This window comes from Chiloscyllium plagiosum, unplaced genomic scaffold, assembly GCF_037043375.1.
Source record: "Chiloscyllium plagiosum isolate Xiang-an unplaced genomic scaffold, Cpla_swu_hap1 HiC_scaffold_28, whole genome shotgun sequence".
NCBI lineage: Eukaryota > Metazoa > Chordata > Chondrichthyes > Orectolobiformes > Hemiscylliidae > Chiloscyllium > Chiloscyllium plagiosum.
The window spans coordinates 20,882,412-20,954,500 of NW_028270166.1; the positions used below are offsets into that span (position 1 = coordinate 20,882,412).

Genomic DNA, 72,089 nt, shown 5'->3' on the forward strand with positions numbered 1-72,089 from the left:
CTGAGTCCATACTGAGGCTGGGAGACCGAGTCCACTCTGAGGCTGTGAGTCTGAAGCCACACTGAGGCCGGGAGTCTGAGTCCGTGCTGAGGCTATGAGTCGGAATCCACACTGAGGCTGAGGCTCTGAGTCCATACTGAGACTGGGAGTCCGAGTCCACACTGAGGCCGGGTAACTGAATCCAAGCTGAGGCCGGTAGTCTGAGCCTATAATGAGATCGGGAGTCTGAGTCCACGCTGAGGCTGTGAGTCTGAGTCCACGCTGAGGCTGGGAGTCTGAATCCACACTGAGGCTGGGAGTCTGAGTCCACACTGAGGCTGGAAGTCTGAGTCCACACTGAGGCTGGGAGTCTGAGTCCATGCTGAAGCTTTGAGTCTGGGTCCACACTGAGGCCGCAAGTCTGGGTCCATGATGAGGCTATGATTCTGGGTCCATGATGAGGCCGGGAGTCCAAGTCCACACTGAGGCTGAGTCTGAATCCACAATGAGGCCGGGAGTCTGGGTCCAAGATGAGTTCTGGAGTCTGAGTCAATACTGAGGCCAGGAATTCGAGATCACACTGAGACTGGAATTCCTTTCTGTCCACACTGAGGCTGAGGCTCTGAGTCCACACTGAGGCTTGGAGTCTGAGACAACACTGAGGCTGAGGCTCTGAGTCCACACTGAGGCTTGGAGTCTGAGACAACACTGAGGCCGGGAGTCTGAGTCTATGCTATGAGTCGGAATCCACACTGAGACCGATGCTCCTGGTCCACACTGATGCTGGGAGTCTGAGTCCACACTGAGGCCGTGAATCCAAGTCCACACTGAGGCCATGAATCCAGGTCCACACTGAGGCCGGGAGTCAGAGTTCACACTGAAGCTGGGAGTCAGAGTTCATACTGAAGCTGGGAGTCTGAGTCTACACTGAGGCTAGGAGTCGGAGACAACACTGAGGCCGGGAGTCTGAGTCCACACTGAGGCCGTGAATCCAAGTCCACACTGAGGCCGGGAGTCAGAGTTCACACTGAAGCTGGGAGTCCGAGTCCACAATGAGGCCGGGAGTCAGAGTCCACACTGAGGCTGGGAGTCCGAGTCCACACTGAGGCCGGGAGTCAGAGTTCACACTGAAGCTGGGAGTCCAAGTCCACAATGAGGCCGGGAGTCAGAGTCCACACTGAAGCCGTGAATCCAAGTCCACACTGAGGCTGGGAGTCTGAGTCCACATTGAGGCTGTGAATCCAAGTCCACACTGAGGCCGGGAGTGTGAGTCCGTGCTGAGGCTGTGAGTCTGAGGCCTCACTGAGGCCAGGGGTTCAAGATCACACTGAGGCCGGGATTCCTTTCAATCCACACTGAGGCCGAGGCTCCTGGTCCACACTGAGGCTGGGAGTCTCAGTCCACACTGAGGCCGTGAATCCAAGTGCACACTGAGACCAGGAGTCTGAGGCCACGCTGAGGCTGTGAGTCTGAATCCACACTGAGGCTGGGAGTCTGAGTCCACACTGAGGCTGTGAGTCTGAAGCCACACTGAGGCTGGGGGTCTGAGTCCATGCTGAGGCTGTGAGCCTGGGTCCACACTGAGGCTAGATGTCTCAGTCCACTCTGAGGCCGCAAGTCTGAGTCCACACTGAGGCCGGGAGTCTGAGTCCATGCTGAGGGTATGAATCTGGGACCACGCTGAGGTCGGGAGTCTGAGTCCACACTGAGATCAGGACTCTGAGTCCATGCTGAGGCTGGTAGTCTGAGTCCATGCTGAGGCCGGGCGTCTGAGTCCACACTGAGACTGGGGGGTCCAAGTCCACACAGAGGCCGTGAATCCAAGTCCACACTGAGGCCGAGGCTCTGAGTCCACACTGAGACTGGGAGACCGAGTCCACTCTGAGGCCGGGAGTCTGAGTCCGTGCTGAGGCTGTGAGTCTGGGTCCACACTGAGGCCGGATGTCTCAGTCCACACTGAGGCCGCAAGTCTGAGTCCACACTGAGGCCGGGAGTCTGAGTCCATGCTGAGGCTATGAATCTGGGTCCACGCTGAGGCCGGGAGTCTGAGTCCACACTGAGATCAGGACTCTGAGTCCATGCTGAGGCCGGGCGTCTGAGTCCACACTGAGACTGGGGGATCCAAGTCCACACAGAGGCCGTGAATCCAAGTCCACACTGAGTCTGGGAGTCTGAGTCCACACTGAGACTGGGAGACCGAGTCCACTCTGAGGCCGGGAGTCTGAGTCCGTGCTGAGGCTGTGAGCCTGGGTCCACACTGAGGCCGGATGTCTCAGTACACACTGAGGCCGCAAGTCTGAGTCCACACTGAGGCCGGGAGTCTGAGTCCATGCTGAGGCTATGAATCTGGGACCACGCTGAGGCCGGGAGTCTGAGTCCACACTGAGATCAGGACTCTGAGTCCATGCTGAGGCTGGTAGTCTGAGTCCATGCTGAGGCCGGGCGTCTGAGTCCACACTGAGACTGGGGGGGTCCAAGTCCACACAGAGGCCGTGAATCCAAGTCCACACTGAGTCTGGGAGTCTGAGTCTACACTGAGTCTCGGAGACTGAGTCCACTCTGAGGCTGGGAGTCTGAATCCACACTGAGGCCGGGAGTCTGAGTCCGTGCTGAGGCTATGAGTCGGAATCCACACTGAGGCCGAGGCTCTGAGTCCACTCTGAGGCCGGGAGTCTGAGTCCGTGCTGAGGCTGTGAGCCTGGGTCCACACTGAGGCTGGATGTCTCAGTCCACACTGAGGCCGCAAGTCTGAGTCCACACTGAGGCCGGGAGTCTGAGTCCATGCTGAGGGTATGAATCTGGGACCACGCTGAGGCCGGGAGTCTGAGTCCACACTGAGATCAGGACTCTGAGTCCATGCTGAGGCTGGTAGTCTGAGTCCATGCTGAGGCCGGGCGTCTGAGTCCACACTGAGACTGGGGGGTCCAAGTCCACACAGAGGCCGTGAATCCAAGTCCACACTGAGGCCGAGGCTCTGAGTCCACACTGAGACTGGGAGACCGAGTCCACTCTGAGGCCGGGAGTCTGAGTCCGTGCTGAGGCTGTGAGTCTGGGTCCACACTGAGGCCGGATGTCTCAGTCCACACTGAGGCCGCAAGTCTGAGTCCACACTGAGGCCGGGAGTCTGAGTCCATGCTGAGGCTATGAATCTGGGTCCACGCTGAGGCCGGGAGTCTGAGTCCACACTGAGATCAGGACTCTGAGTCCATGCTGAGGCCGGGCGTCTGAGTCCACACTGAGACTGGGGGATCCAAGTCCACACAGAGGCCGTGAATCCAAGTCCACACTGAGTCTGGGAGTCTGAGTCTACACTGAGACTGGGAGACCGAGTCCACTCTGAGGCTGGGAGTCTGAATCCACACTGAGGCCGGGAGTCTGAGTCCGTGCTGAGGCTATGAGTCGGAATCCACACTGAGGCCGAGGCTCTGAGTCCACACTGAGTCTGGGAGTCTGAGTCCATGCTGAGGCTGGGGTCTGGGTCCACACTGAGGCCGAGAGTCTGAGTCCGTGCTGAGGCTATGAGTCGGAATCCACACTGAGGCCGAGGCTCTGAGTCCATACTGAGGCTGGGAGACCGAGTCCACTCTGAGGCTGTGAGTCTGAAGCCACACTGAGGCCGGGAGTCTGAGTCCGTGCTGAGGCTATGAGTCGGAATCCACACTGAGGCCGAGGCTCTGAGTCCATACTGAGACTGGGAGTCCGAGTCCACACTGAGGCCGGGTAACTGAATCCAAGCTGAGGCCGGTAGTCTGAGCCTATAATGAGATCGGGAGTCTGAGTCCACGCTGAGGCTGTGAGTCTGAGTCCACGCTGAGGCTGGGAGTCTGAATCCACACTGAGGCTGGGAGTCTGAGTCCACACTGAGGCTGGGAGTCTGAGTCCACACTGAGGCTGGGAGTCTGAATCCACACTGAGGCTGGGAGTCTGAGTCCGTGCTGAAGCTTTGAGTCTGGGTCCACACTGAGGCCGCAAGTCTGGGTCCATGATGAGGCTATGATTCTGGGTCCATGATGAGGCCGGGAGTCCAAGTCCACACTGAGGCTGAGTCTGAATCCACAATGAGGCCGGGAGTCTGGGTCCAAGCTGAGTTCTGGAGTCTGAGTCAATACTGAGGCCAGGAATTCGAGATCACACTGAGACTGGAATTCCTTTCTGTCCACACTGAGGCTGAGGCTCTGAGTCCACACTGAGGCTTGGAGTCTGAGACAACACTGAGGCTGAGGCTCTGAGTCCACACTGAGGCTTGGAGTCTGAGACAACACTGAGGCCGGGAGTCTGAGTCTATGCTATGAGTCGGAATCCACACTGAGACCGATGCTCCTGGTCCACACTGATGCTGGGAGTCTGAGTCCACACTGAGGCCGTGAATCCAAGTCCACACTGAGGCCATGAATCCAGGTCCACACTGAGGCCGGGAGTCAGAGTTCACACTGAAGCTGGGAGTCCGAGTTCACACTGAAGCTGGGAGTCTGAGTCCACCCTGAGGCTGGGAGTCGGAGACAACACTGAGGCCGGGAGTCAGAGTTTACACTGAAGCTGGGAGTCAGAGTTCATACTGAAGCTGGGAGTCTGAGTCTACACTGAGGCTAGGAGTCGGAGACAACACTGAGGCCGGGAGTCTGAGTCCACACTGAGGCCGTGAATCCAAGTCCACACTGAGGCCGGGAGTCAGAGTTCACACTGAAGCTGGGAGTCCGAGTCCACAATGAGGCCGGGAGTCAGAGTCCACACTGAGGCTGGGAGTCCGAGTCCACACTGAGGCCGGGAGTCAGAGTTCACACTGAAGCTGGGAGTCCAAGTCCACAATGAGGCCGGGAGTCAGAGTCCACACTGAAGCCGTGAATCCAAGTCCACACTGAGGCTGGGAGTCTGAGTCCACATTGAGGCTGTGAATCCAAGTCCACACTGAGGCCGGGAGTGTGAGTCCGTGCGGAGGCTGTGAGTCTGAGGCCTCACTGAGGCCAGGGGTTCAAGATCACACTGAGGCCGGGATTCCTTTCAATCCACACTGAGGCCGAGGCTCCTGGTCCACACTGAGGCTGGGAGTCTCAGTCCACACTGAGGCCGTGAATCCAAGTGCACACTGAGATCAGGAGTCTGAGGCCACGCTGAGGCTGTGAGTCTGAATCCACACTGAGGCTGGGAGTCTGAGTCCACACTGAGGCTGTGAGTCTGAAGCCACACTGAGGCTGGGGGTCTGAGTCCACACTGAGGGTGGGAGCCTGAGTCCATGCTGAGGCTGGGAGTCTGGATCCACACTGAGGCTGGGAGTCTCAGTCCACACTGAGGCCGCAAGTCTGAGTCCACACTGAGGCCGGGAGTCTGAGTCCATGCTGAGGGTATGAATCTGGGACCACGCTGAGGCCGGGAGTCTGAGTCCACACTGAGATCAGGACTCTGAGTCCATGCTGAGGCTGGTAGTCTGAGTCCATGCTGAGGCCGGGCGTCTGAGTCCACACTGAGACTGGGGGGTCCAAGTCCACACAGAGGCCGTGAATCCAAGTCCACACTGAGGCCGAGGCTCTGAGTCCACACTGAGACTGGGAGACCGAGTCCACTCTGAGGCCGGGAGTCTGAGTCCGTGCTGAGGCTGTGAGTCTGGGTCCACACTGAGGCCGGATGTCTCAGTCCACACTGAGGCCGCAAGTCTGAGTCCACACTGAGGCCGGGAGTCTGAGTCCATGCTGAGGCTATGAATCTGGGTCCACGCTGAGGCCGGGAGTCTGAGTCCACACTGAGATCAGGACTCTGAGTCCATGCTGAGGCCGGGCGTCTGAGTCCACACTGAGACTGGGGGATCCAAGTCCACACAGAGGCCGTGAATCCAAGTCCACACTGAGTCTGGGAGTCTGAGTCTACACTGAGACTGGGAGACCGAGTCCACTCTGAGGCTGGGAGTCTGAATCCACACTGAGGCCGGGAGTCTGAGTCCGTGCTGAGGCTATGAGTCGGAATCCACACTGAGGCCGAGGCTCTGAGTCCACACTGAGTCTGGGAGTCTGAGTCCATGCTGAGGCTGGGGTCTGGGTCCACACTGAGGCCGAGAGTCTGAGTCCGTGCTGAGGCTATGAGTCGGAATCCACACTGAGGCCGAGGCTCTGAGTCCATACTGAGGCTGGGAGACCGAGTCCACTCTGAGGCTGTGAGTCTGAAGCCACACTGAGGCCGGGAGTCTGAGTCCGTGCTGAGGCTATGAGTCGGAATCCACACTGAGGCTGAGGCTCTGAGTCCATACTGAGACTGGGAGTCCGAGTCCACACTGAGGCCGGGTAACTGAATCCAAGCTGAGGCCGGTAGTCTGAGCCTATAATGAGATCGGGAGTCTGAGTCCACGCTGAGGCTGTGAGTCTGAGTCCACGCTGAGGCTGGGAGTCTGAATCCACACTGAGGCTGGGAGTCTGAGTCCACACTGAGGCTGGGAGTCTGAGTCCACGCTGAGGCTGGGAGTCTGAATCCACACTGAGGCTGGGAGTCTGAGTCCGTGCTGAAGCTTTGAGTCTGGGTCCACACTGAGGCCGCAAGTCTGGGTCCATGATGAGGCTATGATTCTGGGTCCATGATGAGGCCGGGAGTCCAAGTCCACACTGAGGCTGAGTCTGAATCCACAATGAGGCCGGGAGTCTGGGTCCAAGCTGAGTTCTGGAGTCTGAGTCAATACTGAGGCCAGGAATTCGAGATCACACTGAGACTGGAATTCCTTTCTGTCCACACTGAGGCTGAGGCTCTGAGTCCACACTGAGGCTTGGAGTCTGAGACAACACTGAGGCTGAGGCTCTGAGTCCACACTGAGGCTTGGAGTCTGAGACAACACTGAGGCCGGGAGTCTGAGTCTATGCTATGAGTCGGAATCCACACTGAGACCGATGCTCCTGGTCCACACTGATGCTGGGAGTCTGAGTCCACACTGAGGCCGTGAATCCAAGTCCACACTGAGGCCATGAATCCAGGTCCACACTGAGGCCGGGAGTCAGAGTTCACACTGAAGCTGGGAGTCCGAGTTCACACTGAAGCTGGGAGTCTGAGTCCACCCTGAGGCTGGGAGTCGGAGACAACACTGAGGCCGGGAGTCAGAGTTTACACTGAAGCTGGGAGTCAGAGTTCATACTGAAGCTGGGAGTCTGAGTCTACACTGAGGCTAGGAGTCGGAGACAACACTGAGGCCGGGAGTCTGAGTCCACACTGAGGCCGTGAATCCAAGTCCACACTGAGGCCGGGAGTCAGAGTTCACACTGAAGCTGGGAGTCCGAGTCCACAATGAGGCCGGGAGTCAGAGTCCACACTGAGGCTGGGAGTCCGAGTCCACACTGAGGCCGGGAGTCAGAGTTCACACTGAAGCTGGGAGTCCGAGTCCACAATGAGGCCGGGAGTCAGAGTCCACACTGAAGAGTGAATCCAAGTCCACACTGAGGCTGGGAGTCTGAGTCCACATTGAGGCTGTGAATCCAAGTCCACACTGAGGCCGGGAGTGTGAGTCCGTGCTGAGGCTGTGAGTCTGAGGCCTCACTGAGGCCGGGAGTCTGAGTCCGTGCTGAGGCTATGAGTCGGAATCCACACTGAGGCTGAGGCTCTGAGTCCATACTGAGACTGGGAGTCCGAGTCCACACTGAGGCCGGGTAACTGAATCCAAGCTGAGGCCGGTAGTCTGAGCCTATAATGAGATCGGGAGTCTGAGTCCACGCTGAGGCTGGGAGTCTGAGTCCGTGCTGAAGCTTTGAGTCTGGGTCCACACTGAGGCCGCAAGTCTGGGTCCATGATGAGGCTATGATTCTGGGTCCATGATGAGGCCGGGAGTCCAAGTCCACACTGAGGCTGAGTCTGAATCCACAATGAGGCCGGGAGTCTGGGTCCAAGCTGAGTTCTGGAGTCTGAGTCAATACTGAGGCCAGGAATTCGAGATCACACTGAGACTGGAATTCCTTTCTGTCCACACTGAGGCTGAGGCTCTGAGTCCACACTGAGGCTTGGAGTCTGAGACAACACTGAGGCTGAGGCTCTGAGTCCACACTGAGGCTTGGAGTCTGAGACAACACTGAGGCCGGGAGTCTGAGTCTATGCTATGAGTCGGAATCCACACTGAGACCGATGCTCCTGGTCCACACTGATGCTGGGAGTCTGAGTCCACACTGAGGCCGTGAATCCAAGTCCACACTGAGGCCATGAATCCAGGTCCACACTGAGGCCGGGAGTCAGAGTTCACACTGAAGCTGGGAGTCCGAGTTCACACTGAAGCTGGGAGTCTGAGTCCACCCTGAGGCTGGGAGTCGGAGACAACACTGAGGCCGGGAGTCAGAGTTTACACTGAAGCTGGGAGTCAGAGTTCATACTGAAGCTGGGAGTCTGAGTCTACACTGAGGCTAGGAGTCGGAGACAACACTGAGGCCGGGAGTCTGAGTCCACACTGAGGCCGTGAATCCAAGTCCACACTGAGGCCGGGAGTCAGAGTTCACACTGAAGCTGGGAGTCCGAGTCCACAATGAGGCCGGGAGTCAGAGTCCACACTGAGGCTGGGAGTCCGAGTCCACACTGAGGCCGGGAGTCAGAGTTCACACTGAAGCTGGGAGTCCAAGTCCACAATGAGGCCGGGAGTCAGAGTCCACACTGAAGCCGTGAATCCAAGTCCACACTGAGGCTGGGAGTCTGAGTCCACATTGAGGCTGTGAATCCAAGTCCACACTGAGGCCGGGAGTGTGAGTCCGTGCGGAGGCTGTGAGTCTGAGGCCTCACTGAGGCCAGGGGTTCAAGATCACACTGAGGCCGGGATTCCTTTCAATCCACACTGAGGCCGAGGCTCCTGGTCCACACTGAGGCTGGGAGTCTCAGTCCACACTGAGGCCGTGAATCCAAGTGCACACTGAGATCAGGAGTCTGAGGCCACGCTGAGGCTGTGAGTCTGAATCCACACTGAGGCTGGGAGTCTGAGTCCACACTGAGGCTGTGAGTCTGAAGCCACACTGAGGCTGGGGGTCTGAGTCCACACTGAGGGTGGGAGCCTGAGTCCATGCTGAGGCTGGGAGTCTGGATCCACACTGAGGCTGGGAGTCTCAGTCCACACTGAGGCCGCAAGTCTGAGTCCACACTGAGGCCGGGAGTCTGAGTCCATGCTGAGGGTATGAATCTGGGACCACGCTGAGGCCGGGAGTCTGAGTCCACACTGAGATCAGGACTCTGAGTCCATGCTGAGGCTGGTAGTCTGAGTCCATGCTGAGGCCGGGCGTCTGAGTCCACACTGAGACTGGGGGGTCCAAGTCCACACAGAGGCCGTGAATCCAAGTCCACACTGAGGCCGAGGCTCTGAGTCCACACTGAGACTGGGAGACCGAGTCCACTCTGAGGCCGGGAGTCTGAGTCCGTGCTGAGGCTGTGAGTCTGGGTCCACACTGAGGCCGGATGTCTCAGTCCACACTGAGGCCGCAAGTCTGAGTCCACACTGAGGCCGGGAGTCTGAGTCCATGCTGAGGCTATGAATCTGGGTCCACGCTGAGGCCGGGAGTCTGAGTCCACACTGAGATCAGGACTCTGAGTCCATGCTGAGGCCGGGCGTCTGAGTCCACACTGAGACTGGGGGATCCAAGTCCACACAGAGGCCGTGAATCCAAGTCCACACTGAGTCTGGGAGTCTGAGTCTACACTGAGACTGGGAGACCGAGTCCACTCTGAGGCTGGGAGTCTGAATCCACACTGAGGCCGGGAGTCTGAGTCCGTGCTGAGGCTATGAGTCGGAATCCACACTGAGGCCGAGGCTCTGAGTCCACACTGAGTCTGGGAGTCTGAGTCCATGCTGAGGCTGGGGTCTGGGTCCACACTGAGGCCGAGAGTCTGAGTCCGTGCTGAGGCTATGAGTCGGAATCCACACTGAGGCCGAGGCTCTGAGTCCATACTGAGGCTGGGAGACCGAGTCCACTCTGAGGCTGTGAGTCTGAAGCCACACTGAGGCCGGGAGTCTGAGTCCGTGCTGAGGCTATGAGTCGGAATCCACACTGAGGCTGAGGCTCTGAGTCCATACTGAGACTGGGAGTCCGAGTCCACACTGAGGCCGGGTAACTGAATCCAAGCTGAGGCCGGTAGTCTGAGCCTATAATGAGATCGGGAGTCTGAGTCCACGCTGAGGCTGTGAGTCTGAGTCCACGCTGAGGCTGGGAGTCTGAATCCACACTGAGGCTGGGAGTCTGAGTCCACACTGAGGCTGGGAGTCTGAGTCCACGCTGAGGCTGGGAGTCTGAATCCACACTGAGGCTGGGAGTCTGAGTCCGTGCTGAAGCTTTGAGTCTGGGTCCACACTGAGGCCGCAAGTCTGGGTCCATGATGAGGCTATGATTCTGGGTCCATGATGAGGCCGGGAGTCCAAGTCCACACTGAGGCTGAGTCTGAATCCACAATGAGGCCGGGAGTCTGGGTCCAAGCTGAGTTCTGGAGTCTGAGTCAATACTGAGGCCAGGAATTCGAGATCACACTGAGACTGGAATTCCTTTCTGTCCACACTGAGGCTGAGGCTCTGAGTCCACACTGAGGCTTGGAGTCTGAGACAACACTGAGGCTGAGGCTCTGAGTCCACACTGAGGCTTGGAGTCTGAGACAACACTGAGGCCGGGAGTCTGAGTCTATGCTATGAGTCGGAATCCACACTGAGACCGATGCTCCTGGTCCACACTGATGCTGGGAGTCTGAGTCCACACTGAGGCCGTGAATCCAAGTCCACACTGAGGCCATGAATCCAGGTCCACACTGAGGCCGGGAGTCAGAGTTCACACTGAAGCTGGGAGTCCGAGTTCACACTGAAGCTGGGAGTCTGAGTCCACCCTGAGGCTGGGAGTCGGAGACAACACTGAGGCCGGGAGTCAGAGTTTACACTGAAGCTGGGAGTCAGAGTTCATACTGAAGCTGGGAGTCTGAGTCTACACTGAGGCTAGGAGTCGGAGACAACACTGAGGCCGGGAGTCTGAGTCCACACTGAGGCCGTGAATCCAAGTCCACACTGAGGCCGGGAGTCAGAGTTCACACTGAAGCTGGGAGTCCGAGTCCACAATGAGGCCGGGAGTCAGAGTCCACACTGAGGCTGGGAGTCCGAGTCCACACTGAGGCCGGGAGTCAGAGTTCACACTGAAGCTGGGAGTCCGAGTCCACAATGAGGCCGGGAGTCAGAGTCCACACTGAAGAGTGAATCCAAGTCCACACTGAGGCTGGGAGTCTGAGTCCACATTGAGGCTGTGAATCCAAGTCCACACTGAGGCCGGGAGTGTGAGTCCGTGCTGAGGCTGTGAGTCTGAGGCCTCACTGAGGCCAGGGGTTCAAGATCACACTGAGGCCGGGATTCCTTTCAATCCACACTGAGGCCGAGGCTCCTGGTCCACACTGAGGCTGGGAGTCTCAGTCCACACTGAGGCCGTGAATCCAAGTGCACACTGAGATCAGGAGTCTGAGGCCACGCTGAGGCTGTGAGTCTGAATCCACACTGAGGCTGGGAGTCTGAGTCCACACTGAGGCTGTGAGTCTGAAGCCACACTGAGGCTGGGGGTCTGAGTCCACACTGAGGCCGGGAGTCTGAGTCCGTGCTGAGGCTGTGAGCCTGGGTCCACACTGAGGCTGGATGTCTCAGTCCACACTGAGGCCGCAAGTCTGAGTCCACACTGAGGCCGGGAGTCTGAGTCCATGCTGAGGGTATGAATCTGGGACCACGCTGAGGCCGGGAGTCTGAGTCCACACTGAGATCAGGACTCTGAGTCCATGCTGAGGCTGGTAGTCTGAGTCCATGCTGAGGCCGGGCGTCTGAGTCCACACTGAGACTGGGGGGTCCAAGTCCACACAGAGGCCGTGAATCCAAGTCCACACTGAGGCCGAGGCTCTGAGTCCACACTGAGACTGGGAGACCGAGTCCACTCTGAGGCCGGGAGTCTGAGTCCGTGCTGAGGCTGTGAGTCTGGGTCCACACTGAGGCCGGATGTCTCAGTCCACACTGAGGCCGCAAGTCTGAGTCCACACTGAGGCCGGGAGTCTGAGTCCATGCTGAGGCTATGAATCTGGGTCCACGCTGAGGCCGGGAGTCTGAGTCCACACTGAGATCAGGACTCTGAGTCCATGCTGAGGCTGGTAGTCTGAGTCCATGCTGAGGCCGGGCGTCTGAGTCCACACTGAGACTGGGGGGTCCAAGTCCACACAGAGGCCGTGAATCCAAGTCCACACTGAGGCCGAGGCTCTGAGTCCACACTGAGACTGGGAGACCGAGTCCACTCTGAGGCCGGGAGTCTGAGTCCGTGCTGAGGCTGTGAGTCTGGGTCCACACTGAGGCCGGATGTCTCAGTCCACACTGAGGCCGCAAGTCTGAGTCCACACTGAGGCCGGGAGTCTGAGTCCATGCTGAGGCTATGAATCTGGGTCCACGCTGAGGCCGGGAGTCTGAGTCCACACTGAGATCAGGACTCTGAGTCCATGCTGAGGCCGGGCGTCTGAGTCCACACTGAGACTGGGGGATCCAAGTCCACACAGAGGCCGTGAATCCAAGTCCACACTGAGTCTGGGAGTCTGAGTCTACACTGTGACTGGGAGACCGAGTCCACTCTGAGGCTGGGAGTCTGAATCCACACTGAGGCCGAGAGTCTGAGTCTGTGCTGAGGCTATGAGTCGGAATCCACACTGAGGCCGAGGCTCTGAGGTCCACACTGAGTCTGGGAGTCTGAGTCCATGCTGAGGCTGGGGTCTGGGTCCACACTGAGGCCGAGAGTCTGAGTCCGTGCTGAGGCTATGAGTCGGAATCCACACTGAGGCCGAGGCTCTGAGTCCATACTGAGGCTGGGAGACCGAGTCCACTCTGAGGCTGTGAGTCTGAAGCCACACTGAGGCCGGGAGTCTGAGTCCGTGCTGAGGCTATGAGTCGGAATCCACACTGAGGCTGAGGCTCTGAGTCCATACTGAGACTGGGAGTCCGAGTCCACACTGAGGCCGGGTAACTGAATCCAAGCTGAGGCCGGTAGTCTGAGCCTATAATGAGATCGGGAGTCTGAGTCCACGCTGAGGCTGTGAGTCTGAGTCCACGCTGAGGCTGGGAGTCTGAATCCACACTGAGGCTGGGAGTCTGAGTCCACACTGAGGCTGGGAGTCTGAGTCCACACTGAGGCTGGGAGTCTGAGTCCATGCTGAAGCTTTGAGTCTGGGTCCACACTGAGGCCGCAAGTCTGGGTCCATGATGAGGCTATGATTCTGGGTCCATGATGAGGCCGGGAGTCCAAGTCCACACTGAGGCTGAGTCTGAATCCACAATGAGGCCGGGAGTCTGGGTCCAAGATGAGTTCTGGAGTCTGAGTCAATACTGAGGCCAGGAATTCGAGATCACACTGAGACTGGAATTCCTTTCTGTCCACACTGAGGCTGAGGCTCTGAGTCCACACTGAGGCTTGGAGTCTGAGACAACACTGAGGCTGAGGCTCTGAGTCCACACTGAGGCTTGGAGTCTGAGACAACACTGAGGCCGGGAGTCTGAGTCTATGCTATGAGTCGGAATCCACACTGAGACCGATGCTCCTGGTCCACACTGATGCTGGGAGTCTGAGTCCACACTGAGGCCGTGAATCCAAGTCCACACTGAGGCCATGAATCCAGGTCCACACTGAGGCCGGGAGTCAGAGTTCACACTGAAGCTGGGAGTCAGAGTTCATACTGAAGCTGGGAGTCTGAGTCTACACTGAGGCTAGGAGTCGGAGACAACACTGAGGCCGGGAGTCTGAGTCCACACTGAGGCCGTGAATCCAAGTCCACACTGAGGCCGGGAGTCAGAGTTCACACTGAAGCTGGGAGTCCGAGTCCACAATGAGGCCGGGAGTCAGAGTCCACACTGAGGCTGGGAGTCCGAGTCCACACTGAGGCCGGGAGTCAGAGTTCACACTGAAGCTGGGAGTCCAAGTCCACAATGAGGCCGGGAGTCAGAGTCCACACTGAAGCCGTGAATCCAAGTCCACACTGAGGCTGGGAGTCTGAGTCCACATTGAGGCTGTGAATCCAAGTCCACACTGAGGCCGGGAGTGTGAGTCCGTGCTGAGGCTGTGAGTCTGAGGCCTCACTGAGGCCAGGGGTTCAAGATCACACTGAGGCCGGGATTCCTTTCAATCCACACTGAGGCCGAGGCTCCTGGTCCACACTGAGGCTGGGAGTCTCAGTCCACACTGAGGCCGTGAATCCAAGTGCACACTGAGACCAGGAGTCTGAGGCCACGCTGAGGCTGTGAGTCTGAATCCACACTGAGGCTGGGAGTCTGAGTCCACACTGAGGCTGTGAGTCTGAAGCCACACTGAGGCTGGGGGTCTGAGTCCATGCTGAGGCTGTGAGCCTGGGTCCACACTGAGGCTGGATGTCTCAGTCCACTCTGAGGCCGCAAGTCTGAGTCCACACTGAGGCCGGGAGTCTGAGTCCATGCTGAGGGTATGAATCTGGGACCACGCTGAGGTCGGGAGTCTGAGTCCACACTGAGATCAGGTCTCTGAGTCCATGCTGAGGCTGGTAGTCTGAGTCCATGCTGAGGCCGGGCGTCTGAGTCCACACTGAGACTGGGGGGTCCAAGTCCACACAGAGGCCGTGAATCCAAGTCCACACTGAGGCCGAGGCTCTGAGTCCACACTGAGACTGGGAGACCGAGTCCACTCTGAGGCCGGGAGTCTGAGTCCGTGCTGAGGCTGTGAGTCTGGGTCCACACTGAGGCCGGATGTCTCAGTCCACACTGAGGCCGCAAGTCTGAGTCCACACTGAGGCCGGGAGTCTGAGTCCATGCTGAGGCTATGAATCTGGGTCCACGCTGAGGCCGGGAGTCTGAGTCCACACTGAGATCAGGACTCTGAGTCCATGCTGAGGCCGGGCGTCTGAGTCCACACTGAGACTGGGGGATCCAAGTCCACACAGAGGCCGTGAATCCAAGTCCACACTGAGTCTGGGAGTCTGAGTCCACACTGAGACTGGGAGACCGAGTCCACTCTGAGGCCGGGAGTCTGAGTCCGTGCTGAGGCTGTGAGCCTGGGTCCACACTGAGGCCGGATGTCTCAGTACACACTGAGGCCGCAAGTCTGAGTCCACACTGAGGCCGGGAGTCTGAGTCCATGCTGAGGCTATGAATCTGGGACCACGCTGAGGCCGGGAGTCTGAGTCCACACTGAGATCAGGACTCTGAGTCCATGCTGAGGCTGGTAGTCTGAGTCCATGCTGAGGCCGGGCGTCTGAGTCCACACTGAGACTGGGGGGGTCCAAGTCCACACAGAGGCCGTGAATCCAAGTCCACACTGAGTCTGGGAGTCTGAGTCTACACTGAGTCTCGGAGACTGAGTCCACTCTGAGGCTGGGAGTCTGAATCCACACTGAGGCCGGGAGTCTGAGTCCGTGCTGAGGCTATGAGTCGGAATCCACACTGAGGCCGAGGCTCTGAGTCCACTCTGAGGCCGGGAGTCTGAGTCCGTGCTGAGGCTGTGAGCCTGGGTCCACACTGAGGCTGGATGTCTCAGTCCACACTGAGGCCGCAAGTCTGAGTCCACACTGAGGCCGGGAGTCTGAGTCCATGCTGAGGGTATGAATCTGGGACCACGCTGAGGCCGGGAGTCTGAGTCCACACTGAGATCAGGACTCTGAGTCCATGCTGAGGCTGGTAGTCTGAGTCCATGCTGAGGCCGGGCGTCTGAGTCCACACTGAGACTGGGGGGTCCAAGTCCACACAGAGGCCGTGAATCCAAGTCCACACTGAGGCCGAGGCTCTGAGTCCACACTGAGACTGGGAGACCGAGTCCACTCTGAGGCCGGGAGTCTGAGTCCGTGCTGAGGCTGTGAGTCTGGGTCCACACTGAGGCCGGATGTCTCAGTCCACACTGAGGCCGCAAGTCTGAGTCCACACTGAGGCCGGGAGTCTGAGTCCATGCTGAGGCTATGAATCTGGGTCCACGCTGAGGCCGGGAGTCTGAGTCCACACTGAGATCAGGACTCTGAGTCCATGCTGAGGCCGGGCGTCTGAGTCCACACTGAGACTGGGGGATCCAAGTCCACACAGAGGCCGTGAATCCAAGTCCACACTGAGTCTGGGAGTCTGAGTCTACACTGAGACTGGGAGACCGAGTCCACTCTGAGGCTGGGAGTCTGAATCCACACTGAGGCCGGGAGTCTGAGTCCGTGCTGAGGCTATGAGTCGGAATCCACACTGAGGCCGAGGCTCTGAGTCCACACTGAGTCTGGGAGTCTGAGTCCATGCTGAGGCTGGGGTCTGGGTCCACACTGAGGCCGAGAGTCTGAGTCCGTGCTGAGGCTATGAGTCGGAATCCACACTGAGGCCGAGGCTCTGAGTCCATACTGAGGCTGGGAGACCGAGTCCACTCTGAGGCTGTGAGTCTGAAGCCACACTGAGGCCGGGAGTCTGAGTCCGTGCTGAGGCTATGAGTCGGAATCCACACTGAGGCCGAGGCTCTGAGTCCGTACTGAGACTGGGAGTCCGAGTCCACACTGAGGCCGGGTAACTGAATCCAAGCTGAGGCCGGTAGTCTGAGCCTATAATGAGATCGGGAGTCTGAGTCCACGCTGAGGCTGTGAGTCTGAGTCCACGCTGAGGCTGGGAGTCTGAATCCACACTGAGGCTGGGAGTCTGAGTCCACACTGAGGCTGGGAGTCTGAGTCCACACTGAGGCTGGGAGTCTGAATCCACACTGAGGCTGGGAGTCTGAGTCCGTGCTGAAGCTTTGAGTCTGGGTCCACACTGAGGCCGCAAGTCTGGGTCCATGATGAGGCTATGATTCTGGGTCCATGATGAGGCCGGGAGTCCAAGTCCACACTGAGGCTGAGTCTGAATCCACAATGAGGCCGGGAGTCTGGGTCCAAGCTGAGTTCTGGAGTCTGAGTCAATACTGAGGCCAGGAATTCGAGATCACACTGAGACTGGAATTCCTTTCTGTCCACACTGAGGCTGAGGCTCTGAGTCCACACTGAGGCTTGGAGTCTGAGACAACACTGAGGCTGAGGCTCTGAGTCCACACTGAGGCTTGGAGTCTGAGACAACACTGAGGCCGGGAGTCTGAGTCTATGCTATGAGTCGGAATCCACACTGAGACCGATGCTCCTGGTCCACACTGATGCTGGGAGTCTGAGTCCACACTGAGGCCGTGAATCCAAGTCCACACTGAGGCCATGAATCCAGGTCCACACTGAGGCCGGGAGTCAGAGTTCACACTGAAGCTGGGAGTCCGAGTTCACACTGAAGCTGGGAGTCTGAGTCCACCCTGAGGCTGGGAGTCGGAGACAACACTGAGGCCGGGAGTCAGAGTTTACACTGAAGCTGGGAGTCAGAGTTCATACTGAAGCTGGGAGTCTGAGTCTACACTGAGGCTAGGAGTCGGAGACAACACTGAGGCCGGGAGTCTGAGTCCACACTGAGGCCGTGAATCCAAGTCCACACTGAGGCCGGGAGTCAGAGTTCACACTGAAGCTGGGAGTCCGAGTCCACAATGAGGCCGGGAGTCAGAGTCCACACTGAGGCTGGGAGTCCGAGTCCACACTGAGGCCGGGAGTCAGAGTTCACACTGAAGCTGGGAGTCCAAGTCCACAATGAGGCCGGGAGTCAGAGTCCACACTGAAGCCGTGAATCCAAGTCCACACTGAGGCTGGGAGTCTGAGTCCACATTGAGGCTGTGAATCCAAGTCCACACTGAGGCCGGGAGTGTGAGTCCGTGCGGAGGCTGTGAGTCTGAGGCCTCACTGAGGCCAGGGGTTCAAGATCACACTGAGGCCGGGATTCCTTTCAATCCACACTGAGGCCGAGGCTCCTGGTCCACACTGAGGCTGGGAGTCTCAGTCCACACTGAGGCCGTGAATCCAAGTGCACACTGAGATCAGGAGTCTGAGGCCACGCTGAGGCTGTGAGTCTGAATCCACACTGAGGCTGGGAGTCTGAGTCCACACTGAGGCTGTGAGTCTGAAGCCACACTGAGGCTGGGGGTCTGAGTCCACACTGAGGGTGGGAGCCTGAGTCCATGCTGAGGCTGGGAGTCTGGATCCACACTGAGGCTGGGAGTCTCAGTCCACACTGAGGCCGCAAGTCTGAGTCCACACTGAGGCCGGGAGTCTGAGTCCATGCTGAGGGTATGAATCTGGGACCACGCTGAGGCCGGGAGTCTGAGTCCACACTGAGATCAGGACTCTGAGTCCATGCTGAGGCTGGTAGTCTGAGTCCATGCTGAGGCCGGGCGTCTGAGTCCACACTGAGACTGGGGGGTCCAAGTCCACACAGAGGCCGTGAATCCAAGTCCACACTGAGGCCGAGGCTCTGAGTCCACACTGAGACTGGGAGACCGAGTCCACTCTGAGGCCGGGAGTCTGAGTCCGTGCTGAGGCTGTGAGTCTGGGTCCACACTGAGGCCGGATGTCTCAGTCCACACTGAGGCCGCAAGTCTGAGTCCACACTGAGGCCGGGAGTCTGAGTCCATGCTGAGGCTATGAATCTGGGTCCACGCTGAGGCCGGGAGTCTGAGTCCACACTGAGATCAGGACTCTGAGTCCATGCTGAGGCCGGGCGTCTGAGTCCACACTGAGACTGGGGGATCCAAGTCCACACAGAGGCCGTGAATCCAAGTCCACACTGAGTCTGGGAGTCTGAGTCTACACTGAGACTGGGAGACCGAGTCCACTCTGAGGCTGGGAGTCTGAGACAACACTGAGGCTGAGGCTCTGAGTCCACACTGAGGCTTGGAGTCTGAGACAACACTGAGGCCGGGAGTCTGAGTCTATGCTATGAGTCGGAATCCACACTGAGACCGATGCTCCTGGTCCACACTGATGCTGGGAGTCTGAGTCCACACTGAGGCCGTGAATCCAAGTCCACACTGAGGCCATGAATCCAGGTCCACACTGAGGCCGGGAGTCAGAGTTCACACTGAAGCTGGGAGTCCGAGTTCACACTGAAGCTGGGAGTCTGAGTCCACCCTGAGGCTGGGAGTCGGAGACAACACTGAGGCCGGGAGTCAGAGTTTACACTGAAGCTGGGAGTCAGAGTTCATACTGAAGCTGGGAGTCTGAGTCTACACTGAGGCTAGGAGTCGGAGACAACACTGAGGCCGGGAGTCTGAGTCCACACTGAGGCCGTGAATCCAAGTCCACACTGAGGCCGGGAGTCAGAGTTCACACTGAAGCTGGGAGTCCGAGTCCACAATGAGGCCGGGAGTCAGAGTCCACACTGAGGCTGGGAGTCCGAGTCCACACTGAGGCCGGGAGTCAGAGTTCACACTGAAGCTGGGAGTCCAAGTCCACAATGAGGCCGTGAATCCAAGTCCACACTGAGGCTGGGAGTCTGAGTCCACATTGAGGCTGTGAATCCAAGTCCACACTGAGGCCGGGAGTGTGAGTCCGTGCGGAGGCTGTGAGTCTGAGGCCTCACTGAGGCCAGGGGTTCAAGATCACACTGAGGCCGGGATTCCTTTCAATCCACACTGAGGCCGAGGCTCCTAGTCCACACTGAGGCTGGGAGTCTCAGTCCACACTGAGGCCGTGAATCCAAGTGCACACTGAGATCAGGAGTCTGAGGCCACGCTGAGGCTGTGAGTCTGAATCCACACTGAGGCTGGGAGTCTGAGTCCACACTGAGGCTGTGAGTCTGAAGCCACACTGAGGCTAGGGGTCTGAGTCTACACTGAGGGTGGGAGCCTGAGTCCATGCTGAGGCTGGGAGTCTGGATCCACACTGAGGCTGGGAGTCTGAGTCCACACTGAGGCCTGGCGTCCGAGTCCACACTGAGGCCGTGAATCCAAGTCCACACTGAGGCATGGTGTCTGAGTCCACACTGAGGCCGGGACTTCAAGTCCACATTGAGGCTGGGAGTCTGAGTGCATGCTGACGCCGGGAGTCTGAGTCCACACTGAGGCCGGCAGTCTGAGTCCATGCTGAGGCTGGGAGTCTGAGTCCACACTGAGGCTGGTAGTCTGAGTCCATGCTGAGGCTGGTGGTCCAAGTCCGCACTGAGACTGGGGGTCCAAGTCCACACTGAGGCCGGCAATTCAAGTCCACGCTGAGGCTGGGAGTCTGATTCCACGCTGAGGCTGGGAGTCCGAATCCACACTGAGGCTAAGAGTCTGAGTCCATGCTGAGGCCGGGAGTCTGCGTCAACACTGAGGCCGGGAGATGGATGAGCTTGAGTCTCTTTTGGAAATTGGCAGATACGATATTGTGGGGATAACTGAGACGTGGTTTCAAGTGGACAGGGCCTGGGAAATGAATATTCAAGCCTACACGTGCTATCGTAAGGACAGACTGAAGGGCAGAGGAGGGGGTGGCCTTGTTGATAAGGGAGGATATTCAGTCCCTTGGCACGGGGGCACCTAGAGTCAGGGGAGTGTGGATAGAGCTGCGAAATACTAAGGGTAAAAAGACCCTCTTGGGAGTCATCCAAAGGCCCCTAAACAGTAGTCTGGATGTCGGATGTAAGTTGAATCAGGAGCTGAAATTGGCCTGTCGTAAAGACGTTACTCCAGTTGTTATGGGGGATTTTAACATGCAGGTAGACTGGGAGAATCAGGATGGTATTGGACCTCAAGAAAGAGACTTTGTGGAGTGCCTCAGAGATGGATTCTCAGAGCAGCTGGTGCTGGAGCCAACCAGGGAGAAGGCAATTCTGGATCTGGTATTGTGTAACGAACCAGAATTGGTCAGAGACCTCGAAGTGAAGGAGCCATTGAGAAGTAGTGACTATAATACATTAAGCTTCAATCTGCAATATGAGAGGGAGAGGGTACAGTCGGAAGTGACAGTGCTTCTGTTGAATAAAGGGAACTATGGAGCTATGAGGGAGGAGCTGGCCAAAGTTCAATGGTGCAATACCTTAACAGGGATGACAGTAGAGGAACAATGGCGGATATTTCTGTGTATAATGCAGAAGAGGAATTGAGTATAGAAGCAAAGAGGTGCTTCTGCAGATGTACAGGGCCCTGGTGAGACCACACCTGGAGTACTATGTGCGGTTCTGGTCTCCAAATTTGAGGAAAGATATTCTGGCTATTGAGGGAGTGCAGGCGTAGGTTCACGAGGTCAATTCCTGGAATGGCAGGATTACCTTACACTGAAAGACTGAAGCGACAGGGCTTGTATACCCTTGAGTTTAGAATACTGAGAGGGGATCTGATTGAAACATATAAGATTATGAAAGGATTGGACACTCTGGCAGCAGGAAACATGTTTCCGCTGATGGGTGAGTGCCGAACCAGAGGACACAGCTTAAAAATACGGGGTAGACCATTTAGGACAGAGAAGAGGAGAAACCTCTTCACCCAGAGAGTGGTGGTTTTGTGGAATGCTCTGCCCCAGAGGGCAGTGGAGGCCCAATCTCTGGATTCATTTAAGAAAGAGTTGGATAGAGCTCTCAAAGATAGTGGAATCAAGGGTTATGGAGATAAGGCAGGAAGAGGATACTGATTAGGAATGATCAGCCATGATCATATTGAATGGCGGTGCAGGCTCGAAGGGCTGAATGGCCTACTCCTGCACCTATTGATATTATCTGTCTATTGTCTATTGAGTCTGATTCCATGCTGACGCTGTGAGTCTGGGTCCACACTGAGGCCGATGTCTCAGTCCACACTAAGGCCGCGAGTCTGGGTACACACTGAGGCCGGGAGTCTGGGTCCATGCTGAGGCTGTGAGTCTGGGTCCACACTGAGGCCGAGGCTCTGAGTCCACACTGAGGCTGGGAGTCTGAGTCCACACTGAGTCCGGTACTTCAAGTCCACACTGAGGCTGGGAGTCTGAGTCCACACTGAGGCTGGGAGTCTGAGTCCATGCTGAGGCTGGGAGCCTGGGCCCACACTGACGCCGAGAGTCTGTGTCCATGCTGAGGCTGTGAGTCTGGGTCCACACTGAGGCTGGATGTCTCAGTCCACACTGAGGCCGCAAGTCTGGGTCCACGCTGAGGACGGGCGTCTGAGTCCACAATGAGATCAGGAGTCTGAGGCCACGCTGAGGCTGTGAGTCTGAATCCACACTGAGGCTGGGAGTCTGTGTGTACACTGAGCCTGGGAGTCCGAGTCCACGCTGAGGCTGGGAGTCTGGGTCCACGCTGAGGCCGGGAGTCTGAGTCCACACTGAGGCCATGAATCCAGGTCCACACTGAGGTCGTGAATCCGAGTCCACACTGAGGCCGGGAGTCAGAGTCCACACTGAGGCTGGGAGTCGGAGTCCACACAGAGGCCGTGAATCCAAGTCCACACTGAGGCTGGGAGTCTGAGTCCATGCTGAGGCTGTGAGTCTGGGTCCACACTGAGGTCAGATGTCTGAGACCACACTGAGGCTGTGAATGCAAGTCCACACTGAGGCCGGGAGTCAGAGTTCACACTGAAGCTGGGAGTCTGAGTCCATGCTGAGGCTGTGAGTCTAGGTCCATGCTGAGGCTGGGAGTATGAGTCTACACCTAGAGTGGGAATGTGAGTCCACAGTGAGGCCGTGAATCCAAGTCCACACTGAGGCTGGGAGTCTGAGTCTGTGCTGAGGCTGGGAGTCTGAGTCCACACTGAGGCCAGGGGTTCAAAATCACACTGAGGCTGGGAGTCTGAGTTCATGCTGAGGCTGTGAGTCTAGGTCCACGCTGAGGCTGGGTATATGAGTCTACACTGAGGCCGTGAATTCAAGTCCACACTGAGGTCGGGCGTCTGAGTCCACACTGAGGCTGGGAGACCGAGTCCACTCTGAGGCTGGGAGTCGGAATCCACACTGAGGCCGAGGCTCTGAGTCCACACTGAGTCTGGGAGTCTGAGTCCATGCTGAGGCTGGGAGTCTGGGTCCACACTGAGGCCGAGAGTCTGAGTCCGTGCTGAGGCTGTGAGTCGAGGTCCACACAGAGGTTGGGAGTATGAGTCTACACTGAGAGTGGGAATCCGAGTCCACAATGAGGCCGGAAGTCTGTATCCAAGCTGAGGCCGGGTGTCTGAGTCCACGCTGATGCCGGGAGTCCGAGTCTATAGTGAGATCGAAAGTCTGAGTCCATGCTGAGGCTGTGAGTCTGAATCCACACTGAGGCTGGGAGTCTGAGTCTGTGCTGAAGCTTTGAGTCTGGGTCCACACTGAGGCCGCGAGTCTGAGTTCATGCTGAGGCTATGAGTCTGAGTCCACACTGAGGCTGTGAGTCTGAATCCATACTGAGGCTGTGAGTCTGGGTCCACACTGAGACTGGGAGTCCGAGGCCACACTGAGACTGGGAGTCCTAGTCCATGCTGAGGCTGGGACACTGAGTCCACATTGAGGCCAGGAATTCAAGTCCACATGGAGGCTGGGGTCTGGGTCCACACTGAGGCCGAGAGTCTGAGTCCGTGCTGAGGCTATGAGTCGGAATCCACACTGAGGCCGAGGCTCTGAGTCCATACTGAGGCTGGGAGTCTGAGTCCGTGCTGTAGCTTTTAGTCTGGGGCCACACTGAGGCCGGATGTCTGAGTCCACAATGAGAACGGGTGTATGAGTCCACACTGAGTCCGGGAGTCTGAGTCCACGCTGAGGCTATGAGTCTGGGTCCACTCTGAGGCCGGGAGTCCGAGTCCACATTGAGATCAGTAGTCTGAATCCAGACTAAGGCTGTGAGTCTGAATTCACTGAGGCCGTTGCTCCTGGTCCACACATGCTGGGAGTCTGAGTCCATACTGAGGCTGGGAGTCTGAATCCACACTGAGGCCGTGAATCCAAGTCCATACTGAGGCCGGGAGTCTGAGTCCATGCTGAGGCCAGGAGTCTGAGTCCATGCTGAGGCTGTGAGTCTGAGTCCATGCTGAGGCTGTGAGTCTGAGTCCACACTGAGGCCAAGGGTTCAAGATCTCACTGAGGCCGGGATTCCTTTCAATCCACACTGAGGCCGGGAGTCTGAGTCCACACTGAGGTCGTGAATCCAAATCCACACCGAGGCCGGGAGTCAGAGTTCACACTGAAGCTGGGAGTCTGAGACCATGCTGAGGCTGTGAGTCTAGGTCCACGCTGAGGCTGGGAGTCTGATTCCACGCTGAGGCTGTGAGTCTAAGTCCACACTAAGGCTAAAAGTCTGAGTCCATGCTGAGGCTGGGAGTCTGCGTCAACACTGAGGCCGGGAGTCTGAGTCCACACTGAGGCCAGGAGTCTGAGTCCATACTGAGGCTGGGAGTCTGAGTCCATGCTGAGGACAGGAGTCTGAGTCCACACTGAGGCCAGGAGTCTGAGTCCACAATGAGGCCAGGAGTCTGAGTCCACACTGAGGCTGGGAGACTAAGTCCACACTGAGGCCAGGAGTCTGAGTCCACACTGAGGCCGGGTATTCAAGTCCACACTGAGGCTGGCAGTCTGAGTCCACACTGAGGCCGGGTATTCAAGTCCACACTGAGGCCGGGAGTCTGAGTCCACACTGAGGCCGGGTATTCAAGTCCACACTGAGGCTGGGAGTCTGAGTCCATATTAAGACTGGGAGTCCAAGTCCACACTGAGGCCGCCAGTCTGAATCCAAGCTGAGGCTGGGAGTCTGAGTCCACGCTGATGCCGGGAGTCCGTGTCTATACTGAGATCGGGAGTCTAAGTCCACACTGAGGCCGGGAATTCAAGTCCATACTGAGGCTGGGAGTCTGATTCCATTCTGAGGCTGTGAATCCAAGTCCACACTGAGGCCGGGAGTCTGAGTCTGTGCTGAGGCTGTGAGTCTAAGTCCACACTGAGGCCAGGGGTACAAGATTACACTGTGGCCGGGATTCCTTTCAATCCACACTGAGGCCGAGGCTCTGAGTCCACACTGAGGCTGGGAGTCTGAGTCCACACTGAGGCCGTCAATTCAAGTCCACACTGAGGCTGGGAGTCTGAGTCCACACTGAGGCTGGGAATCTGAGTCCACACTGAGGCTGGGAATCTGAGTCCATGCTGAGGCTGTGAGTCTCGGTCCACGCTGAGGCTGGGAGTATGATTCTACACTGAGATTGGGAGTCCGAGTCCACAGTGAGGCCGTGAATCCAAGTCCATACTGAGGCGGGGAGACTGAGTCCACACTGAGGCCAGGTATTCAAGTACACACTGAGGCTGGGAGTCCGACTCCATGCTGATGCCGGGAGTCAGAGTGTATACTGAGATCGGGAGTCCAAGTCCACACTGAGGCCGGGAATTCAAGTCCACACTGAGGCTGTGAGTCTGAGTCCACGCTGAGGCTATGAGTCTGGGTCCAGTCTGAGGCCAGGAGTCCGAGTCCACACTGAGATCAGGAGTCTGAGTCCACCCTAAGGCTGTGAGTCCGAATTCACTGAGGCCACTGCTCCTGGTCCACACTGATGCTGGGAGTCTGAGTCCACACTGAGGCCGGGAGTCTGAGTCCACACTGAGGTCGTGAATCCAAATCAACACTGAGGCCGTGAATCCAAGTCCACATTGAGGCCGGGAATCTGAGTCCGTGCTGAGGCTGTGAGTCTGAGTCCACACTGAGGCCAGGGGATCAAGATCACACTGAGGCCGGGATTCCTTTCAATCCAAACTGAGGCTGGGAGTCTGAGTCCACACTGAGGCCGTCAATTCAAGTCCACACAGAGGTCGGGAATCTGAGTCCACACTGAGGCTGGTACTCTGAGTCCATGCTGAGGCTGTGAGTCTAGGTCCACGCTGAGGCTAGGAGTATGAGTCGACACTGACAGTGGGAGTCCGAGTCCACAGTGAGGCCGTGAATCCAAGTCCGAGTCTATACTGAGATCGGGAGTCTAAGTCCACACTGAGGCCGGGAATCCAAGTCCATACTGAGGCTGGGAGACTGAGTCCACACTGAGGCCAGGTATTCAAGTACACACTGAGGCTGGGAGTCTGACTCCACACTGAGGCTGGGAGTCTGAATCCACACTGAAGCCGGGAGTCTGAGTCCACGCTGATGCCAGGAGTCCGAGTCCACAATGAGATCAGGAGTCTGAGTCCACTCTGAGGCCGGGAGTCAGAGTTCACACTGAAGCTGTGTGTCGGAGTCCACACTGAGGCCGGGAGTCAGAGTCCACACTGAGGCTGGGAGTCCGAGTCCACTCTGAGGCTGTGAGTCTGAATCCACACTGAGGCCAGAAGTCTGAGTCCGTGCTGAGGCTATGAGTCTGAATCCACACTGAGGCCGGGAATCTGAGTCCGTGCTGAGGCTATGAGTCTGAATCCACACTGAGGCCGAGGCTCTGAGTCCACACTGATGCTGGGAGTATGAGTCCACACTGAGGCTGGGAGTCCGAGTCCACACTGAGGCTGGGAGTCTGGTTCCACTCTGAGGCCAGGAGTATGAGTCCATGCTGAGGCTGTGAGTCTGAGTCCACGCTGATGCCGTGAGTCCGAGTCCATACTGAGGCTGAGTCTGAATCCACACTGAGGCTGTGAGTCTGAATCCACACTGAGGCTGGGAGTCTGAGTCCGTGCTGCAGCTTTTAGTCTGGTCCACACTGAGGCCGGGAGTCTGAGTCCACACTGAGGCTGTGAGTTTCAATTCACACTGAGGTTAGGAGTCTGAGTCCACACTGAGGCTGGGAATCTGAGTCCATACTAAGACTGGGAGTCTGAGTCCACACTGAGGCCGGGAGTCTGAGTTCATGCTGACGCCATGAGTCAGGGTCCACGCTGAGACCAGGAGTCTGAGTCCACACTGAGGCCGGGAGTCTGAATCCACACTGAGGTTGGGACTCGGAGTCCCCACTGAGGCTGGGAGTCTGAGTCCATGCTAAGACTGAGTGTCTGAGTCCACACTGAGGTCGGGAGTCTGAGGTCATGCTGAGGCTATGAGTCTGGGGCCACACTGAGGCCGGGAGTCCGTATACGCACTGAGATCAGGAGTCTGAGTCCACGCTGAGGCTGTGAATCTGAATCCACACTGAGGCCGATGCTCCTGGTCCACACTGAGGCCAGGAGTCAGAGTTCACACTGAAGCTGGGTGTTGGAGTCCACACTGAGGCCATGAATCCAAATCCACACTGAGACTGAGAGTCCGAGTCCACACTGAGGCCAAGAGTCTGGGTCCATGCTGAGGCTGGGAGTCTGAGTCCACACTGAGACTGGGAATCCGAGTCCACACTGAGGCTGGGAGTCTGCGTCCACACTGAGACTGGGAGTCCGAGTCCACACTGAGGCCATGAATCCAAGTCCACACTGTGGCTGGAAATCCGCGTCCACATTGAGGCCGGGAACCCAAGTCCACACTGAGGCCGGGAGTCTGAGTCTGAGTCCACTCTGAGGCCAGGAGGTCGATATCACGCTGATGCCGGGTTTCCTTTCAGTCCACACTGAGGCCGAGGCTCTGAGTCCACACTGAGGCTGGGAGTCTGAGTCCATGCTGAGGCTGGGAGTCTGGGTCCACGCTGAGGCCGAGGGTCTGGGTCCACGCTGAGGCCGAGGGTCTGGGTCCATGCTGAAGCTGGGAGGTGTGTCTACACTGAGACTGGGAGTCTGAGTCCACACTGAGGTCAGGAATTCAGGTCCACACTGAGACTGGGAGTCTGAGTCCATGCTGAGGCTGGGAGTCTGAGTCCACACTGAGGTCAGGAATTCAGGTCCACACTGAGGCTGGGAGTCTGAGTCCACACTGAGGTCAGGAATTCAAGTCCACACTGAGGCTGGGAGTCTGAGTCCATGCTGAGGTCAGGAATTCAGGTCCACACTGAGGCTGGGAGTCTGAGTCCACACTGAGGTCAGGAATTCAAGTCCACACTGAGGCTGGGAGTCTGAGTCCACACTGAGGTCAGGAATTCAAGTCCACACTGAGGCTGGGAGTCCGAGTCCACACTGAGGCTGGGAGTCCGAGTCCACACTGAGGCTGGGAGTCTGAATCCATGCTAAGGCTGTGAGTCTGAGTCCACACTGAGGCCAGGAGTTGGAAATCACACTGAGGGTGGGATTCCTTTCAGGCTGTGAGTCTGAGTCCACACTGAGGCTGTGAGTCTAGGTCCACGCTGAGGCTGGGTATATGAGTCTACACTGAGTCTCGGAGACCGACTCCACTCTGAGGCTGGGAGTCTGAATCCACACTGAGGCCGGGAGTCTGAGTCCGTGCTGAGGCTATGAGTCGGAATCCACACTGAGGCCGAGGCTCTGAGTCCACGCTGAGGCTGGGGGTCGGGGTCCATGCTGAGGCTGGGAGTCTGAGTCTACACTGAGGCCCGGAGTCTGAGTCCATGCTGAGGCTGGGAGTCTGCGTTCACACTGAGGCTGGGAGTCTGCGTTCACACTGAGGCTGGGAGTCCACATTGGCTTTCACTGTGGACATCGCTGAAACTGCCCAAGCATGGGAGGTAAAAAGCAAAAGAGAAAATAACTAAAAGAGACAGAAAGTAAAGAAAAGATTTGGACAGAGTGGATGACTGTTCATGTGACAGAAAATAAACGGGTGCTGTTTATGTATGTAGTGTGTATGAGGAATGCATGCATGAGGAACTCCGATTCAGAGTCGATGTGCTGGAGTCTGAACTTCCAACATTGCGGTGCATTAGAGAGGGAGACAGATACCTGGACACTGTGTTTCAGGAGACAGTCATACTCATTAGTCTAACTAACTCAAATTTGGCCAGTGGTCAGGGATAGGAGGGTATGGCTGTGAGTGAGGCAGGTAGAGGGATCCAGGATGTAGGGTTGCAGGAGCCTTAGCCCCTGTCCTTGACCAACAGGTTCAAGAGTTTTGCTTTCTGTGTGGATGGGAGTGGGGACTGCAGGGAGCATGAGCCGACTGACCACTGCATCGTGGGGCAGGGAGCCTTTCAAGTTGGGAGAGAGAAGAGAAATGTGATAATTGGGGGTTGTACTGCTAGAGACCTAGACACTGTCCTCTGTGACCAGGATCGAGAGTCCTGAGGGTTGTGTTATCTGTCTGGTGCTCTGGTTAGGGATCTCATTTGGGCTGCAGAGGGACTTGGAGTGGGAGGGCGAAGATCCAGTGGTCACGGTCGACGTAGGTACCAACGACATCGATAAAACTCCCTTAGGTTCTGCTAAGGGAGTATGAACAGCTAGGAGCTAAATTGAAATGCAGTATCAAAAAGGTAATAATCTTTGAATTACTTCCTGAACCATGAGCTAATTGGCACAGGATCATTAAGATTAAGCAGGTAAATGTGTGCATCAAAGATTGGTGTGGGCGAATTCATGGGATGTTGGCACCAGTACTGGGGAAGAAGAGACCTGTTCCAATGGGATGGTCTTCATTTCAACCATGCTGGGACCAGAGTCTGAGCGAATTGCAAAACTAGGGCTGGAGACAAAGCTTTAAACTAAAAGGGGGGCAGGGATTCAGATATATGGGAAATTAGAAAACCTGAATTCAAGGAGGAGGTAAGAGTGCAGGTTAGCGATGTGGCAGATGGTTGCTAGACAACAAAGGGGAGGGACGGAACAGGTGAATATCTTTATGCAGCAAGGAATTATAAAAAAGTAGGGAAATTTACCAGTGGAACAAACTTAAAAGCTTTGTATCTAAATGCGCAAAGCATTCGACATAAAGCGGATGAACTAATCGCGCAGATAGATGTAATCGGGTACGATATAATTGGGATTATGGAGCAGGGTGATCAGGGATGGGAACTGAATGTCCTCGGGTATTTTAGTATTTAGAAAGGACAGGCAAAAAGGAAAAGGTGACAGAATGGCATTGCCGGTTAAAGAGGAAAGAAGCATAATAGTGAGAAAGGATATACGCTCTGACAATATGGAATCTGTATGGGTTGAGTTGAGAAACACCAAGGGGCAAAAAACATTAGCGGGTGTCCAATATAGGCCCCCAAACTGCAGCGGTGATGGTGGGAATGGCATTGAACAGGAAATTAGAGATGCATGTGATAAGATTGGGCAAATCAACTTAGCCACAATGCTGTAGAGGAGGAATTCTTGGAGTTTATACAGGATGGTTTCTTGACCAATATGTGGAACAACCAACTAGACAGCAGGCCCTCTTAGACTGGTATTGTGTGATGAGAAGGGAATCTTCACCAATCTAGCTGTGCAAGACCCCTTGGAGATAAGCGACCATAACATAATAGAATTTTTTCTATCAAGATAGAGACTAACAAAGTTGATTTGGAGACCAGGGTGTTGAGTCTTAATAAAGGAAACTATTAAGATATGAGGCATCAGTTGGCCTTGATAGACTGGGGAGAGTTACTTAAAGGGATGACAGTAGATCAGCAATGGCAAACATTCAAGGAACGCATGGGGGATCTGCAAGAGCTGTTTATTCCTGTCCAGCACAAAAGCAAAATAGATAAGAGGGCCAATCCATGGATTATAAAGAGAATTAGAGATACTATGTGATCCAAGGAAGAAGCATACAGATTGGCCAATCAAAATTGTAGGTCTGAGGATTGAGAGCAGTTTAAAATTTAGCAGAGAAAGACCAAGAGATTGATTAAGAAGGGAAAAATACAGTACGAAAGTAAGCTTCCAGAGAACATGAAGACTAACATGAAGAGTTTCTATAGGTAGGTGGAGAGAAAGCAATTAGTGAAGACAAATGTATGTCCCCTACAGCCAGAAACAGGGGAATGTATAATAGGGGGACAAAGAAATGGCTGAGCAACTAAATACATACTTTGTCTCTGTCTTCACAAAAGAGGACACAAAACAAACACCAGAAATTAGATTAGATTACATTAGATTAGATTAGATTACATTACATTACAGTGTGGAAACAGGCCCTTCGGTCCAACAAGTCCACACCGACCCGCCGAAGCGCAACCCACCTATACCCCTACATTTACCCCTTACTTACCTAATACTACGGGCAATTTAGCATGGCCAATTCACCTGACCTGCACATCTTTGGACTGTGGGAGGAAACCGGAGCACCCGGAGGAAACCCACGCAGACACGGGGAGAACGTGCAAACTCCACACAGTTAGTCGCCTGAGGCGAAATGTTGGAGAATGCAAGATTTAGGACTAGACAGGGTAAATGCAGGGAAGATATTCCTGATAGTAGTGTGTCCAGAACCAGGGGTCACAGGATTCATTTAGGATGGAGATGAAAACACATTTCTTCACCTAAAGAGTGGAGGGCCTGTAGAATTCATTGCCACAGGAAGTAGTTGATGCCAAAACATTGAATGTATTCAAGAAGCGGCAAGATATAGCACTTGGGATGAATGGGACCAAAGGTTATGGGGAGAAAGCAGTATTAGGCTATTGAGTTGGATGATCAGCCATGATTGTGATGAATGCTGGAGCAGGCCTGAAGGGCCAAATGGCCTCCTCTTGTTCCTATCTCCTTTGTTTCGATGTTAACAGTAACCAAAATCTCCCTAAATACAGAGCTGGGAATTGTATTATGGTACGATAAAGTTCACAGGTTTGGAAGCTGGAAAAGAATCATTGGCAAGTTACGACAGTAGATCTCAGGATACAGACTGTTCCGCCTGTGTCAGGGGACATTAATGTTCCTGTGTGAAATTTTATTTCACTTGCAAGTAACAAAAGTGGTTAGCAAACAGTCCAGTGAAAAAAATGATGCTGGCAGCATTTTACAATGGGTTCATATATTTATCTTTTTAGTTACAGAAATTTAATTTCAACACTGATTAGAATTTGGAGAAGTGGGATTTCTGCTCATGGCTTCTTATTATGAAGTAAAAGTGAGCAACAGATAGTAGAAAATGGGAAGGAATTATACTTTAGAGCCTGCCATTTTCTGACTTTATGTCCATTAGACAGGGCTCAAGGGTGTGTTTCAGTTAAATGAAGGTGAGGTGGCAGTATCATATATTTCCCATAATTTCCACCTCAGTTGCACCGCATCATGTTGCCTCAAATGAAATGGACAAATAAGTCTGTTCCGCACTGCAGCAAGGTTAAGGAATGAGTGAGGCTATGTGTTGCATTTTGGCCTACCATCCATCTTCAATATAGACATCGCATTACCAGTTACTGTTAAGGTCACAATCAACCTACAACCTTATACTGCTGGGTCATTCAAGGTTGCTATGGGGATATCACGAACCTCAGCTAATCAGTAGATTAGGAAATACGCAAATTCCAGATATAATTTGCCAAACTCCAGGCAGGTTATCCTGACAGTGTGATGCAGTTTTATAGTGACAGGTGTTCCGAAGGAGGAAGTGTATGAAAAACAGCTACTGTTTCCCAATTTAAGCCCCTTAACTAATTGCTGTTACCCAACTCCTTTCCTTTAGTCTTTCCTGAGGTTTAGATGCCATCAGCAAGGCCATTATTTGTTCCCCATCCCTAATTGCCCTTGAGCTGAATATGTCAGGGTGCTGTTAAAAGTCAACCACATGATGTGGGTCTGGACCCCCATGTATCACAGACCAGGTAAGAATGTCAGGTTTTTTTCATTAGATAGCATCGGTGAACCAGATCAGTTTCTGCATCAATCAATGGTAAGTGTCATGGTAACCGTCATGGTCACCATTACTGATGTATTAATTGAACTGTAGCTCCATCAGCTGCTATGGCAAATCCTTATCCTGGTCCTCAGGACATTAGCCTAAAATATCTGGATTATTAGTCCAATGACATGATCACTATGCCAACAGCAAATCTCTCGCTTAGCTGCTCTTTTCTAGTTTGAGCCTCTTTTGCATTATGACAGCTATCCTGAGATGGAATTGGTAACTTCTCTGCTACTTCATAGGCATCTGGCCCTGTGCCCTTGTTCATCTCAGTTTCAGGTTTTTTCAGAGAGCTGCAGAAGGGTATTTTGTAAGTGTATGTTTTTCATGCTGTTATTGCGTGACACAGGCTCATAATGGCTATTGATCTACTGGATAACAGATCTAATGATATGAGTGACTCCATGTCATATGGGCCAAGGTAACTGAGTCTGTCAAAGACAGGAAATACACTCTAGACAGGTTTCCTGTTGCTATGGCACACCTGGAGAAGGAAAATAGGCTTGCATAGCTTCCTGATAAATTACATTCGCTTAACATTTTCAAGTATGAGACAGACATTTCATAGTTTATTAATATTAACATAGGTTGAAATAGAAGAAGCCGAGTACATCGACTTCCCCTCAATGCATACCTTCTGAAATAATTCCACAGATGCCAGTATCCCTTCAGTCACCCTTTATTGACACACAAACAGTCCTTGACTCTAGTACCGCCTTATAGAGAGTCAGGCACACGCACCCTTTTTGTGTCAGTCAGGGTTCCCTAATGGGACCAGATTAACTGCCCCAGTCAGAGAACTCAGATTCTATATGGTCAAGCTGGCTGACCTCATTGCAATCACTACAGCTTCCTTCTCTCTCCAGCACCTTCTATGATCTTCCCCATCAGCTTCACCAGGACTAAAAAGACAGTAGTTTCCAACCCACTGCTTTTATTTATCTCTGCTGGATAAAGTATGAGAATCAACTTCTGTGGCTTTGATAAGGAATAAACCCAAGTGTTGGTGTCCAGTCCCTAATGAATGACATGACTGGTGAAAATAGAAGGTGTTAAATTCCACATGGGGGGTGAATAAATGTCAGTGTAAGGATTCTTGTGGTGCAGAGGTATTATTCATGTCTTTGAGCCAGAAGGCCTGGGTTCAAATTCTATATGTTCTAGAGGAGTATCATAACACGTCTAAACAGGCTAATTAAAAATGGCTAAAAGTGAATGAAGATACATTTTTTGCTGATATAACAGGCATCACTGTACTCAAACATGATCGAGGAGCATCTAAACACAGTGTGATGGGGAGGTGGTTGTGGTAGGCATGCTTTATATAGTACATACTAAGATGGTGCAGTTGGTTTACTTTGCCTTGTCTGACATAATAAAGACATTAAACATTAATATCGAATGATTGTGTGTGGACTATTTGCAGTGACATTTCTACAGGCACCGCTTTACAGAAATTCCAAACAATTCTCCATGTGACTGTCCATGTGACCTTTCATGAAAGCCTAACTTTCTGTGGTAGCAATGGGGTCTGTAAAGAAGTTGGGGCTTGACAGGTTGAAGGGTTACTCTCTGAGATTTGGATAATATTAAGCCTGCATTTTGATAGTGCCAGTAAGGCCTGTCCTATAGTCACATTCTATTTTCACCTGGACAAGCTTTCAAATGTTTCCAATGGCAGGACTTCCTTTGATTAGTCACACAAGCCTGACTCTGAAAATGACTGCAGCAAGGTGTTGTTAAATTTATTCCTGGACATTTCGTCAGCTGATTTGCCCCATACTTCAGCCATTAGTTGACGATGTAATGCAAATAGACTTGGAACCAATTGGAGAATGTTTGTCAGTGTTTACTTTCTCCCTGTCACTCAGACTATCAACATTTTTAAATCCTGTTTTCAATATTTTGATTAGAGACACAAAAAGCTGCAGCTGCTGAAATCCAAAATATACAGGCAGGAGGCTGGAAGAACACAGCAAGCCAGGCAGCATCAGATAGCTTCTCCACCTCCTGATGCTGCCTGGCTTGCTGTGTTCTTCCAGCTTCCTGCCTGTTTATATTCAATATTTTGACACCTGTTAAAGAGTAATATTCGAAGAAAATAGCAAAAAATCTTTTTTAATGTCTTGATGGTTTTCCCTAGTGTTGATCACAGCAGTGCTCTGGAGATGACGTTAATATTTGGAGACTCGAGACCAATCCGAGTGAATTAGTAACCCTCCTGCAGCAGTGTTCTTTGTGACTTCATGTTGTCACCATTCTCAGCTGGCTGTTTTTGTCAGTGTTGGGGAAATCTAGGCTCTGTGGGGAAATCTAGGCTAATTTTCCTGTAGGTGCTGCCTGTCCTGTCATTCAAGCTATAATCTCTTGGCAACAATCAAAGCCACTCACAGTGACAGGTGTAAAACTATTACAATTGATAATAGGCACTGGGCCAGTTTATTCAAATGTTCTGACTGAATAACCTAGGATTAGGTAGTACGCGTGCTGCCATCGCTTTGAATTTAGCAGATTCTTCTCTTACTTGTTTTGTCTGGCAAAACAATTCAAGTTCTTCCCCTTCGCTCTCTTCACTCATTAGAGCTGTCCCCTTCCCTTGTGCACAGCAGCCCACAGCCAATTATCAAGGGACATTCAAAAAAGCTACAGCATGCTGACCTTTAGAATGATTGCATTATGAAACACCACGATCAAGAACGGGACACTGGTGTTTCAGGGTCAGACAGGATTGAGAGGAGGTTGCTACAACAAACAACTTGAATGGGTTTCGTATTGAAGAAAAACATCCTGAGGCATTTTTCAAAGGTATAATCACAAACAGGGCCACTCCCTCCATGGGGCAGAGTTTCACACTCTTTACTGCCACTTCTCAGTGCCTAGTGTTTTCACCCAGCAATAGCCAAGTGATGGGCAGTGACAGTAAGCAGGAAGTTGGCAGGAGACACTGACATTGTGCTCCCAATGCCATTTGCCTGCAGCAGACAGGGAGGAGGTAGCCAGCATCATCAAACCCAGCAATAGATCCTCACTGCCAGAATTTCCCCACATTCTCCAGTGCAAGATTGTCCATTTTGGATTGATTTGTGAAGGAGTCTGAAGTCCTAACCACAGTATTTATTGACAAAATGAGAGCAGGTTGCTTTGTTTTTTTTTATCTTGACATGTTTCGTGCTTATTTTATGTGGGTGCTTGCTGTTAGTCACATCATTAGAAGGCAGTCTCTCTGACTCTGTCTAAGGTGTGGTCATATATCCTCACAGAGGGATTTGCTTGAGTGATACTGAAAAAATTGGACTAAACCAGCAGGTTTGACAAAACTCTGATTACTTTGATCAAACTGGATCCTGTTTGTTTGTTTCAGAAAGTGTACTAGGATGACAAACATAAGCCAGAAATGGTATAGAGGACAGTCAGGGAGATCTACCCAAAAGTAATCCAAGGCTGGGTCTCTCCTCTTCTGGCTGAAACTTTGTTGTTGAAGTTAATTTCCCCTTTCTGACAGCATAATCCACTGTACAGACTTCTGACAAAAGTGCTGAAGTGTCATATGTTCTTTCAGTAGATAGTAAACAGGCTGATGTGGTGAACTTGACACCCCTATGTCATCACCACCACATTTCCTGCTGTATAGAGACACTTGGCTCATTGTACTGTGCCAGAGAGATTTCTCTGTTGTAAACAGCTGTGACCTAGAATCTTCTATTTGCCTGATTCTTTGAAGGGGAATTGTGATGCAGTCTGAAATCTTGCTGATACAACACAGAGTTACAACTGGCTCAAATGCAAACTCTCTCCACACCTCTAACACCTTTCCTTTATCCAACTCTTAAAATCCCTGAAAGTGCAATTTCATGGATGTGAAGTTTCCTGTCAATCAGCTGCATACCAATGTGGAAGAGAAAATATTTTGAAACTACAATTGAATCAAAATAGAGATCTATAAATATGCATATTTTGTTTCTTTACTCATCCATTACTGCCTGCCTTTTGCCTGTGATTTAATTACATCCCCTCTGTTGTTTAATGACCCTCTTCCCATTTATCTTGCCACAGTACTTTTTTTTATTTCAAAATATACTTTATTCATAAAATATTTTGATGATCTGTACAATTGGTCATGCCATACATATGTAAACATTCCATTTCTTTGCATACAGAGACAGAGTAATCATTCATATATACAGGTCTGTACGATTACTATCCACATATTTAGCTGGGGGGTCAGCAGAGCCCGATTACTGCGCCGGCCCCCTGTGCTTAGGCAGGCAGATGTTACACGGTGGTCTTTCCCCACCACACCTTGGAGGCAGCTGCCCCAAGCTTCAGCGCGTCCCTCAACACGTAGTCCTGGACCTTGGAATGTGCCAGTCTGCAACACTCAGTCGGGGTCAACTCCTTCAGCTGGAAGATCAACAGGTTTCGGACCGCCCAGAAAGCGTCCTTCACCGAGTTGATGATCCTCCAGGCACAGTTGATGTCCGTCTCGGTGTGCGTCCTGGGAAACAGACCGTAGAGCACGGAGTCCCACATCACGGTACGATCCTCGACAAACACCACTGCATTCCTCTCCAGACTTCTTCTGCATAGGCACATTCCAGAAGGAGGTGTGTGACAGTCTCGTCCCCCCCGCAGCCGCTTCGAGGGCAGCGTGCGGTGCGGCTGAGAGTCCGGGCGTGCATAAAGGATCTCACAGGCAGAGCCCTTCTCACCACCAGCCAAGCCATGTCTTGGTGCTTGTTGGAAAGTTCTGGTGATGAGGTATTCTGCCAAATGGCTTTGACAGTCTGCACAGGGAACCGCTCGATAGGATCTGCCCTCTCCTTTTCCCGAATGGTCTCAAGGACACTACGTGCTGACCACTTCCTGATGGACTTTTGGTCAAAGGTGTTTTTCTTCATAAACTTCTCCATGAAGGACAGGTGATATGGAACGGTCCAACTACTCGGAGCGTTCCACGGCAGCGAGGCCAGGCTCTTCCTTCGCAACTTCGGGGACAGGTAGAACCTCAGTACGTAGTGACGCTTGGTGTTTGCGTACCGAGGATCCACGCACAGCTTGATGCAGCCACACACAAAGGTGGCCATCAGGGTGAGGGTGGCATTGGGTGTATTTTTTCCCCCGTTGCCCAGATCTTTATACATCGAGTCCCTTCGGACCCGATCCATCTTTGATCTCCATATAAATTGGAAGATGGCCCGGGTGACTGCAGCGGCACAGGTTCTGTAAATAGGCCAGACCTGTGTCATGTATAACAGCAATGACAGTGCCTCACACCTGATGACCAGGTTTTTTCCCGCGATGGAGAGAGACCGTAGCTTCCATCTGCCCAGTTTCTGCCTCACTTTGTTGATACGCTCCTCCCAAGACTTGGCGCACACACCCCGAACCAAATACCCAGCACCTTCAGGTGGTCAGTCCTGACGGTGAAGGGGATCGAGGATTGGTTGGACAGTTCCCGAAGAGCATGGCCTCGCTCTTACTTCGGTTTACCTTGGCCCCCGAGGCCCGTTCGAACTGGTCACATATGCACGAGTCTGTGCACGGACAGCGGATCCGAGCAGAAAACAGCTACATCATCCATGTACAGGGAGGCCTTAACCTGTAGGCTCCCGCTGCCAGGAATAGTCACCCCTCTCAGGCTCGCATCCTTCCTGATGGACTCGGCAAACGGCTCTATGCAGCACACAAACAAGGCTGGAGAGAGAGGGCAGCCCTGCCTGACTCCAGATCTAACTGGGAAGCTATCTGATTCCCACCCATTGATTGAGACTGCACTGACAATGTTGGTGTAGAGCAGTCTGATCCAATTGCAGATTTCCTCCCCAAAGCCCATTTTGGAGAGAACATCTCTCAAATACGTGTGTGATATCTTGTCAAAGGCTTTCTCCTGGTCCAGGCTGATGAGGCAGGTGTCCAACCCTCTGTCCTGCACGTAGGCGATCGTATCCCTGAGGAGTGCGAGACTCTCAGTGATCTTCCTGCCCGGTACAGCACAGGTTTGGTCAGGGTGAATAACCAACACCAGAGCAGACCTGACCGCAGTACTTACTTAAGACTGTTCTATCTCTAACTTCTCACTGTTGTGCTGAAGCGACATTAACCTGAAATGCCGATGCAGTCTTTATCCAGTAAGGTGCAGTTGGGTTTCCTCATGTGGAAATGTTAAATCCTGTGAAATTGACACTATCTTCGGATCCTGATGTGATGCCATCCTCTTCCAGCTTGCACCCATGTGTATTGAAAGCCAGCAGGAAGGCACCTGAGATCTGTCTGACAACTCATTATGATTGTTAGAAGTCAATTAAGAATTGTTTTAACCTTCCCAACCGGGAGACATGTTTACTGATCTGTCCCCAGCTCCCCAGGGTCACTAAGGTGAGAGCATGGCACAAAGAGCTTCCAGTCAGCAAAATTGACAAGCTGGGAAGGATTTGATCAGTTACACAGAGGAGATCCTGCCAAGGTCAGGTGAGAGACTGCTATTCAAAGCACTTCTTCTCCCATAGAGTGATTTCACAAGGTGGCTGTCAATCTCATGGAATGATTTGGAGATGTCGGTGTTGGACTGGGGTGGACAGAGTTAAAAATCACACAATACCAGGTTATAGTCCAACAGGTTTATTTGGAAGCACTAGCTTTCGGAGCGCTGCTCCTTCATCATGTGGTTGTGGACATGATGAAGGAGCAGTGTTCTGAAAATTTGTTGGACTATAACCTGGTGCTGGGTGATTTTTAATCTCATGGAAGGCACTTCAATGTTCTAGTATTTTACAACCTGCAACTGCACTTCTCTGCTGCCAGCCTAATGCATCTCCAGCTTCCACCCGTCACGAGGGACAAGAGCAGAGGACAACTCATCACCAATAGCATCAGAAGCAGCAAGAGTGACATGAGAAGCAGGTGCCTTATCCTCATCTGTATAGTTCTCTTCGGAGATTTTATACATTCTAGCTGCTATTTGCACAGAGGTCTTTGGTATTGTACCAAGCATTTCCATATACGACATAGCTAAAGCCAATATACAAAATACAAAGTGTTTCCTTACTGACAATTTGTTAGAGTCTGATTAAAGTCATTTACAAAACACCTAGAAAACCTTACAGCTCTTGCTTATCTTCACATGTATGCTTATATTGCAAAAGGTGGATTAAGTCTGGAAATTTAGGCATCACTACGTGGTTTCTAAATCTCCAATATTTCCACACTACAGGGATGAACTCGATAAGAGCAAAATGAGCAGATAGTGAATGGGCTGCCTATTTTACACCATAACAGATGTTTTTCTCCAGTGAAGACAAGTAACCCTCAGGCAATTATTGAACTGTGGTTTTATCATAATCAGGTTGAAATCTTTGAGGAGAAAGTGAGGTCTGCAGATGCTGGAGATCAGAGCTGGAAATGTGTTGCTGGAAAAGCGCAGCAGGTCAGGCAGCATCCAGGGAACAGGAGAATCGACGTTTCGGGCATAAGCCCTTCTTCAGGAATGAGGAAAGTTTGTCCAGCAGGCTAAGATAAAAGGTAGGGAGGAGGGACTTGGGGGAGGGGCGTCAGAAATGTGATAGGTGGAAAGAGGTCAAGGTGAGGGTGATAGGTCAGACTGGGGTGGGGGCGGAGAGGTCGGGAAGAAGATTGCAGGTTAGGAAGGCGGTGCTGAATTCGATGGATTTGACTGAGACAGGGTGGGGGGAGGGGAAATGAGGAAACTGGTGAAATCCGAGTTCATCCCGGCACCTTCCCCTGCAACCGCAGGAGGTGCAAGACTTGCGCCCACACCTCCCCCCTCACCTCCCTCCAAGGCCCCAAAGGAAACTTCCATATCCGCCACAGATTCACCTGCACCTCCACACACATCATCTATTGCATCCTCTGCACCCGATGTGGCCTCCTCTATATTGGGGAGACAGGCTGGCTACTTGCGGAGCGTTTCAGAGAACACCTCTGGGACACCCGGACCAACCACCCAACCACCCTGTAGCTCAACATTTCAATTCCCCCTCCCACTCCACCAAGGATATGCAGGTCTTTGAACTCCTCCATCGTCAGACCACAACAAAACGACATTTGGAGGAAGAACGCCTCATCTTCCGCCTAGGAACTCTCCAACCATAAGGGATGAACTCGGATTTCACCAGTTTCCTCATTTCCCCTCCCCCCACCCTGTCTCAGTCAAATCCATCGAATTCAGCACCGCCTTCCTAACCTGCAATCTTCTTCCCGACCTCTCCGCCCCCACCCCAGTCTGACCTATCACCCTCACCTTGACCTCTTTCCACCTATCACATTTCCGACGCCCCTCCCCCAAGTCCCTCCTCCCTACCTTTTATCTTAGCCTGCTGGACAAACTTTCCTCATTCCTGAAGAAGGGCTTATGCCCGAAACGTCGATTCTCCTGTTCCCTGGATGCTGCCTGACCTGCTGCGCTTTTCCAGCAACACATTTCCAGCTTTTATCATAATCATACTTGTTGATGTCTCCATCTCATGTCTAAACATCAGCAGCAGGTCACTAGTTAGAAATGAATGTGCAGGAAACTTGAATAATGTTTTCCTTACTATCTTTGGGAAGCCAATCAGCAAGCCTGAATAATATGAGATCAGCAAACTCAGCACAAATCATATGTTGCATTCAGTTCTATTACCCTGATGTACTTACCTAAGGTATGATTTGTCTGATTAGTATCTCGGTACACGTGACAATAATAAATACAAATCAAATCATATTAAATCAAGTCACAGAGATGCTCCATTTTTGTTGCAGCAGCAGGAAGAGTGGGAGGGTCGACCAGGGGGCTGCTGGGAAGGTGAATCACTGATTTAAAAGCTTACCTCGTGAATAGGTGGAGCACACGTTGAGCAGGAGAGGACACAGGACTGCTGAGTAAGTGAGGTAATATATTTGGGTGGTTGCGTTACCCAAAACACTGCTTAGGTAGTGTATCCCACACATCCTTCTAAACAAAAAAAAGGCTCTGTGCCCCGGATTGGTAAGGTAACTAGATTTTTTAATTCTTTATTTTTCTACAGTTTCTTTGGGAATTTTGAATGGTGGGAATGGTGGTTAGGGCAGTTGAATGTTCCTCCTGCAGAATGTGGGAGGTAAGGGTCACCACTAGTGTCCCTGGTGACTTCCTCTGCAGGAAGTGCATCCAACTCCAGCTCCTCGAAAACCGCGTTAGGGAGCTGAAGCTGGAGATGGAGCTGGATGAACTTTGGATCATTCGGGAGGTGGAGGGGGTTATTGAGAGGAGTTACAGGAAGGTAGTCACACCTCAGAGGTGCAAGGAAAAGGCAGATGGGTTACAGTCAGGGGACAGAAAGGGAACCGGCAGACAGTGCAGGGATCCTCTGTGGCCGTTTCCCTCAACAACAAAAGTTTTGGATACTGTTGAGGAAGGGACTTACCAGGGATATGCCATGGGGCAAGGGTCTCTAGCATAGAGTCTGTCCTTGCTACTCAGAAGGGAAGGGGGAAGAGGAGCAGAGCATTAGTCACTGGTGGATTAGTTAGGGGGACAGATAGGACGTTCTGTGGGAATGAGAGAGACTTGCGGTTGGTGTATTGCCTCCCAGGTGCCAGGGTTTGTGATGTCTTGGATCATGTTTTTGGGATCCTTGAGGGGGAGGGGGAGCAGCCCCAAGTCGTAGTCCACATAGGTACTAATGACATAGGTAGGAAAAGAGATGGGGATGTAAGGCAGAAATTCAGGGAGCTAGGATGGTAGCTTAGCGCTAGAACAAACAGAGTTGTTACCTCTAGTTTGTTGCCTGTGCCACATGCTAGCGAGGTGACGAATAGGGAGAGAGAGGAGTTGAACACATGACTACAGGAATGGTGCAGGAGGGAGGGTTTTGGATACCTGGATAATTGGGCCTCATTCTGGGGTAGGTTGGACCTCTACAAACAGGATGGTCTACACCTGAACCAGAGGGGTACCAATATCCTGTGGCGGACATTTGCTAATGTTCTTTGGGAGGGTTTAACCTAATTCAGCAGGGGGACAGGAACATGAATTGTAGCTCCAGTGTACAGGAGGTTGAGAGTAGCGAGGTCAGAGATGAGGTTTCCAGATTGCAAGAGTTCACTGGCAAGCAGGGTGGTGGTTTGAAGTATGTCTACTTCAACATCAGGAACATCCGGAATAAGTGGGTGAACTTGCAGCATGGGTTGGTACCTGGGACTTCAATGTTGCAGCCATTTCGGAGACATGGATTGAGCAGGGACAGGAATGGTTGTTGCAGGTTCCAGGGTTTAGCTGTTTCAATAAGAACAAAGAAGATGGTAAAAGAAGGGAAGATATGACATTGTTAGTTAAGGACATTATTACAGTGACAGAAAGGATGGTTGAGGACTCATCTACTGACACAGTATGGGCTGAGGTTAGAAACAGGAAAGGAGAGGTCACCCTGTTGGGAGTTTTCTATAGGCTCCTGAATAGTTCCAGAGATGTAGAGGAAAGGATAGCAAAGATAATTCTGCATAGGAGTGAGAGGAACAGGGTAGTTGTTATAGGGTCTTTAACTTTCCAACTATTGACTGGAAATACTATAGTTCAAGTACTTTAGATGGGTCCATTTTTGTCAAATGTTCAGGATAGTTTCCTGACACAGTATGTAGACAAGCCAACAAGGGGGCGAGGCCGCATTCGATTTGGTACTGGGTAATGAACCAGGCCAGCTGTTAGATTTGGAGGTAGGTGAGCACCTTGGTGATAGTGACCACAATTTGGTTATGTTTACTTTAGAGATGTAAATGGAAAGGTATATACTGCAGGGCAAGAGTTATAGCTGGGGGAAAGGCAATTACGATGCGATTAGGCAAGATTTAGAACGCATAGGATGGGGAAGGAAACTGCAGGGGATGGGCACAATTGAAATGTGGAGCTTATTCAAGGAACAGCTACTGCATGTCCTTGATAAGTATGTACTTGTCAGACATGGAGGAAGTGGTCGAGCAAGAGAGTCATTGTTTTACTAAAGAAGTTGAATCTCTTGTCAAGAGGAAGCAGAAGGGTTATGTTAGGATGAGACATGAAGGCTCAGTTAGGACTTGAGAGTTACAGGTTAGCCAGGAAGGACCTAAACAGAGAGCTAAGAAGAGCCAAGAGAGTCATGAGAAGTCATTGTCAGGTAGGATAATGGAAAACCTGACAGCTTTCTATTGGTATGTCAGGAATAAAAGAATGGCTATAGAAAGATTAGGGCCAATCAAGCATAGTTGAGGGAAGTTGTGTGTAGAGTCCAAGGAGATGGGGAAGTGCCAACTTTTTTGTTAGGATTCACACTGGAAAAAGACAATGTTGTTGAGAAGAATACTGAGATACAGGCTATGAGAATAGACTGATGGAGGTTCACAAGGAAGAGGTGTTCGCAATTCTGGGGAGTGTGAAAATATATAAGTCCCCTGGGCCGGATGGGATTTATCCAAGGATTCTCTGGGAAGCTGGGGGAGATTGCAGAATTTTTGGATTTGATATTTATGCCGTTAATGTCTACAGGATTAGTACCAGAAAACTGGAGGATAGCAAATGTTGTCCCCTTGTTCAAGAAGGGGTGTAGAGACAATCCTGGTAATTATACACCAGCAAGCCTTCCATCGGTTATGGGTAAAGTGTTGGAAAAGGTTATAAGAGATAGGATTTATAATCATCTAGAGAGGAATAAGTTGATTAGGGAAAGTCAGCACAGTTTTGCGAAAGGTAGGTTGTGCCTCATAAACCTTATTGAATTCTTTGAGATGGTGACCAAACAGGTCGATGAGGAGAAAGTAATTGATGTGGTGTATATGGATTTTGGTAAGGCATTTGATAAGGCTCCCCACAGTAGGCTATTGCACAAAATACAGACGCGTGGTATTGAGGGTGAATTAATGGTTTGGATCATAAATTGGCTAGCTGAAAGAAGATAGAGGGTGGTGATTGATGGGAAATGTACTGAACTGTAATGTTCGTTGTTCTATGTTCTCAATATACAGCATGGAAACAGACCCTTCAGTCAAACATGCCAACCAAATATCCTAATTTAATCTAGTTCCATTTGCTAGCACTTGGCACATATCCCTCTAAACCCTTCCTATTCATATACCCATCCAGATGGCTTTTAAGTGCTGTAATTGTACCAGCCTCCACCACTTCCTCTGGTAGCTTATTTCATACACGTACCATACTCTGTGTGAAAAGGTTGCTCCTTCGGTCCCCTTTATATCTTTCCCCTCTCACCCTAAACCTATGTCCTCTAGTTTTGGACTTCCCCACCCCAGGGAAAAGACCTTGTCTATTTATCCTATCCAAGCCCCTCATAATTTTATAAATCATTGTAAGGTTACCCCTCAGCCTCCGCTGCTCCAGGGAAAACAGCCCCAGCCTGTTCAGACTCTCCCTATAGCTCAAGTCCTCCAACCCTGGCAACATCCTTGTAAATCTTTTCTGAACCCTTTCAAGTTTCGCAACAACCTTCCAATAGGAAGGAGACCAGAATTGCACGCAATATTCCAAAAGTGGCCTAACCAATGTTCTGTACAGCTGCAACATGACCTCCCAACTCCTGTACTCATTACTCTGACCAATAAAGGAAAGCATACCAAACACCTTCTTCACTATCCTGTCTACTGCGACTCTACTTTCAAGGAGCTATGAACTTGCACTCCAAGGTTTCTTTGTTCAGCAACACTCCTCAGGACCTTACCATCCCAGTCTGGTTTAATATTACAGTAGTGGACATTAGTACATCATTACTAATTTCAATTTTGTTCAAAATTCATGTTGGTATGCCTTTTGCTGTTGCATAGTGAACCAATGCAGAAGAAAGCATTAAATCCAATTCACAGCAGGAATCCTGCTTCATGTTCTGCCACCTCCAGCCAGTGACACTGAAACTAAATTAATATTCTTTCTCCTGCCACAGCTAACTCAGTTGGGAGTTACAACTAAGTCTGGGATCTTAAGATCTTAAGTCCACTTTGTAGAACATTGATTGTGTAAACCAATGGACTGCGGCTTGATATTATTTTAAAAATCACTTCAAGTAATTCAAAAGACTATTTTAAGAACATTGCCTTTAAAGCGTTAAAATAGCAGGTAGAAACATCTAAATGATTTCTTGCTAATACAACATTTTTAGAAATTAATTCTCTGTGTATGGGTGTCACTAGCAAGGCAAAATGTATTGTTCATCACCAGTTGTTCTTGAAAAGGTGGTCCTTTGCTCCACATGGAGAAGGTGTAATGTTGTTATGCAAAAGGAACAGCATGCAGGAGCAGAAAGTGTCTTTCATACTGCAATCAAGAAAATGCACAGAGCCATCAACAAATTAACAATTGTGAGATAAGCAGTTTACTTCATCCAGAAAGTTGTGGTAGAAGATCAAATGTAAGAGGCTGAAGAATGTCCAGACTCATTTTACTGAGGAACCCTCAGAAGTCACAAACAAAAAGCTGATTTTGTGTCACATTTGTTTCAATCATATCATGTCCTAAGTTGGACCTTCCATTACTAAATCACATTACTAAATCTTTTCTCTTATTCACCATATGATGACACTGAGATCTCTTGCTATAAATTCTGTGTATTATGATCCTGCTTCATAGCTACCTGATGAAGGAGTAGGCCTTTGAAAGCTAGTTCTTCCAAATAAACCTGCTGGATAAAAGAAAACTCGGCATGACATTGTGGGTCAAAGGGCCTGTTCTGTGCTGTACTTTTCTATGTTTTATATGAACTTTTCATTCTATGATCCCACTGTTAGAATAAGGTTACTGAATTTAACAATACAATTGCCAGGAACTGGTCAACAAGACACTGGTCAGCCAGAATTGAACTTTAAGCACGTGGTAAAGAAGACTGATAACACACTCCAAGACAAATTTAATAATAACGCTCAAAAGTTGTTGGACGGAATCCAGAAGGACAGGATGTACATGTATTTGGAAAGGCAAGGACTGACTAGGGATAGTCAACTGATTAGGGAAATCATGTCTTACAAACTTGATTGAGTTTTTTGAAGAAGTAACAAAGTGGATTGATGAAGGCAGAGCAGCGTACATGATCTATATGGACTTCAGTAAGGCATTTGACAAGGTTCCCCATGGGACACTGGTTAGCAAGGTTAGATCTCATGGGATTCAAGGAGAACTAGCCATTTGGATACAGAACTGCCTTAAAGATAGAAGACAATATGGTGGTGGAGGATTGTTTCTTACCTCATCAATGAGTGAAATCAGTGAAGGAATAAGGTGTTACACAATGAAACAAATCACAGAGCAGTAAGCAGATATCTCTGTTCCCAACACTCAAATACTTCACTCCTTTGTTGATTGCTCCCACCTTTGCAGCCATTCACTTGTACAAACATCTCCTCACCTGTCTCAAAGCTTGCTGCGTTTGATATGCTGTTCTGATGAAGAAGCCTTAACATAGCTAATGTAGACAGGCAGGAGGCTGGAAGAACACAACAAGCCAGGTAGCATCAGGAGTTGCGACGTTTCAGGTGGGACCCATCTTCAGGACTGGGGGTGAGTGTGGGGTAGCTGCAAATAAAGAGGATGAAGTGAGGACAGGTGAAGACAGATAAAGGGTACGACCTGTTTGGTCATTGGGAGGAAAGAATCTGGTGGGTGGCAGGGAAGAATGGAAGGGGAGGGGAGGGGATGGGAAGGGAGTCAGGGGATGGGAAGGGAGGTTATTTGAAATTGGAGAACTCAATGTTGAGTCCCTGGGATGTAATAAAGTTGAACCATTTTCTGCAACTTTTTCTGTAGGAGAAGAAAGTCACAAAAAGAAAAGAAATTAGATTACTTGCAGTGTGGAAACAGGCCCTTCGGCCCAACAAGTCCACACTGACCTGCCGAAGCGTAAACAACCCATACCCATTCTCCTACATTTATCCCTTCACCTAACACTACGGGCAATTTAGCATGGCCAACTCACCTAACCTGCACATTTTTGGATTGTGGGAGGAAACCGGAGCAGCCGGAGGAAACCCACGCAGAAACGGGTAGAATGTGCAAACTCCACACAGGGAGTCGCCTGAGGCGGGAATTGAACCCAGGTCTCTGGCACTATGAGGCAGCAGTGCTAACCACTGTGCCACTGTACCACCGTGCTGCCCACATGAGAATGTAAACCTAAAGAAAACCCATTCCCCTCTCCATACTCTACATTCACTTACTTACTCAGATCGACCAGGAAATGATGCTGATCCTGGGTGGAGGACGCTCCAGAAACACTGGAAATGGGAAGACTGGTGATTGCTTCTGTAACCTCCATCTCTTCTTCCTCTTGCTCACCAGGTGCTGGGACCTCAATATAGTCAAGGGTGGGAAATTATTCATGGCTTCCTCAGCTTTTATCTTTACAGTCCCTTCCCCTTTTTCTCCAGGTTCTCCATTACCAGTGCTTAACTTCAGTGATGGGGAACCATATAGAAATGATCATTCAAGTTAGAACTAATAGTCAAATGGAAAAGTGTGGGTTTATTTGGAAAAATTAGTATGGACTGGTTAAAGGAAAATCATAATTTGCTGGAGTATTTAAAGAGGTAACAGAGAGAGTTGATGAGGGCAAGACTATTGTTGTTTCACACTGGGACTTCCAACAGGCATGTGATATACACCACACAACAGACTAGCAAGGAAAATGATAGGTCGTGGAATAAACAGGAAAGAAACAACTTGAATACAAACAGAACATAGAACAGTACAGGCCCTTCAGCCCTCAATGTTGTGCAGACCTTTTATCCTACTCTAAGATCAAACTAACCTACATATCCACATTTTACTATCATCATGTGCCTATCCAAGAGTTGCTTAAATGTCCCTAATGTATCTCACTCTACTACCACTGCTGGCAGTGCATTCTACACACCCACCACTCTCTTATGTAAAGAACCGACCTCTCCCCTAAACCTTCCTCCAATCACCTTAAATTGTTTCACCTCATGAAAGCTGTTTCCACCCTGGGAAAATAATCTCTGGCTAACCACTCTATCTATGTCTCTCATTATTGTGTACATCTCTATAAAGTCACCTCTCATCCTGCTTCGCTCCAATAAGAAAAGTCCTAACTCCCTCAATAAGACATGCCCTCCAGTCCAGGCAGCATCTTGGTAAATCTCCTCTGCACCCTTTCTAAAGCTTCTGCATCATTCCTATAGTGAGGCAACCAGAACTGGACACAATATTTCAAGTGTGATCTAACCATGGCTTTATAGAGCTGCAACATAACCTCACAGCTCTTAAACTCAATCCCCCTGCTATTGAAAGCCAATATACCACATGCCTTCTTCACAACCCTATCAACTTGGGTGGCAACTTTGCGGGATCTATGGAAATGGACCCCAAGATACTTCTGTTTCTCCACACTGCCAAGAACCTTGCCTTTAACCATGTAACCTGCATTCAAATTTGACCTTCCTGAATGAATCACTTCACACTTTTCCAGGTTAAACTCCTTCCACCAGTTATCAGCCCAGTTCTGCATCCTGTCAATGTCCAGTTGCAAGCTATGACAGGCCTCCACACTATTCTCAACTACACCAACCTTAGTGACATCAGCAAATTTACTAACCCACCCTTCCACTTCCTCATCCAAATCATTTATAAAAATCACAAAGAACAGAGGTCCCAGAACTGATCCCTACAGAACACCACTGGCCACCGAGCTCCAGGTTGAAATACTTTCCGTTTACCACCACCCTCTATCTTCTATGAGCCAGCCAATTCTGTATCCAGACAGCTGGATTCCCCTGTATCCCATGCTTCCTTCCTTTCTGAATGAGCCTACTATGGGGAACCTTATCAAACACCTTGCTAAACACAACACATCCATACACAACACATCCACTGCTGTTCCTTCATCAACATGTTTTGTCACATCCTCAAAAAATTCAATGAGGATTGTGAGGCATGACCTGCCCCTCACAAAGCCATGCTGACTATCTCTAATCAAACTATGCTTTTCCAAATAATCATAAATCCTGTCTCTCAGAATCCTCTCCAATAATTTGTTTACCACAGACATAAGACTGACTAGTCTATAATTCCCAGAGTTAAACTTATTTCCTTTCTCGAACAAGGGAATAACATTTGCCGATCTTCAATCAACTGGTACTACTCCAGTGGAGAATGAGAACACAAAGATCATTGTCAAAAGCCCAACAATCTCTTCCCTCACATCCCATAGTAACCTTGTGTATATCTCGTCTGAAAAAAGACACTTATCTGTGCTAATGTGCTTCAAATTCCTAGCACATCCTCCTTCTTAACATCAACATGTATAAGCATATCAACCTGTTTCATGCTGTCCTCACAAGCAACAAGATGCCTCTCACTAGTGAATACTGAAGCAAGGTTTTCATTAAGGACATCCCGACCTCCTCAGACTCCAGGCACAAGTTCCCACCACTATCTCTGATTGGCCCTCACTCTGGCCATCCTCTTGTTCCTCACATGGATGTAAAAGGCCTTCAGGTTTTCCTTAATCCAACCTGCCTTCTAGCTCTCCTAAGTCCATTCTTCAATTCCTTTCTGGCCACCATGTAACCATCCAGAGCCCTGTCTGGTCTTTGCTTCCTCAACCCTCTTCCTTCTTCAAGATTCCTTCTTCCTCTTGACTAGATGTTCCACATCCCTTGTCATCCAACGTTCCTTCACCCTACCATCCCTTCCTTGCCTCAGTAGGACAAACATGTCCAGCACTATCAGCAAGTGCTTCCTAAACAGCCTCCACATTTCTGTCAGCATTTCTCCGAGAATATCTGCTCCCAATTTATACTCCAAAGTTCCCGCCTAATGGCATTGTAATTCTCCCTCCCCCCGTTAACTCCAGGAAGGATAGGAGGGATAGGCAGGCAGTGCAGGTGTCTCCTGTGGTTATCCCCATCTCAAACAAGTATGCTGTTTTGGAAAATGGAAGGGGTGATGGACTCTCAGGGGAATGTAACATGAACAGCCAAGTTTCTGGTACCAAGAATGGCTCTAATGTAATGAGGGGTACATCGGGCTCCAAGCAATCGATTGTGTTAGGGGATTTTCTAGTCTGAGGCACAGACAGATCTTGCTGCAGCCAGCAGCAAAAGATCAGAATGGTGCGTGATGCCAGGATCAAGGATATCTTGGAGAGAGTGCAGAATATTCTCAAAAGAGAGAGGGACCAGCAGGAGGTCGTTGTATACATTGGAACTAGCAACATAGGAAGGGAAAAGAGGAAATTCTGAAGGGAGAATATAGAGAGTTAGGCAGGAATTTAAAAAGGAGGTCTTTGAGAGTAGTAATATCTGGATTATTCGCATACTACAAACTAGCGAGGATAGGAATAGGAGGATAGAGCAGATGAATGCATGGCTGAGGAGCTGGTGCAGGGGAGAAGGATTCACATTTTTGGATCATTGGAAGCTCTTTTGGGGTAGAAGTGACCTGTAAAAGAAGGACAGATTGCATCTGAATTGGAAGAGATATACTGGCAGGGAGATTTGCTAGAGCTGCTCGGGAGGATTTAAACTAGTCAGGTGGTGGTGGTGGGGGTTGGGGTGGGGGTGAGGTGGACGGAGATAGTGAGGAAAAAGATCAATCAGAGACTGGTACAGTTGAGAAAACAAGTGAGTCAAACAGTCAGGACAGGCAGGGACAAAGCAGAGAACAAGTTAGGACTGATAAATTAAATTGCATTTCCTTCAATACAAGAGGCTTAACAGGGATGGCAGATGAACTCAGGGCATGGTTAGGAACATGGGACTGGGATATCATAGCAATTATAGAAACGTAACTCAGGGATGGACAGGACTGGCAGCTTAATGTTCCAGGATACAAATGCAACAGGAAGGATAGAAAGGGAGGCAAGAGAGGAGGGGGAGTGGCGTTTTTGATAAGGATGACATTACGGCTGTGCTGAGGGAGGATATTCTTGGGAATACATCCAGGGAAGTTATTTGGTGGAACTGAGAAATAGGAAAGGGATAATGACTTTATTGGGATTGTATTATAGATACCCTAATAGCAGGAAATTGAGAAACAAATTTGTTAGGAGACCTCAGCTATTTGTAAGAATAATAGAGTGGTTATGATAGGGGATTTTAGCATTCCAAACATAGGCTGGGTTAAGGGTTGAGATGGAGAGGAATTTGTTAAGAGTGTACAAGAAATGTTTCTGATTCAGTATTTGGATGTACCGACTAGAGGAGGTGCAAAACTTGACCTACTCTTGGAAAATAAGGCAGGGCAGGTGACTGAGGTTTCAGTGGGGAAGCACTTTGGGGTCAGTGACCATAACTCTATTGGTTTTAAAATAATGATGGAAAAAGATAGACTAGATCTAAAAGTTGAAGTTCTGAATTGGAGAAAGGCCAATTTTGACAGGATTAGGCCAGAACAGTCAAACGTTGATTGGGTGCGGATGTTCGCAGGTGAAGGGACGGTTGGAAAATGGGAAGCCTTCAGAAATGAGAGAACAAGAATCTAGAGACAGTATATTTCTTTTAGGGTGAAAGGAAAGGCTGGTAGGTGTAGGGAATGCCAGATGTCTAGAGAAATTCAGGTTTAGGTTAAGAAAAAGAAGGAAGCATGTGTCAGATATAGACAGCAGAGATCGAGTGAATCCTTAGAAGAGTTTCAAGGCAGTAGGAGTATACTTAATCAGGAGGGCAAAAAGAGAACATGAGTTAGTGTTAGCAAATAGGATTAAGGAGAATCCAAAGGGATTTTATAAATACATTAAGGACAAAAGGGTAACTAGGGAAAAAATAGGCCCTCTCAAAGATGAACAAGGCAGCCTTTGTGTGGAACCACAGGAGATGGGGGTGAAGCTAAACGGACACTTTGCATCAGTATCTACTGTGGAAAAGGACATGGAAGATATAGAATGTGGGGAAATAGATGGTGACATCTTGAAAAATGTCCATATTACAAAGGAGTAGGTGCTGGATGTCTTAAAATGCATAAAAGTGAATAAATCCCAGGACCTGATGAGGCGAACCTTAGAACTCTCTGGGGATCTAGAAAAGTGATTGCTGCGCCCCTAGCTGAGATGTTTAGATAATTGATAATCACAGGTGAGGTGCTGGAAGACTGGAGGTTGACGAACGTGGTGCCACTATTTAAGAAAGGTGGTAAGGAAAAGCCAGGGAACTATAGACCGGTGAGTCTGACATCGGTGGTGGGCAAGTTGTTTGAGAGAATCCATGTATTTGGAAAGGCAAGGACTGATTAGAGATAGTCAACATGGCTCTGTGCGTGGGAAATCATGTTTTACGAACTTGATTGAGTTTTTTGAAGAAGTAACAAAGAGGATTGATGAGGGCAGAGTGGTAGACATGATCTATATAGACTTCAGTAAGGCTTTCAACAAGGTTCCTCATGGGAGACTGGTTAGCAATGTTAGATCTCATGGAATACAGGGAAAACTAGCTATTTGGATAAAGAACTCGCTCGAGGGTAGAAAACAGAGGGTGGTGGTGGAGGGTTGCTTTTCAGATGGAGGCCTATGACCAATGGTTTCCCACAAGGATCGGTGCTGGGTCCATGACTTTTGTAGTTTATATAAATGATTTGGATTTGAACATAGGAGGTATAGTTAGTAAGTTTGCAGATGACACCAAATTTGGAGGTGTAGTGGACAGTAAAGAAGGTTACTTCAGAATATAATGGGATTTTGATCAGATGGGCCAATGGGCTGAGGAGTGTCCAACTGAGTTTAATTTAGATAAATTCGAAGTGCTGCATTTTGTAAAAGCTAATCAGAGCAGGACTTATACACTTAATGGTAAGGTCCTGGGGAATGTTGTTGAACAAAGAGACCTTGGAGTGCAGGTTCATAGCTCCTTGAGAGTGGAGTCACGGGTAGAAAGGATAGTGAAGGCAGCATTTGGTATGCTTTCCTTTATCGGATAGAGCATTGCGTTGGGAGGTCTTGTTGCGGCTATACAGGACATTGGTTAGACCACTTTTGCAATATTGTGTGCAATTCTGTCTCCCTTCCATTGGAAGGATGTTGTGAAACTTGAAAGGTTTCAGAAAAGATTTACAAGGATGTTGCCAGGATTGGAGGATTTGAGCTATTGGGAGAGGTTGAAAAGGCTGGGGCTGTTTTTCCTGGAGTGTTGGAGGTGGAGGGGTGACCTTGTAGAGTTTTACAAAATCATGAGGGGCATGGATAGGGTAAATAGGCAAAGTCTTTTCCCTAGGGTTGGGGAGTCCAGAACTAGAGGGCATAGGTTTAGGATGAGAGGGGAAAGATATAAAAGAGACCCAAGGGGCAACCTTTTCACGCAGAGGTTGGTATGTGTACAGAATGAGCTGCCAGAGGAAGTGGTGGAGGCTGGTACAATTACAACATTTAAAAGGCATTGGGATGGGTATATGAATAGGAAGGGTTTGGAGGGATATAGGCCAAGTGTTGGCAAATGGGACTAAATTGGGTTGGGATATCTGATCGGCATGGATGAGTTGGAAGAAGGGTCCATTTCTGTGCCGTACATCTCTATGACTCTAAATATCTTCCCATACCGTCTGCTCCTATTCCTCTCCATGACTAGAGTAAAGATCAGGGAATTGTGATCAGTATCACTGAAATGCTCTCTCACAGAGATCTGACACCTGATCTGGTTTGTTGCCAAGCACCAAATCTAATGTGGCCTCCCCTCTAGTCAGCCTATCTGCATACTGAGTCAGGAATCCTTCCTGGACACACCAGACAAAAACAGCTCCATCCAAACTATTTGCACAGAGGAGGTTCCGTTCAATATTCGGGAAACTGAAGTCAGCTACGACAACAATCCTGTTACATTTGTACCTTTCCAAAATTTGCCTCACAATGTGCTCCTCCATGTCTCGTTTATATTGGGGAGTCTGTAGAAAACTCCCAATAAAATGACCACTCCTTTCCTGTTTCTGATTTCCACCCATACTGACTCTGTAGACAAACCCTCCTCGATGATCTCCCTTTCTGCAGCTGTTATACAATCCCTGGTTAGCAATGCCGCTTCCCCATCTCTTTTACCTCCCTCCCTATTCCTTTTGAAACATCTAAACCCCGGAACATCCAACAACTATCCCCGCTCCTGTAATAACCAAGTCTCTGTAATGGCCACAATGTCATTGCTCCAAGTACCGATCCATGCTCTACGTTCATTACCCTTATTCCTGACACTTCTTACGTTAAAATAGACACACTTCAACCCATTACACTGACTGCGACTTTGCCCTAACAACTGTCTATCCTTCCTCACAGACTCTCTGCATGCTGTATTTGCCTGTTCACCAGCCATCCTATCCTCTGATCCATAGCTCCAGTTCCCATCCACCTGCCAGTCTAGTTTCAACCCTGTTGAAGAGCTCTAGCAAACCTCCCGCCCAGGATACTGGTGCCCCTCCAGTTTAGGTCCCACCTTCCCCAGAAGGTATCCCAATGATCCACATCTGAAGACACCCCCCCTTCTACTCAGCCTTGCAGCTATGTGTTCAGCTGCACTCACTCTCTGTTCTCAGTCTCACTAGCCCGTGGCACCTGTAGCAATCCTGAGATTACTACCCTGCTCATTCTGCCTTTTAGCTTCCAACCTAACTCCCTATATTCACTTTTCAGGTCCTCATCCCTTTTCCTAGCTATATCATTGGTACCAATGTGTACCACGACTTCTGGCTGTTCACCCTCCCTCTTTAAGATTCGATCCAAGACATCCCTGTCACTCTTCCCCGGGAAGCAACATACCATCTGGGAGTCTTGGTCACGACTGCCCGAATATATAAGTTCATTTATTCAGCGGTTCCCATGTTGGCATTAGATTAGATTACATTACATTACAGTGTGGAAACAGACCCTCCGGCCCAACAAGTCCATACCGATCCGCCGAAGCGCAACCCACTCATACCCCTACATTTACCTCTTACCTAACACCACGGGCAATTTAGCATAGCCAATTCACCTGACCTGCACATCTTTGGACTGTGGGAGGAAACCGGAGCACCCGGAGGAAACCCACGCAGACATGGGGAGAATGTGCAAACTCCACACAGTCAGTCGCCTGAGGCGGGAATTGAACCCGGGTCTCTGGCGCTGTGAGGCAGCAGTGCTAACCACTGTGCCACCGTGCCGCCCTCATAGGCTTCTGCTCTTGTTCAGCCTTCGCTCTGCTGATTCATGAGATAAGTATGTAACATTCAGATTTACCTTCCCAGTTGCCCCCTGGATCGCGCTCTCCTAACTCCTGCTGCTGAAATAGACAATAACAGTGAATGAGTATTTTTTAGGCTGAAGGATGGTCTGTACCAGAGTTCCCTAGGGGTTCGTATTGGGACCCTTGCTTTTCCTGATAATGATCTAGACCTTGATGTGTAGAGGGTGGCACAAAACTTGAAAGATCTGCAATCTGTGAAAAGGACAGTGTACAATTTTAAAAAGGTATTGACTATTTGGTGGAGTGGGCAGGCAAGTGGCAGATGAAGGTCTATGCAGAGAAGTGTGAGGTGATACACTTTAGTACAAAGAACATTGAGAGACAAAATAAACTAAAGAGTACGATTCTAAAGGGTATGCTGGAGCAGAGAGGTCTGGGTAGACATTCCTATGTAATTAAAATGGTGTCAGAGAGTGGGGACACTAAACAACGTTTTATTTGTAATTAATACATGTGACAATAAATCAAATAAAGTCAAATCAAGTCAGGTAGAGAGATCTGTCAATGAAGCATAAATTATTTTAAACTTCATTTATAGGGGCATATAGTACAAAGGCAGGGAAGTTATGCTGAACTTATAGAGGACACAGGCTAGACCTCAGCTGGGTACCACACTATAGGAAGGATATAAATACATCGGAGAAAGTGCAGAAGAGATTTCCAAGAATTGCTCCTGGAATGAGAAACTTCACATATGAAGATACTTTGGAGAAGTTGTGACTGTTGTACTTGAAGAAGAGAAGGCTGAGGGGAGATTTGATAGGTTTTCAAAATTGTGAGTGTGTCTCGACAGAATAGTTAAGGAGAAACTATCCCTGCTTGGAAAATGATCAAAACCTAGAAGGCACAGTTTCAAAGTGTTTTGTAGAAAAGCAAATATGAGGTGAGAGAAAAAAAAACTTTTTCCGCAGCAACACAGTGAGTAGCCTGGGTTTGGAATGCATTGCCTGGAAGTATGGTGGAGGCAGAATCAATTGAGGCATTCAATAGGATATCGAATGATTATTTAAATAGAAATGTGCAGGCTGATGAGGAAAAGGCAGAAATTTGACACTAAGTTAAAATATTCAACGAGACAGGGCAAACATGATGGGCTGAATGACCTCCTTCTGTACTGTAACAATTTTGTGGTTCCATTAAAGATGAAGCTTTGGAGTGGAAACCTTTTCCAAAAATGCAATGGCCCTTGCTCTATGTCTACCAAGCACCAGCTCAGAAATCAGAACTAATGGTCAGGAGGTATCCCAGGGGATTGACCAGCAGGTTCAAGAGTCAGTGAAAAGGGAAATGCAGGAAAATAATTTCCATTTTGCAGTCCAGGTCACTGTTCTGTTGAGAATGGAGATGCAGCTTTTAGTGGCCCAACCTACAGATGGAGATTCCTTGGTGAGGTGTTTTTTGGGATATCGAATGACCTGTTTAAGTTTAACCACAAAACAGTGAGATGTCGGTTGAGTTCTGTTCTAGCATGTGCCCCACTCTACCCAGTGACCTCTGCAGCCTGCAGCCTACCATGAAGCATATAGTCACCTCTGTGGATACTGCAGCTCTGACCTACACACAGGAGTTTGTGTCACCAGCTCTTTAAAGGAAGCTCAGTCTAGGTGTCACTCAATCCTTAGCCTTCTCAGTAGCTGCTTGCTTCTAAATGCTGAGGATTATATTGCTGTGGGATTCCAAAAGATTACTGAACCACCATAGTCAGCTCCACTGCAACTCACTGTCAGTGAGGGCCTGCAGGTCCATGGCAGGAAGAGTAAGAATACTATCCTTTCTGAGGATGACAGGAGATCTGCTCCCACTCCACCCACTCAACCACACCCACAATGTAGCTTGCAGGTTAGTGAGCTAGACCAAGCTGGTCTCTGCTGGTCCTGAGCTGTGAGAAATCAGCAGCCATTCATTCGAGAGCTGTCACCTGAGCATCCATAGACATCCCCCAACTTTAGCTAAAGCACAGAGTAGTGCTTCGTAGAGTGAGTAGCTTAGAGTTACAACAGATCTCCAGGCAAGAATCTCCAATTCATTACAATGCTGAGCAGCATAATCACAATTGGTTATATCCCTGGATGAGGAAAGATCAAGTGTCACCTCTCAGTTGCTCGTAACAAGGTTAATTTTTTTTAAAAAAATCCTTCCCCCATGAATACCTTTTCCAAATCCAAACGTATTTATGTTTTTAAAGAAGCCAAATTTACCAGGCATACTGAAGTTAAAGAAGGGGTGGATATATAACCTACCAACTGTCAGAAAAGACAAGAAATGCGAGACACATATACACAGATTAGAAAACTGAATTGAATTAAAAGATAATGGGTTAAATAAATCTGAATCAGACTTTGGGTTCTGAAAAGATTAAAATATGCAATGTTGCAGCTGTTAAGTCAAATGACATAGCAATGTTGATGTTGGTATGAAACAGTTGATTTTAAGATTCAAGATAGAAAGTTTGAGTTATAATGAAAGGCTGAAAAGGCTGGGACTTTATTCCTTGGAGTGTAGGAGAATGAGGGGTGACCTTAAAGAGATCTATAAAATCAAGAGAGGCATCGATCATGTAGATAGCCAACAGCTTTTCTCTATAGTAGGAGAATCTAACACTCGCAGGGATAGGTTTAAGGTGAGAGGGTGAGGTACAAAAGGGTCCGGAGGTGATTTTTTCACCCAGATGGAGGTGAGTATCTGGAATGACCTCCCAGAGTTATTGGTGGAGGCAAGTACAATTTTGCCATTTAAGAAACATTTGGACAGGACATGGATGGGCTAGGTATGGAAGGATATGGACCAAAAACAGGCAAATGGGGCTAGATTAATTATGAAAACTGGGTGGCATGGACAAGTTGGGTTGAAAAGCTTGTTTCCATACTGTAAGTCTGTATGACTCTATGATTCATGCCTCAGTGTCTAGCTGATACGTATTTGACCAGGACCTTTTGCTGACGACTTCACTAGTTTGTCTGTGTTCCAGCTCTCAGAGCAAGAGAGTCTGTTTTGTTTACCTGCCTTGTCTGATTTCTGTCTTCTTCATGGAGTAGCCTTCACACACATCAGCACATCAGCCCCCAACACACAGAGGGCAGAAAGTGAGGACTGCAGATGCTGGAGAGTCAGAGTTGATAAAGTGTGCCATGCTTTATCAACGTTAACAGACAGAGGCCAAGGGTTGCAGGTGTTTTTTAATGTCTCTATTTTTATATATTTCTGAAACACAAACATCTGTAGCTCGGTATATAATCAACAGAATATAGTTTTCTCCTGGTGGGGTGAGGGGGGAGGAAGAATGTTAGTCAGTGCCTAATTATCTCTTCCTTTTAAGTCACTCTGTTTGAAAATTCCCTGACACTTTACACAGCCTTTTCCAGACTACCACTGAATTTACATTAACAGTGATCTTTCGCTTTATATCCTGTTTCGAAAGTCACATGTTGTGTTAAAAGTTCAATATGTCTATCAGTCATCTGATGTTATGACCTATTGGTATGACATGTAAGCGTAAGAGTTAAGATGATTTGGTGTTGTATTAACAATATAGTTTTACTACTTAATGGAAGTGTTCACCAGTGAGATACTGTCTGATAGTCCTGGTTGCTCACAAATGGAAGTCTTACTGCAGGTTTTGCTGTATCCCAGGAAATGTTGCTGTCTCACTATCTTGCTTTCATTGCAAGCTGCAATTTTGAAGAATGCAGTAAGGAGCAGTGATCCAAGAGATTTACAGTAGTTAGTGCTGAAGGATGTACCAAGTTTCAGCAAGAGTCCATGAGTGGCACTATCATCCAAGTCAATGGGCCTTTACTGCAAAGGATTATTGAGTGGTCTTTTCCCTCAGTGTTATTTCTGTTTTTAAGTTGTTAAGATACAAAGACAAGTTGAGGTTATATTTGCTTTGCAGGGTCTAAACTTGTGTAGGGGTATTAAGTGATTGCTGTAGTTGCTAAATTTAAGATTCTAGGAAGATGGTAGTGATAATGACTAATGGAAATGGGCAGTGAATCTTCCGTTATGATTTTCAGTATGTTAGCACTTTATTTTCACTGAATGTGATCCTCAAAATTCAGCTCAGTAATTCTTAAGGAAGGAAAAAATATCCTCGCCCACAGCATCTTTGAAAAGGCATTCGAGACCTGCCCTAGGAAGTCTTTTGTGCATACTTAGATATATTGATTAACATTTTCCAAACAGCACCTTCCAAACCCTTGACCACAGTCATTTGAAGGACAAGGGCAGGAGATGATGGGATCACCACCACCTGCAAATTCCTCTCCAAGCCATTCATCATTCCTTCATTGTTGTTGGGTCAGAATCCTGAAATTCCCTCCTTAACAACATTGTGGGTCAATCTATAGTACAGGGACTGCAGTGGTTTAAGAAGACACCTTATCACCATCTTCTTAAGTGCAACTATGGGTAGGCAATAAAGGCATAGCCAGCAGTACCCATGTCCTATGAGTGAATAAAGAAACAGAAAGTGTACAATAAATATATATAATAAACTAACTGCAATAAACACAGGCCAAAAAGCATTTTTAAGAAACAGGAGACCAGCAGCAATCATTGTAAGAGATGTAAAGATGTCTAATAAAATGCCCTAAAGAAGTAAATGGGTTCAGTGATCCATGAAAGCACTCACCCTTTAATGCATACACAGACATCCAAAAGTTTACACATCCATCTGAAGTCTATAAATGGGACCAAATCCTGTAACTAGCCAAATAATTGCCTTTCTGAGAAAGGCAGCTTCAGGAAAGCAGAACAGTCCGAAGTTCTGTATTTCCTGCATAGCTGTCAACATGAGTTGCCACAAACAGTTGGCAGTGATGCAATGTGTCTCACTGATTCCAGGAACTCACCCCTTTTGTAGAAAACTGTAATGTCAGATTCAGAGTTACAATCATAATCCTATGTAGTGCCGATGTGAATAATTCAGACATGTTACACACCTCAAGTTAAATTTCTCAGCCCATGAAATGACATTCTTGAAGTACCTCCCAAGAATTTTACTTTCTCAATATACGCACATATATGAAAAATGACGCTCAGTAAATTGACATCTTTCTTTTATCCAACATACTTGAGGAATTTGTATTCTGGACAACAAACATTCCCTTAGAGCAGAAACAAACCTTTGATGGTCAAAACGCTCAGACTACCTAAGGTACTTGGCTGATTACCAAATGCTAACCTATGGGAGACAAATGTCACTCTAACCATTTTCCACTGAGACCCTTTCTATACAATGACTTCATTTGATCAAAGAAGCAGTCACTTAGATTACCTAACCTGTGGGCTATGTACGCACCTCGGACGTTCAATGATCCTATTTAATGCACTTTGATACCTAGTTAAAATTAGCTCAACATGGGTTTCCTTAAACAGTGATTCCGTTCATTTACTCAGGAGGGTCAAGTTCTGGTGAATTGAAATGAATGATTTCTTTTATAAAGTGGAGAGTTTATTTAGAATCAGGATACACTAAACTGGATGGAATTCTAACTTTAGAGCTCACCATAAACTAATTTAGGTGCGAAGCTCTACTGTAAATACTGACAGCTAAAAACATACAAGACTAGAAAAACTAATTCATTGTTCAGAGCCTAAGGGCCTTTGTTCACTGGCTGTCTCAGGCAAGATCACCACAACTGGAACAGCTGGCCCCAGTTGTTAACATAACACAGAGATTAGTCTGATGTTACTTTCAGTGCCAAAAGCTGGACTGACACTTAATGGGCTTTATTTATTTCAGATTGTTTAAGGACATGACTACCAAAGGGATCTTGACAAGTCTCCCCCATAGCTTTCAGCGTCTGCACTTGACCAAAAAATCTCATATTGCAACACAGTTTTTAAAAAATTATATGGATGACTCTTGATTTTTATTTACTTTTTCAAAACAACAAGGAGTAGAAAGCAGTGAAGTGGTTGGGCAAGTTGGAACATGTCCTGTGGCTTCATGGAACATGAGACTCAATTCCAAACTCAAAATCTTTCGGATCTCAGACCCCACTGGTGAAACAGGCAGTGAGCAGACTCCACAGTCACTACTTTTCAGGAAGAGGGAGGAAGCCCAAGGAGAGACAGTTGATTCAAGCAGCATTTTATTTAGCTCATTCAGATACAGCATCAGTAAAGGCTACCTGTTCCAGCCTGTCAAACACACACTGAGGAGCCAACCATCTGGAAAAGAAAATAACAGTCCTATCATTGCAAGATACAACATTGTAGCAGATAAAATCATAGAATCCTAACATTGTGGAAACAGGCCATTTGGCCCATCAAGTCTACACAGACCCTCTAAAGAGCATCCCACCCAGACCCACTTCCTACCCTATCCTTGTAACCATGCATTTTCCATGTAGCCTGCATATCCTGGACACTATGGGCAGTTTACCATGGCCAATACACCTAACCTGCAAATCTTTGGACTGCGGGAGGAAACCCAAGCACCAACAGAAACCCTCGTAGATGCTCGGAGAATGTGCAAAAGCCACACAGAATGTGCAAATCCCAGTTTTAAAGCTGGGATTGAACCCGGGTCCCTGGTGCTGTGAGGCTGACCAAGATGGTTTAGCAGTGCTAAAATATGGAGATCCTGCATTAGCTCAGTAAGTAAATGATTAATTCAGTAGTGTGCTGTGCTATGTAGCCCAGGAAGACCCTGGTTATTTTTAAAATATCTCTATGAAAGAAGAATTCAGGCTGGGGTGTGGCTCTATAACAACAACTTGCATTTATAAAGCTCCATTAACATAATATAACCACTTGAAGACAATTTACAGATGTGTTATAAAACAACATTTTCCATTGAAACACGGGGAGATACAAGGACTTGAAGACCAAAAGCTTGGAATCAAATTGTTAGGTTTTGAAGAGCATCTTAAAGAAGGGAGAAGAGGTAAAGATGTGGAAGGATATGGGGAAAGAATTTCTGAGCTTGAGGCTAAGGCAGCTGATAGTAATGCTGTCTATGATGGAGTGATTAACATATTCCCAGATGACCACTCCTAGTACATTGTGGTATTTGCCATCTCCACCAGAATGTGTCAATGGGTAAAGGGATGTTTGAGGTAATTCACTGTCAGCAATCCTACTTTGTCTTGGATCTATCCAGTAATTAGTGGTAGAGAATACACCACTGTAAAGTATCAATTTAAGAGACATTGTCCTTAGATAGTGATCAGGTTTATAACGTCATTTACAACTACATTTCTCAAGCACAATCTCTAGGACTTTAGGGAAGTGGTAATGATACAGTTGCTCCCTCTAAAAGCAGGGGGAATAGAACTTCTTGTCTCCACTAAACAACTATCTGTGACATCAGTGGAATGGGTGGAGTCAATATGATAACAACATTAACCCCTTCTGAACTTAATGCAACATTGAGAATGCTCAGAAGGCCAGAATCAGTGGAGCACAGAGATCTAGGAATGGTTGTCGGGCAAAGAATACCATTCATTACCTTAGCCTTCTGCCATTCATCAGCTTAGATTGAACATAGGAATCAAGAACAGAAGTTGGCCATTCAGCCCCTCCAACCTTCTCCACTGGGTGTCTGGGTAATGATTAGTAATGGAGTCCTGGGTGATCGTTTCCATCTCTGGACCTTGCATGTTAGACCAATTGCTTCTTCCCTGGCTGAGATTACCTAGGAAATCAGGCAGAGACAAAAGACCAAACCTGGAACCTTATTGGTCTCTTTTTGTTCATCTCTGTACTGGTCAATGTGTTTACCCACTGAACAACTAGTTGTGATGAATTAAGTTAGTTAACCGCAGCTGCAGGACTCAGGGAAATGAAAGGGATTTATAATTAGATTGAGAAGCAACAAGCTGATTACCTGCCTTCCTCGTGTACTTGATGAACATTGAAACCTGACGGATTGGACTATGGAACTGTACTGCAATCTCTGGGCAAGGAAAGAGAACTGAAAAGTGGGGGAGGTGGAGAGGTAAACAGTAAGAGATAGTGATGCACTGATCAGCAGTGATGCTGTTACATAGTTTACCATTAATTGAAAGCAGGACAACAACATTCTTCTTAGTTTGACAAAAAAAGTCAATATTAATGGGAAAAAAAGCAGATTTATATTAATATGGCAAAGTATCATTGTAGGGGATCAAACTGAACAGCCAAAAACATCTTGAAGCACTCTGAGTCATAATGAATTGTCATGGTTTCTGTTGCAATTATTGTAAATGGAATTCTGCCCTCTATTGGGAGAGTATTTGTGAGAAGATTACAAAAAGGAGGAAGTGACAATCTCAGTTGAAAAATACAATGTATGGGGCATTTTCAAATGAAATAAACGATAACATATTAAACGACACAAAGTCTAGCGCTATAGCTTTCAAGGATGTGATTTTGTAATTAGAATGTGGTCAAAAATAAGTTTCATGTGTGGGGATACAGTGAGGGCTAGGATGGCATTTGAGTTCTTGTTATTCCAGTACACGACTTCCGATCTAACCTCCTCCAGATGAAATAAAACTGCACGGAATAAATTGATTCATGTCACTGAAGTCTACCACTGGATGGTTCATGGTGATGCAGCTGAAGGTTTAAAATTTAGAATCTTGATAATAGAATATAGTGTAAAATGGGGCAATGGGAAAAAGATACATCCCTCAACATTAAAGTGAAACTCAACTCAAAATTTGTTCCTAATATGTACCTATAGTCTACTTATTTGGGTATCTACTGGGGTAACAACAAGGAACTGAAGTGGCTGAGGTAGTTCTTCTACAGCTGAGACCTTGTACCAAAGGGACAGTTCAGACAACCTAAAATAATTAAGGGGTTGGAGACACATATCAAAGGACCTCAGTCACGGAGTTATAGATATGTACAACATGGAAACAGACCCTGCGGTCCAACTCGTCCATGTCAATCAGATATCCTAGCCTAATCTGGTCCCATTTGCCAGCACTTGGCCCATATCCCTCTAAACCCTTCCTATTCATAAACCCATCAAATGCGTTTTAAGGACCGTAATTGTACCAGCCTCCACCACTTCTCCTGGCAGCTCATTCCATACACGCACCACACTGTGTGAAAAAGTTGCTCCTTAGGTCCCTTTTATATCGTTCCCCTCTCACCCTAAACCTATAGCCTCTAGTTCTGGACCTCCCCCCCTCCCCCCACCCAACCCCATACCCTATCCATGCCCCTCATGATTTTGTAAAACTCTATAAGGTCACCCCTCCACCTCCAACACTCCAGGGAAAACAGCCCCAGCCTATTCAGCCTCTCCCTATAGCTCAAATCCTCCAACCCTGGCAACATCCTTGTAAATCTTTTCTGAATCGTTTCAAGTTTCACAACATCCTCCCGATAGGAAGGAGACCAGAACTGCACGCAATATTCCAAAAGTGGCCTAACCAATGTCCTGTACAGCCACAACATGACCTCCCAACTCCTGTACTCAATACCTGACCAATAAAGGAAAGCATACCAAACAGTTTCTTCACAATCCCATCTATCTGTGACTCCACTTTCAAGGAGCTATGAACCTGCACTCCAAGGTCTCTTTGTTCAGCAACACTCCCTAAGACCTTACCTTTAAGTGTATAAATCCTGCTCTGATTTGCTTTTCCAAAATGTAGCACCTCGTATTTATCTAACTTAAACTCCATCTGCCACTTCAGCCCATTGGTCCATCTGATCAAGATCTTGTTGTACTCTGAAGTAACCTACTTCACTGTCCACTACACTTCCAATGTTGGTGTATTCTGCAAACTTCCTAACAATACCTCCTATGTTCACATCCAGCACCAATCCTTGTGACACACCACCGGTCACAGGCCTCCAATCTAAAAAGCAACACTCCACCACCACCCTCTGTCTTCTACCTTCGAGCCAGCTCTGTGTCCACCTTGTTCTCTTAAACCTTTGCATCCTGGCGAGCCCAGGAAAGGTGTCATCTACAGATACAGTAGGGTTACTGGGCTCCCTGGATTGTTTAATGGGAGTGAGCTACACACTACAAACAGCCTTCCCTTTGATCACTGGTCTGTGGAAATTCCTATGGAATTGTGGAACAATCCCATGGAAATAACAATCGGCTGAGATGGAAAATGGGCTACCAAACTTTCTATCACCTGTTTACACTGTCATGCAAAGTCAAGATCTACCCAGGGCCCATGGCCTAAGCTGATAAAAAATTTCAACTAGATTACCGTTTTTATATTCTCAATAGTGACTTGCTCCTGAGAAGCATCTGTTTGTCGATATTGGATAAAGACAGGATTGAGATTAACTGTGGTGTCCCCACACCATGTTATAATAGCAACGTTTAAATTCATACAGGGTAGTTGCTCTGACAGAGTTGGGAAGTTTTTACTCCCAGTCTATATTCTATGGAAGTACACCCAGGAATCTCCCATGGATGAATTACCATATTTTTGGAGAAAGACTTTAAAAAGAAGCCTGGAGGAAACAGAGGGTCTGCAATTCATGTAAGACTGGCTTGATCTCTTCCCAGGGAAAACTGTGACTTAGGCAGAACACTGTCAGTAACTCCAGGACTAAGTTGTCTCCTCGTCAACTTCTCGGGGACTTATTTGAAGCTGTCTTTTTTGGTCACAAGCATGAACACTGAGATCGGAGCAGGTGTGGCTGGGTGAGGAAGATCAAAGGTTGGATGTTATCTTGTTCCCAGTTTAGTAGAATATTGGCTTGTGAATTGTCATAGGCATTTAAAGACTCATAGAGGGAATGATGGGACACAGTTGGTGAAGGGAACCATCTCTAGAGCAGCCAATCATTGCTGGTCATTTTGGCCTTCCCTATCTGACTTGAAATGTGATGCCATTTCTAACCCCACATATTTTGGTGGGGCAGCACTAGCTGAAAGACACATATATTGGTACTAAGAGGATAACACCTAGAAGTTTTTATTCTCAGTTTGTCTTCTATGGAAGTAAAGCGTTCGACAAGCTTGCGCATGGTCGACTGGTTAGCAAGGTTAGATCAATGGAATACAGGGAGAACTAGCCATTGGCACAAAGGTAGGAGACAGAGGGTGGTGGTGGAGAGTTGTCTTATGGACCGGAGGCTTGTGAACAGCGGTGAGTCACAAGGATAGGTGCTCGACCCACTGCTTTTTGTCGTTTATATAAAATGATTTGGACTTGCATAAGGAGGTATGGTTAGTAAGTTTGTAGATGACACCAAAACTGGTGGTGCAATGCACAATGAAGAAGGTTACCTCAGAATATAATGGGATATTGATCATTTGGGCAAATGGGCCAAGGAATGCTAGATAGAGTTTAATTTAGATAAAGGTGATGGGCTGCATTTTGGTGGGGCAAATCAGGGCAGGACTTACACATGTTATGGTAAGGTGTTGCTGAACAAAGAGACCTTGGGGTGCAGGTTCATAATTTCTTGAAAGAAGAGTTGCAGGTAAATAGGATAGTGAGGAAGGTGTTTGGGACTCTTGCCTTTATTGGGTGTAGAATTTGAGAGGTCATGTTGCAACTGTACAGGACAATGTTTTAGGCCACTTTTGGAATACTGCATTCAATTCTGGTCTCCCTGCCAAAAGAAAGATATTGTGAAATTTGAAAGGGTTTGAGGATTTGAGTTATAGGGAGAAGCCCAATAGGCTGGGGTTGTTTTCCCTGGAGGGTTAGAGGCTGAGAGATGACTTTATAGACATCTATAAGATCATGAGGGGCATGGATAGGGTAGAGTAGTCCAAAACTAGAGGTCGTAGGTTTAAGGTGAGAGGGGAAAGATTTCAAAGGGACCTAAGGGGCAACCTTTTCACACAGAGGGTGGTGTGTGAACAGAACGAGCTGTCAGAGGAAGTGGTGGAGGCTAGTACAATTACAAGGTTTAACAGGCATCTGAATGGATATATGAATAGGTAGGATTTAGAGGTTAAGGCCTCCCTGTACATGGATGACGTCGCCGTTTTCTGCTCGGATCCGCTGTCCGTGCACAGACTCATGTGCATATGTGACCAGTTCGAACGGGCCTCGGGGGCCAAGGTAAATCAAGGCAAGAGCGAGGCCATGCTCTTCGGGAACTGGGCCGACCAATCCTCGATCCCCTTCACCGTCAGGATCGACCACCTGAATGTGTTGGGTATTTGGTTCGGGGGGGCTGGGGCGTGCGCCAAGTCTTGGGAGGAGCGTATCAGCAAAGTGAGGCAGAAACTGGGCAGATGGAAGCTACGGTCGCTTTCCATCGCAGGAAAAAACCTTAGGTGTGAGGCACTGTCACTGCTGTTATACATGACACAGGTCTGGCCTATTTACAGAACCTGTGCCGCTGCAGTCACCCGGGCCATCTTCCAATTTATATGGAGATCAAAGATGGACCGGGTCTGAAGGGACTCGATGTATAAAGATCTGGGCAATGGGGGAAAAAAATACACCCAATGCCACCCTCACCCTGATGGCCACCTTTGTGTGTGGCTGCATCAAGCTGTGCGTGGATCCTCGGTACGCAAACACCAAGTGTCACTACGTACTGAGGTTCTACCTGTCCCCGGTGTTGCGAAGGATGGGCCTGGCCTCGCTGCTGCGGAACGCTCCGAGTAGTTGGACCGTTCCATATCACCTGTCCTTCGTGGAGAAGTTTATGAAGAAAAACACCTTTGACCACAAGTCCATCTGGAAGTGGTCAGTACGTAGTGTCCTTGAGACCCTTCGGGAAAAGGAGAGGGCAGATCCTATTGAGCGGTTCCCTGTGCAGACTGTCAAAGCCATTTGGCAGAATGCCTCATCGCCAGAACGTTCCACCAAGCACCAAGACATGGCTTGGCTGGTGGCGAGAAGGGCTCTGCCTGTGAGATCCTTTATGCACTCCCAGCGCCCAGACTCTCAGCCGCACCGCACGCTGCCCTTGAAGCGGCTGTGGAGGGGACGAGACTGTCCCACACCTCCTTCTGGAATGTGCCTATGCAGAGGAAGTCTGGAGAGGAATGCAGTGGTGTTTGTTGAGGTTCATCCCGAGCAGCGCCGTGACGCGGGACTCCGTGCTCTATGGCCTGTTCCCCGGGACGCACACCGAGACGGACATCAACTGTGCCTGGAGGATCATCAACTCGGTGAAGGACGCTCTCTGGGCGGTCCGAAACCTGTTGATCTTCCAGCTGAAGGAGTTGACCCCGACTGAGTGTTGCAGACTGGCACATTCCAAGGTCCAGGACTACGTGTTGAGGGACGTGCTGAAGCTTGGGGCAGCTGCCTGCCGTGTAATATCTGCCTGCCTAAGGAAAACAGGGGGCCCATGCAGTCATTTGGGCTCTGCTGACACCTCAGCTAAATATATGGATATATGATTGATAAACATATAGACCTGTATATACAAATAATAAATTCTGATCTCTGTTTGCAAAGAAATGGAATGTTTACGTATGTATGGCATGACCAACTGTACAGACCATCAAAATATTTTATGAATGAAGTATATTTTTGAAATTAAAAAAGATTTAGAGGGATATGGGCCAAATACATAAGTGGTGAAAATGTGTTGCTGGAAAAGCGCAGCAGGTCAGGCAGCATCCAAGGAACAGGAGAATCGACGTTTCGGGCATAAGCCCTTCTTCAGGAAGCTTGCTCATGTCCGAAATGTCGATTCTCTTGCTGCTTGGATGCTGCCTGATCTGCTGCACTTTTCCAGCAACACATTTTCAGCTCTGATCTCCAGAATCTGCAGTCTTCACTTTCTCCTAGAAGACAAATACCTAAGTGGGCCTAGATTAATGTAGAATATCTGATCGGCATGTACAAATTGGACTGAAAGGTCTGTTACCGTGCTGTACATCTCTATGACTCTAAGTGCAAAATGATTGTGAGCATTTTCAATTTACATTTTGGCTTTGCAGGAGACGGGGTTTGGGGAATAAATGACCCAATTTCAATTGCCATTTGCTCCAGTTTGCAGGATAACTGTTTGTGTGGACTTGTTAATAATATAGAGATGTAAATTATTTGTTAATGGCCAGAGTTAGCAACTCACGTTCAATTAAAGACAACTCTAAATAGGCAGGCAGGTGACACAACATTCAGCCAAGGCATAGTGTTTAGTTTAATATTAATGCTGGAAACCTGATCAATCCCAATGATAATAGCAACAGAAAAATGCTGGAAACACTCAGCAAGTCAGGCTACATGTATGAATGAAAATAAACCATGGAAAGTAATGGTCCATTAATACCGGGTCCATCATTCACTATTTATACAAATGATTTGGATCCAGGAATTAGAAATAACAACAATTAGAGATAGCCCATAATTGGGCTGAGGTTGATATTGAGGAAGAGTGTAACAAAACGTAAGAGGACATTGATAGTTTTACAAAATTGGTGTGTAATTCACAAAATATTTTTGAGAAGTGTGAAATGGAGCTTTTTGATCAGCAGGATAAGGAGACCATACATGCCTTAGAGAATAAGAGTCCAAGTAGAGTTATGATGATACATCAGGATACTGAAGTGGATCTAGTGAATTTTTGATTCCAACAAGTGGTTTTTTTTAGAAGTGGACTGATAAAGTAAAGTTGCTGAAGTGTTTCCTGATGATAGGGCTGCTCTCTCATTACAGAGATGACTAATGATGTTTTAACCTGAGGGTTACCACATCTCAGGCAGAAGTTTAGAAGGAGAGTCCCTCCTAGTAACCTCTTTGACTAGGTCAGGACGACTGGCAGAGGCAAAAATCAAAGTAAAAAATCCTGATATATTTTCTCCCGGTTCTCAAATTACCGAGGAAAAACAATAACGACTCAGAATAGAAGAGGCTTGGAGTCGTAATATTCCTGAACGAAATCAGTCAACTCTTGGTGCCTCAGAGAAAGTTAGGCATGTGACTTTGGTTTAACCCTTAATGAGATGCTGAGAGACCATTTGGTATGTGGAATTAATGATGTGACCATGCAAAAGCACCTGATAGTGGAAGCACAACAGTTCTGCCATATCTATCATGTTGTTGGAAAACCCCAGCCTACAATAAACTCTGTGACCATGATTCCCATCCTGGACATTTGAAAACCATGTTGGGATGAGCCCAAAGCAAAAGGGGGCATGATTTATGCTGAAGATGAGCTTTATGTTGCTGGTAGTGGTGGTGGGGTGGGGTTGGGGGTTTTGGGGAGATTGATAGGGGAAGAGGTGAGTGAGCAGATGGAGATGGAGATGGAGCGCAGAGAGAGAGAAATGAAAGGAGTGGGTAAATGAGGGAATTATTGATAATAGGCCGGGATGGAAGAGAAGCTGAATAAGTAGTAATGACAGCTGAGAGAACGAGAGGATGGGTTTGCTGTGCAGAATGCAACCCATGTCATAACAGGACCAGGTATGGGGATGGGTAAAAGATATGGAAGAGTGGAATCAGGCTCGACAGTTATTGAACTCGATGTTGAATCTTCCAGGCTGCAGGGTCCTCAGGCAGAAAATGTGACGTTGTTCTTTGAGCTTGTACTGAGGCTCACTGGAACACTGCAGCAGGTCTGAGACAGAAATGTTGGTGAAAGAACACAATGGTGTGTCATGGTCTGAGCTGAAGGCAGCTGCTGAGGAGATAGATTGAAGAAGTTGGGATTCTTCTCCCCGAAGAGAAGAAACCTGAGAGATTTGATCAAAATTTTCAAAATCTTGAGCGGGCTGGATTTAATAAATAGGGAAAAGCTGTTCCTGTTCATAAGAGGGACAAAAAAACGAGAGGTCATAGATTTAAAATGACCTGCAGCTTAAGCAAAGATGATGCCAGTAAAGATTAGAATGGTGCTGGAAAAGCAAAGCAGGTCAGGCAGCATCCAAGGAGCAATGCCCGAAACATTGATTTTCCTGCTCCTCGGATGCTGCCTGACCTGCTGTGCTTTTCCAGCACCATTCTAATCTTGACTCTCAACTCCAGCATCTGCAGACCCACCTCTGCCTGATGTGAATAAAACTTATTTTTCACAGTAAGTAGTAAGAGAATGGAAGGCACTCCCTGGCAATATGCTGGAGTTAGGAGGCATTCGAGAGGACTTGGGGTGATCCTTTGGATGGAAATGGTATGCAGGGACATGGGAAAAAAGGCAGGAGATTGGTAGTAGGTAAAACAACCCAGTGCAGGAGCATTGAGCCAAATGTCTGCACTGTAACAATTCTATGACTCTGACTCTCTACGACTTTACTGTCCCACTGCACCTCTCACTGACTTCCAGGATGGGGATGGAATATAAAACTTGGGCCTTCAGTGTAGTACTGAGGGAATACTCCATTGTCAGAAGCGGACATAAAAGTTCCAATGGCATTATTTTTAGAGAGGAGGAGAATGATCCCGAGGTCCTGGCCAATATTTGTACCTCAATTGACAAAATAGATCCTTTAGTCATTGTCACATTGCTGTTTGTGGAATCTTGCAGTATACAAACTGGCTGCAACCTTTTCTATATTGCAGCAATTTGGCTGCAAAGTGCTATTGCAGATCCGGTATGTATGAAAGGCACTGTATTAGCACAAATGTATTTTTTTTAACAATCAAAGAAGGGCATAAAGACAAAGAAGAAGATACAGATCTTCTTAGGTGATACCAGAATTGAGAAATTATGCCAAACAGGAAAGTTTTACCAGACTGGGGCTAAACAAAGAAAGAGAAAGTTGAGTGGTGATTTGATAGAGGTTTTTAAGAATATGAAAGGCTTT

At 49.1% G+C, this 72,089-nt stretch overlaps 1 long non-coding RNA gene across 1 annotated transcript; it reads right to left on the minus strand.

Moving 5' to 3' along the window:
• Nucleotides 1-41,237: 41,237 nt before the first annotated feature.
• On the minus strand, nucleotides 41,238-60,149 carry LOC122565100 (uncharacterized). Its single transcript, XR_006316084.2, has 3 exons — nucleotides 60,081-60,149; nucleotides 46,645-46,811; nucleotides 41,238-42,542 (listed from the first exon to the last, which is right to left on the minus strand). It is a non-coding gene; the product is annotated as an uncharacterized LOC122565100 (long non-coding RNA).
• Between the last annotated feature and the right edge of the window lie 11,940 nt (nucleotides 60,150-72,089).